The 72,089-nt window shown below is 38.9% G+C and overlaps 3 protein-coding genes, 1 non-coding gene and 1 pseudogene across 7 annotated transcripts in view; 1 reads left to right on the top strand and 4 right to left on the bottom strand.

Annotated features, from left to right (window-relative positions):
- Window positions 1-16,964: 16,964 nt before the first annotated feature.
- LOC120290638 lies at window positions 16,965-19,220 on the bottom strand (annotated as a pseudogene).
- Window positions 19,221-19,346: 126 nt separating this feature from the next.
- Window positions 19,347-20,938, bottom strand: LOC120290637 (probable indole-3-pyruvate monooxygenase YUCCA10). The gene is made up of 4 exons (XM_039306985.1): window positions 20,315-20,938; window positions 19,879-20,112; window positions 19,654-19,776; window positions 19,347-19,526 (listed from the first exon to the last, which is right to left on the bottom strand). Exons 1-4 carry the CDS (start codon window positions 20,936-20,938, stop codon window positions 19,347-19,349), a joined length of 1,161 nt encoding a protein of 386 aa, XP_039162919.1.
- Window positions 20,939-42,808: 21,870 nt separating this feature from the next.
- On the bottom strand, window positions 42,809-59,930 carry LOC104435154 (piezo-type mechanosensitive ion channel homolog). The gene is given in 19 exon segments (XM_039306984.1): window positions 42,809-43,549; window positions 43,942-44,086; window positions 44,176-44,317; window positions 44,437-44,940; window positions 45,492-45,650; window positions 46,154-46,549; window positions 46,959-49,387; window positions 49,390-49,431; window positions 49,880-51,421; window positions 52,479-52,712; window positions 52,887-53,060; window positions 53,270-53,398; window positions 56,184-56,361; window positions 56,437-56,652; window positions 57,296-57,377; window positions 58,322-58,437; window positions 59,240-59,426; window positions 59,537-59,693; window positions 59,834-59,930. Coding segments are annotated over 19 exon segments (7,065 nt in total). The 3' UTR covers window positions 42,809-43,413.
- Window positions 59,931-63,185: 3,255 nt separating this feature from the next.
- Window positions 63,186-63,258, top strand: TRNAA-CGC. Its single transcript has one exon. It is a non-coding gene; the product is annotated as a tRNA-Ala (tRNA).
- Window positions 63,259-66,815: 3,557 nt separating this feature from the next.
- The window catches only part of LOC104432342 (39S ribosomal protein L45, mitochondrial), a 54,639-nt gene continuing 49,365 nt past the window's right edge, over window positions 66,816-72,089 (bottom strand). Inside the window, exons 2-13 of one of the 4 annotated variants that reach the window (XR_723182.3) lie at window positions 72,026-72,066; window positions 71,532-71,632; window positions 71,314-71,394; window positions 70,841-70,923; window positions 70,481-70,532; window positions 70,280-70,369; window positions 69,941-70,009; window positions 69,706-69,807; window positions 68,766-68,834; window positions 67,705-67,761; window positions 67,250-67,418; window positions 66,816-67,059 (exon numbers count right to left, since the gene is read on the bottom strand). Coding sequence is in view for 3 of the 4 variants with exons in the window: in XM_010044803.2 (XP_010043105.2) it covers window positions 67,332-67,418; window positions 67,705-67,761; window positions 68,766-68,834; window positions 69,706-69,807; window positions 69,941-70,009; window positions 70,280-70,369; window positions 70,481-70,532; window positions 70,841-70,923; window positions 71,314-71,394; window positions 71,532-71,632; window positions 72,026-72,066 (832 nt within the window). In the remaining variant the exon portion in view is untranslated. Of the gene's footprint in view, window positions 67,419-67,704; window positions 67,762-68,765; window positions 68,835-69,705; window positions 69,808-69,940; window positions 70,010-70,279; window positions 70,370-70,480; window positions 70,533-70,840; window positions 70,924-71,313; window positions 71,395-71,531; window positions 71,633-72,025; window positions 72,067-72,089 lie in introns of all 4 variants that reach the window. The other 3 variants (XM_010044803.2, XM_010044804.3, XM_039307514.1) reach the window with 3 other exon arrangements.

The following is a 72,089-nucleotide window of genomic DNA, read 5'->3' as shown; positions in this document are numbered from 1 at the left end:
GTAGGCGAGCAAAAAAAAAAAAAGAAACGGAGAGAGTTGTAGAGGTGGGTTAAGTTTAAGTAAGTTTTTAACCTATTTATTATCCGTTTATGACCCATTTAATATCCATATTATATTTAAACCCATTCATGACCATTTATTTAATATAATTAACCCATTTAACACTCATATGGGTTGGTGGCGATCAATCAAATTGTTCTTTCGAGAAAAAACGGCCTGTTCTTTGACTTTTGAAGCCTGTATTTTTCACCTTAGTTAGGAAGGTACTTGCACAATAACCTGAGGACATTTTCCAAGATATTATAGGGGAGATACTTGCACGATAGCCCACACCATTGTTTGCTAGCTCAACACATGAACCTGAAGTAGCCAAGAAAAAGGAACAAAATATATGGTCACTTCTATCGATTCTTATTCATGCCTGAGATTTTCATCTAAACAACATGTTATGAAAAACGAGCGATCGAACAACAATATAGACAGAAGAAGAAAATAAATCAAACACTAGATTTACGTGGTTCAGTCATAAAGATCTACGTTCACGGGGATAGCAGCGACGAATTTCATTATAGATCAAGTGATACAAGGAGATTACACACTTGAGTCACTCAAATACTCTATTGGTGTTTCCCAAGCCCTAATTACACCCAATAACACACGCAGTGTTTATCCCCAAAATTCTTAAATAAATAATATCTCAATCTCACAAAGGAATTACAACTAAATCTTAACACAAGATTTAAGCAGCTACAAACACTAATTCTTCTCGGATGTAATTGCACGAACAGAAAACAACAAACCCACTTTCAAGCACTCGATATTTGGTGCTTCAAGATTGCTTGCATCAACAACGGTGGAACACCAAGCACTCACGTAGTGCTTCAAGACTTTTTGTGATCCACACGGCATCCGTGCATATATATATATGATAATGAATCGGTCACTGAGATTAACAGACTCAACTGGAGACAACCTCAGAAGCTTTATTATAGTAGGGCTACTCCACCTGACATTGCCCAAGAAGAATCATCACAGAAAATACAAAATAAATACTCTCCTGATGCCATTTATGAATGGAATATAGATGGTGTTGCCGAAAGCAATATCATGAATATTCTTAATAACATGGTCATGCTTGCCAATGCCTACAAAACCCAGCAAGATGTTTCTGATCATGCTGTTGCTAATCTTTTAGTAGCCGGATTTACTGGACAACTAAAAGGTTGGTGGGATAATTATTTGACTGATGAACAAAGAATGCAAATTTTAACTGCCTATAAAATAGATGATTTTGGTCAACGCATGGATGATGACCAAGGACATCTCATCCAAGATGCGGTGAATACTCTTATCTATTCCATTTCACAACACTTCGTAGGAGACCCTTCACATATTAGAGATAGGAATCAAGACCTCTTATCCAATATGCGTTGCAAATCCTTAGGAAGGTTTAGAGAATACAAAGAACTTTTCCTTCAAAGGGTTCTCATCAGACCTGATTGCAATCAACCCTTTTGGAAAGAAAAATTCTTAGCAGGTTTACCCCAAATTATAGATGATCAAGTTAGGGATAAAATTAGAGAAGAATACAATGGCCAAATACCTTATGATCTTCTTTCTTACGGTGAAATAATCTCTTATGTTTACCGTCAAGGAACACAAATGTGTAATACTATCAAATTACAAAGACAGCTCAAGGAAGAACAATCTCTCACCAATAGAAGTCTAGGAGATTTCTGTGCTCAATACGACCCTTCTTATAATGAAAAAACAAAACCAAAATGTAAGGGAACTTGTCCTTCTGAGAAAGAAACAAAGAAACACCACAACAAATCTCAACCCCGTAGGAATAAACAAAGACACCAGAATAACCCAAACAGACCTCATAATGATAGGAAGAATTTTAAAGACATCAAATGCTATTCTTGTGGTAAAAAAGGTCATATTTCAAAATACTGTAGGATTAATAAAAAATTAAATGAACTCTCTCTTGATGACAATACTCTTAACCAGTTAAATAACATATTCATAGAAAATGGTGATACTTCTTCTGATGAACTTCTTGAGGAAGAAGGTCTTGATTAATGAAATAGATTCCTCTTCGATTCTGATTATGAAGACGCCTCTCTGAAAAACCCGTTCTGAAATAAACATGTTAACAAAAGAGGAAGAATTTCTCCTTAGCACTGCTGATAAGATTAATGACCCAGAAGCCAAGAAAGATTACTTAGACAGACTTCATTCTTCCCTAAATATTACCTCCAAGCCCAATACTTCTTACAATTTAAAAGACATCTTGAATAGAAACAAAAACCTCAGTCTAGACCCGTTAATATAAATGACCTCCAAAATGAAATAAAACAACAAAAATTAGAAATTCAAGCCTTGAAAGCAACACAGTTAGATATGAAAAAAGAGATTTCTGATATAAATTTCTCGTCATAAAAGGAAAAACAAAACTAGAAGACCAAAACGAAATCACCAATACATCGATATTCCAGATCCAGCCTTCCTTATGTTATTAACAAAAATAACATCTAGAAAATGGATAATAAATATTATGATAAAAATCAACAATGAGTTTATTATTGAAACAACAGCACTCTTTGATACGAGCTGACCTCAATTGTATCAAGGAAGGCCTTGTTCCAACAATATACTTTGATAAAACATCTGAATCCTTAAAATCAGCCTCGGGAGACAAACTGAATATACAATACAAGCTACCCAAAGCTCTAATAATAAAAGATCAAATGTCTTATAAAACCTCTTTTCTTTTAGTTAAAAATATGAGGCAACAAGTAATTCTTGGAACTCCTTTCATACAACTAATACAACCTTTTACAGTTACTAACGAAGGTATTGAAACTCATGCTCTAAACAGAAAAATCACCTTCAACTTCATAACGAAACCACAAAAGAGAAGCCTAAATATTTTACAAGAACATTCTATTTCAGAAATAAATTGCCTCATAAAAGACAAAGAAAATCAACTTGAATTCTTAAAAGAAGATTTAGAATTCAAAAGAATAGAAGAAAATCTTATAAAACCAAACATCATAGAAAAAAATAGCTTCCCTACAAAAACACATAGAAAAAACTATATGCTCTACTCTACCCAATGCCTTTTGGGAAAGGAAAAAGCATATTGTTGATTTACCTTATGAACATGACTTTTCTGAAAACAAAATTCCTACCAAAGCCCGACCAACACAGATGAACCAAGAAGTTTTGAAATTTTGTCAAGCAGAAATACAAGATCTCTTGAATAAAAAACTCATAAGAAAAAGCCAATCACCTTGGAGTTGTTCTGCTTTCTATGTCAATAAAAATGCTGAACTAGAAAGAGGAGTTCCCAGGTTAGTTATTAATTATAAACCTCTTAATACAGCTCTTAGATGGATAAGATACCCTATACCCAATAAAAAAGATTTGCTAAACAGGCTTTGTAGATCAAAAATATTTTCTAAATTTGACATGAAATCAGGATTTTGTCAAATACAAGTCAGTGAAAAGGATAAATACAAGACGGCCTTTACAGTCCTTTTGGCCAATATGAATGGAATGTTATGCCATTCGGCTCAAAATGCCCCTTCAGAATTCCAAAGAATTATGAATGAGATTTTCAATCCTTATTCAGAATACATCATAGTTTATATAGATGATGTTCTAATATTCTCTTCCAATATAGAACAGCATTTCAAACATTTATCTACTTTCATAAAAATAATCATACAAAACGGTCTTGTAGTCTCTCCTACTAAAATTGCACTCTTCAAAACCAAGATTAGATTTTTAGGCCATTACATCCATTTAAGCACCATCACTCCCATAGAAAGATCAATCTCTTTTACTGATAAATTCCCAGATGAGATTAAAGACAAAACTCAATTACAAAGGTTTTTGGGTAGTCTCAATTATATTCTAGATTTCTTTTCCAATATAAATATCCTTTGTAAACCTTTACATCAAAGGTTAAGAAAGGATCCTCCACCTGGACCTCTGTCCATACAAACATTGTCAAACAAATAAAATTACATGTAAAAGATATACCATGCCTACATCTTGCTGACCCTTCCACTTTCAAAATAGTAGAAACAGACGCGTCAGAATTAGGATACGGTGGCATTCTCAAACAAGTCAATAACAGCAAAGAACAAGTGATTCAGTTTATATCAAAACATTGGAATTCCACTCAACAAAATTATTCGACAATCAAAAAAGAAATACTTGCTATAGTCTTATCTATATCAAAATTCCAAGGAGATTTATTAAATCAAAAATTTCTCTTGAGAATTGATTGCAAATCAGCCAAGGACATTTTACAAAAGACGTTTAAATATTGCATCAAAACAGGTTTTTGCCGGATGGCAAGCCATACTCTCGTATTTGATTTTGACATTGAATTTATAAATGGTTCTTCAAATTCATTACCTGATTTTCTCACAAGAGAATTTTTACGGGGATACCAATATGCCAAGATCCAAAAAGGACAAAGATAAAGGCAAAGGCAAAGCCACCGCCGAACCCTCCAATACACCACCAAAGCCAAAAGGCTTAACATCGGTCAAGACATGGCTCCAAATGGCAGAAAACAACCAAACATTCTTACAGCAAACACCTTTGACAACAACCCATATCATCGAACCCATGCTAGCCCTTAATCGGTTAGCCAACATACTACCAAAAGAAACAATATTGCTACTTGCCCAATCTTTACAAAATGTAAAGAAAGAGCCATCTAGTGCCATAGAGGTAAGTAACAATCCTTCCCCGCTTGCTACACAAAAACAAGCGGAATACAAAAGAATTTCGAATGAGGTGGTCATTAAGCCTCAGGCAACCCCTCTTTCTCAAAGATCAAAATTTTTCCCCAAAACATCTTTTCAAAAATATTGACTGTGGAAGATGGATTCTTCGATAAAGATCCAATCAAATTTGCTGAAAACATATTTCCAAAAAATTGGCTTTTCAAACCTCACAATACAAACAAAACCCTTGCTTATTATGAGCAAATTTTAGTGAAAACAGAATCAGCAAGGTTCACTCACTTTGCTGACAAAACCAATACAGAAAATATCCTTTATTCCACTATATCCATCAGTAAAGTCATACACCCCTCACATTGGGGAGCCTCACCCCATACACCCAGAAAATTCCAAACCAGACTTACCCAAAGCCTGACATACTCCTCCTCATGTACATACTGGGACTACCAACAAGCTTGGTGGAACGTCTTTTTCAGACATAATGCAAATTTCCAACACACCTGGTTATTATTCTTCAAAGACAACTTCCCAAGACAAAGCTTACCAAACTGGTTTGACTCTGGTGGGATCTCTTTGGTCCTTTGGACATAATATTACACCCCACAGTCGACAAGGATACAAGATTTTCAGTGAACACTTCATACCAACACCTCATGATATAAGGTTCCCATGCCTTATGCATTTCTTTATAATATTCAGAATCTCTTGGGTAACAGCCTGGGAATTTGAATACAATACATCCAATAAACCGGGAGTACCAGTACTTGTCCGAAAGTACAAAACAAAATGGTGGGATGGATTCAGATTTCTTGATCAAGGATCCGAAGCTGCGGTTAAAACATGGCTAAATAGCCAAAAAACCCAAATAATCGCATCCCCATCAAATACATCGTTTCTACAGGAATAATCCATGGCAAGTGCAGCACTTGCAGCAGTCCAAAACAGAGAGGAATATTGCAACATCCTCAGGACAATGCTCTCAGAAGCGGAAGAATCACAATGTGGATCTTCCAAATCTCAATACAGTCAAGACGGATCCTCCCAGTCACATCACAGTGGAAACACTAATGAAGACGATCTACGGGATCAATCTGGACAGAGATTAAAATTCAAAGACATCACATGCAGAATCTTTTGTTACAAGCGGCGCAAAGGCTACACACCGGAGCGTAGTAGACATACACTGTTCATACAATGTTCACTGTTCACTATTCACTTACACTGTTCACTCAGTACTGTTCACTTTACACTGTTCAGCACTGTAGCACTTTCACTGTAGCACCCTCTATAAATACATCCACTCGACATAGAAGAAGGGGGCTCGAAATTTTCCAGATTTCTCTCTTCTTCTCTCTCTCTCTTGTAAACCATCCTCCCTTCCATCTCCATCCTCATCTCTTCCGTCTCCAAGCTCTCTTACCTTGTATCCCCGGTTTCAAAGTAAGTTAGTTTTTCATATACATAGTTTTATACGGGGTTACCAACTTACATGATAGTTGGTTAACCATTTCTTGTAATACAAACATCAATACTCCCTGGAGTGCGGATTACCGCCCTAGTGGATGACTTGATGCTTTAGTTTCTGCATTCTTCAATACATGTAATTTCAGCTTTTCAGCTTTATATAATACAAGTTCATACCACCTTCATGGTTGGTTTTTGTTTATGCATTCTCTTACTTTATATTATATATATTGCTTTCGGTATTTACATTATTCTTAATTCTCGCGATTTTATTTAAGTCATTTACTTTCTTGTTCTTATACATCATTTTACATTTTAGATACATCTCTCTGCTTTCATATAGATCTGCTAATCTCTATACTTCCTTGTTCTCTTATATAGTACTCCGATCCTAACCCCTCAGTAACCCCTTTATGGTATCAGAGCCAGTAGGAAAGTATAGATAGTCTTTGTAAAAACATACTCTCAGATCGAGAGCCATTCGTTGGCATCCTTCTTGTTTCTACAGAGTGGTCCAGGCCGTAAGTCCCTAAGTGGCTGTTAGACCGTTGGTTTAGCTCCGTAACGGTTCTGAAGAAGGAATAGTTCCGATCTTAAGTATGAGTTTACATAGAAGATCTACATCTTCCTCTAGTTCTTTATCACAAATGGACTCAGATCCAAGTCCTATACATAGAGAAGAAGTAAGGATAGAAGATTTTAACAAATCTATAGAAAATTGGGAAATTCCTAAAATACAACTTAAGGAAATATACAAGCAATCAAAATTGAAGTTTTTCAAAAATCAGACTATGTCATAACTCTCAAGAAAGAGATGTTCCTCTTTCTAATTCTTATGAAAAATACATCTTTTGAACAAAGAGTCCATTCAAAAGCATAAACAAAAATACAACTACATTCATATAGGACTAGTCCAAGTAGGAGTCAAACCTCTTACTAAAGAAGGCCTTAATACTTCCATTCTCTTAGTCTTACGTGATGCACGTCTTTTAAACTACGATGAATCCATTCTCGGTGCTTTGTAGAGACAAGTCTCTGCAAAGGACCCATACATTTTGACTGTTACCCTAATTTTTCTGTATCCCTCAAAGATAAGAACATTCTTAGAGCCCTAACACTCCAAATCAAATCCCATAATTACAAAGTGGCAGATGGTTCTATTCCTTTAGCCCTTGTTTATAGAATTCATTATAAAGCCATGACCTCCGCCTTTGGAGAAAATGCTTTCAAACATAGTCCCCGAGGAGAAACACTTCTCCTCCAAACTGACATTTCTAGAGCTAATACAACAATTCCTAGGTCTATTAATTGGAACCAAGTTACTTTACCAGAACAATGGGAATTAGAAAACCAAATTCCCCAACAAGTTGTTCAAAATACAGATCCGACTAATGTCATTCAACATCCAGAAGGAAGAGTGACCATTAGACTTCCTAGAAGATCTTTCGATTCAAGATCTAGTCCTTCTTTTCATAATTCTTATACAAGGTCCATAGATCTTAATCCTAATCTTCCTCCTATAATCACCATTCCTCCTAGTACGCACAGAAACACTCCTCCTCCTAGTATACATAGAGATACTCCCACACACGATACAACACCTTTACCTCCTTCCACCAGTAGAATTAATCAAGAGACACCTCCTGAACCAGAAATTAGTGGTTTAGATAATAGATCGAGGGATTTCCGGCCGGTTTATCAACAAAACCAGCTGAACCAGTCCTAGAAAGTACAGACTCCCCTCATCATTCTCCTACTTATTCTCAAATGATAGATGCTGAGCTTAATGTTTTAGAAAAACATTTTGAACCAAACAAAACTTTTCTTAATAAAGAATTTAATTCTGAAGACAACAAACAAATCGAGAGAATGGTTCTTCAAAACCTTTGCTTTGACAAAGCAAAAGACGTCAAACAAAAATATTACGACTACATATACGAATATGAAGTCCATATATTCTTCTTTGATTGGTTAGAAGAACAATTCCTTGAACCAAAAGAAATACTTGTTTTAGATCATCATTATAAGTGGAAACTTGATAATGGTGAAACCATAGAATCCAATCATCCACCCCTTAGAAGAATAAAAATACAACATGGAGAAAGTGAGGTTACAGCTACTCCTTTTAGGCTTCCAGATCAAGGAGACTCTCTTTATACTCACAAAGTCATTGAACAAAACAATTACACTAATCAACATTTGGCGACCATAGGAAAACAGTTGAATAGAATAGAATCCACCATTCAGAATCCTACTCAACTCGTCACACCACAAGTAGACACTTTCAAAAAACCCATTTTCAAAGCCTTTGAATTCCCAAAAAACCTTAGCCCGGAGTTTGCCAAAGCCATAGAACAAAAGAAAAAACTCCTAGGAAAAGCAAAGCTAGAATATATATATATATATGCACTTAGAATTCAACCAGACTTCTGCAGTAAATAATATCATATCTTTTAGTCCTTTTATTCTTTCTCTTATTCATTGTTGTTTGACCAAGTTCCAAAAGCCCACACCTACTAGGATAGCCTTGATTTTATTTCCTTTTCTGACACAAAATCAGGCTTCTTGAACTTGGATTCCAACAAAGCTTTGTTTCCATAATCTACAAATTCATGGCTTGGTCTCTACAAATCAGCAACTTGAAGTCCAAATATCCACTTTCCTTTAATTTATATTGGGTTCGGTTTTGTTCACAGTCGAGACATATTTTAACACAATAAATTTAGAAAATGGAAAAGAAAAATATTGAAATTGCTTTATGCATAGAAGAATAAAAGCAATAGAAACTAGGGATGTGCAATATAACGGTAAACCATATGGACTGCCTAAAAATAAAGTGGATTGGCCTAGCATCGACAGATCCCATGGGGATTGATCTAATTCCCGGTTCCAATTTACTAAACTCGATGAGTACCGATTGGGTTCCTTATTTTAGGTTTTAAACTGTCCATCCGAACCGGACTAGTATATATATTAAAATAAAGAAATTGCAACTCGGGAATATAGTTCAAAAAGTCCTAAATCTATTATACTTTTGTCAATTCATCATAAACCTTTTAACTTTACTAAATCAGTCCTGAACTTTTTTACTTCTTGTCAATTGAGTCCATCCGACCAATTTTCATCGGAAATTAATGACATGGCATTTTTAAATAAATTCTTTGAATTTTGATTTTCTTTTTTTACTTTTTTTCTTCTTTCTTTTTTTGGGTTTGGAGGGCCAACCTTCCCCACCACGGTGGAGGGCTGGCCAACCCTGCCAACCCCAGGCAAGGGCAAGACCTCACTTGCGGCCCTCGCTTGGCCAAATCTGGTCCTTACCCGGCCAGGGTTGGAAATCGTATGGACTATTTGGAAATAGACTGAATCGGCCTAGAACCAACGGTTCCCATGAAGACTAATTCGGTTCTCTATTCCAATTTACTCGAACTGATGAGTATCGGTTCGGTTCCCGGTTTCGAGCACACACTCATATGGACCGGACCGGTATATATATTTAAAAATAGAAATTGCAACTCAATTGCTTAATTATTTTGTAATTTTTCAAATAATATATATGTACATATATTTTTAGTATTAGACATTATTAATTAATTTCGTCTCTTCGATGTGTAATTGAGTTAATCCCTCCACTTTTGTTGTTCATTCTAATAATTCATTTATGTGCTTTCTCAATCAAAATAAAAAAGAAAAAAGAAAAAAAGGAAGAGGATGGAAGAGACCAACCGGAGGAGTCTTTAAATATTGCGGCGCTTTGTCATTATAATAAGAAATTAAGAGCCAATGGCTTGTTTTAAGGGCATTATTAGGTCTTTCCTTACCCATCCCCATGATTAAATTATGTTGATGTTTATAAAAGATGGATCAAGTATTCAATGTTTTGACTTCTGTGGAGGTTAGGGCTTCTAACGTAGCCAAACTCAACATATTCCTACTATCGGGAAATCCTAGGAGAATCACACCATGACTTTCGAAAAAATTAAATTCCTAACTAACTAGTATTGTCGATTCATTCTACCCAATAGTTTTCAATCCTTAATCAAAATTAATGGCTTGTAATTCAAATTGAATTTAAGACCAAACAAGCTTTAGTGCTCTAAATAGAAATTAGATTCACCATGATATTAGTTAATAAATGCAATTTTGTAGGGTTCCATAAGCTCACATGGGAACCAAACTAAATTGGCGGTCCCATTCTCGGGTAGATCCATGGAACCAATTGGCGGTTTCATTACTAATTTTTGGAACCAATCCATAGTGGGCGCTTTCCAATTCTAAGCTAAGAAGTACTCATTCGAACAATGCTCACCCCTACTAAAAACTAGCTTTTCACCTTAAACGTGATCCCTGTCAATGATGATCCTTGTATAAAAGACCATGACTATTTCCATGACGATATGCACATTGTGTGAGAAAGATCACTAGGCTACGAGCAACAAAGGAAGCTGAAGCGCCGCAATCGGAAAGATCTCAAGTGATTTCCATTCCGAAGTTTTTGCAACTAGCCACCAAAACAGTGCATTCCTTCCCCAATAATCTCTCATTCTTGTACCTGCTGTTGACACCTAATTTAGGATTAATTTTTTTAGAAAATAAAATGGAAGATAATAAATAAAATAAAACATTTGGGTTTGTGGAGGAGATTTCAAAAATAAATTTGAATAATGAAGCGTTTTTCTTATTGAACACATATCTTCATTTCAAAATTTAAAAAAAAAAATCGATTGTGTGATTTTGGAGCCTTTTTACTGTTGGATGATTGAGTGAATATTTGCAAATCTTCAACAACTTTGAGTGCTTTCACTATAAGATGCGAGGCTTCGGAACTGACCAGGGGGCTTCTCTTCGTCTTTCGTCGAAAGAAAACAAGAAAAGGAAAAGTCAAGAGAAGTTTTGCTTCTGCAGAGAGAGAGAGAGAGAGAGAGAGAGAGAGAGAGTGCAGGGAATGTAGAAAGTGAAAAGAAAGGAGAAAAGTCAAAAAAGGGGAGAAAAGAGAAGGTACAGAGAGAGATGACGTGAGGCAAAGCAGAAAAGTGAGAGTGAGGGAGACGTGTGAGGGTTCGGCATAGAGAGATAGAGACAGGTGAGAGAAAAAAAAAAAAAAAAGAACATTGTTCTTCTTCCCCGGCGCCCGCCTACCATTGCAACGTTTCAACAGCCCGTGCCGCGCTTCTACTATCTCTGTCGTGCCCAGTAATCCGGTGGTCCGCTTCTGCCCAAGTTTCTGAAGCTCCGCTGCCGTGACCGACCCCCCCGCACAGCATCTCCACCGCTCGCCTCCACAGTCGCGTCGCGCCCTCCGTGTACATCATTGTCGTTGCAGCACCGGCGCCGCCTCTCATTGTGACACCAACAGCCGTGCCTTGAAGCACCACAGCGCTCGAGACTGCGCTGGTCATCTCCTCTGCAAGCCCACACCGCCGGTCACCAAGCTGCACCGCCGGTCCCCGAGCAACAACGCTGCACTTCAGCCCATTCGTTGCAACTCCCTCTGTCGGACTATCATCGTGCCTCTGGGAGCTTTCCTTTGCCATTCCTACAGCTAGCACAACGCCAGCCCACACCGGTTGCTACGCCTCCTAGCCCCTGTAGCAACTTGACCAGATCTGTACTCACCGAAATTCGCTGCCCGCAAACCGACGGCTCCTTCTCACCGATGCACCACCGAGCCCCCCTGCGCCAGTTACCGCAGCCCCTGTGATCAGCCCCGATTGCGATTCTGACGCCCAACGAGCACCGTGCCATCACACCAACCAGTTCCGCACCCGGAATCCTCTGCCCGCGACGCCCATCACTGGTGGTTCGAGCTACTGCGCGCCCGATGCCCGCAGTGCACCTCACTGCTCCACTCACTGTCCACCAACGCTCACCTCGCCACCGCCTACCTTCACCGGAGTCCTGACGTCGACCTGAAACTCTGCTGAGCCGCAACCCGCTCCACTCGCGCCCGAGCCCGAGCACCTTTGCTGCTGTGACCGACGACCTGCTGCTGTCCTCGCTGCACCTTCATTTTGCCCAAGGTCCTCCCCTGTTTTGTTGCAAGTCTACCTCACCGAACCTCCGATGAACAGCTCGACCCCTTGGTGAACCACCATTGCAGGCTACCACTTGTGCCGGCGCCACCCCTCGAGAAAGCCGTATCAGGAATAGGTAAAATTCTTGAGCTAAATTTAGTTCGAATATTTGAACTCATAGTTTTTTGTTATATATTCTAACTTGATTTGTTTTGATTTATTTTTATCATTAGGAAATTTGTCATATTAAGTTATGATAATCAAAAATATTGACCCGCGAGACGTCCGGTTAGATTTTTGATTATTTCGACTTTTTGGCAAAATTCATGAATTACTTTGCATCATTGATTCATATTAAAATAATATGCCATTGATTTACATGGATGGATTTTTATTTTGGCGTGTTATTATTATTTTCTCATCACATATCATGCATCATATTAGGTATTTAGGTCTATACACATTTCATATTAAAGCAACACACCTAGATATTTTTTGATTAAATCAATTTTCATTTAGTAAAACAAAAGAGGAACCAAAAAAAAAATGTTATGCATGCCATATGAGTTATAGTTTAATTGCTTTTTTTTATAAAAAGGAAAATGCTAAAAGATGATCATTGCACCATTAAGTTACTTTCTTTTCAATAAAAACATTATGTCATTAAAAAAAAAACTAAAGATCATTTCCTTGGTTAGTTAATAGGTCAATTCATAATTAATCTCATTTCATATCATCATTATTTAGCATAGGTTGCATATATGCATTAAAAAAAATGAATGAATCATCATTAAAAAAAAAATCATAAAAGAGCATGCATGTAGAAATACCATGCCATTCATCCCATATCACATAGCATATGCATATTTAGGATTATATAAATTAGATTGCATATATATAGTGATAAGTTTAAGTCATACCATATGAATTGCATCTCGCATGTCATTTAAAATAAATTCATGCATATTAAGTTAAATTAAGATTGCATATAATTAACATTTTTAAAATAAAAAGAAAAAATTAGGTGTCATGTCATTTAGAAATCATGTTTAGGACATGCATTTTTATTAGCATTTTTTTATTTGAATGTTATTTTGTTGATTGTGCACTCCGCATGACCACCATTTGCATGTTAGTAGCTTAAGTTTAAATTAATCAACATTGCCTGCAAAATATTTTTAAAATTAAAATAAAAATGTACCGAAAGGGTGTTAGACTAATCTAGCGTAACCATGTCCCGAACCTACTGAATCTTTGGTCCGCAATAGTAAAGTATTCTCCCATACTTTACTTAGGTTTCTAAAAAGTCCTAATTGGTTAGTGGAGACTCCAAATTGAGTATAATTGCATGTTTGAATAGATTAATTTCTTAACATCAAGTCGTGATTGGTAGGACTTAGGAGGGTCCATGCCAAGTCTTCGGACTTAGTAATCCATTAGCCCTTTCGAATAATTCACCTTCAAAAAAAAAAAATTCGGGAAGGTCGCGACACCTGCTTTAGTGCATAAACACTCCTAAACTACGTAGACCAACACCATCATTGGGTACCCAACCCTCCCCATTCTCACCACTAGCAACAACTAGAAACCTCCCCACATACACTTCATTCACACTCGACGAAGTGTTCTTAGCCTCGACCCCCCACTTTTGGACATTCGTGTCCACAACAGGGCCCAAAGTATCCTCATTTTCTCAACTAAGGGTTTGGAGTAGATCTTGTTTCAAATAAGAATCTGAAGTAGTATTGGTTATTTCAAATAAGAGCCTAAAGTAGCCATGGTTGTTTTAAATAAAGACTTGACCTTGCCGATCACCAACTAGCTAAATTTTCAAACCAGTCAAGGGAGTTATTGTCTAAATGTTCTTATCTTTTTTTCTCTTTTCTTATTTTTCTCCTTTATGGTGTTGGCTGACGACTACTAAGAAAGGCTAGTGAGTGCTCAACAACCCTCGTTAGCTGCTGGGAAGGGCTGGTGAGGACCTATAAGAATTTTTTGGCCCTTACTAGTGATCGACAAGGTCCTCGAGCCCTCACAGACCACGAGCGCCACCCTCGCCAAATCTGGGGAGGGTCGGCCTTGCCTGAGGCCAATGAGTGTTGACCTCACCGATGGCTACAAGGGGTGGCCTCCCCCAGGGTGAGGGTTGCCTCACCCAAGTGAGGTTGTCCCTCGCCTATAGTCAACATAGGTGGCCCTCACTAAATCAAGCGAGGTCAAGCCTCACCCCCTCTGTGGGCATCATCGGTGGTTTGTCAACCATGGGCGAAGAGGAAGAAGAAGAACCAAGGAAAAAAAAAAGGAAAGAAGAAAAAGAAGGGAAAAATTGTAAATTACAAAAATACCCTTGACCATCATAAAGTCGGCCATTATTTGAAACAGACATAGCCATTCATGCCTTTATTTGAAGTAAGGTACACTTCTATCATTTATTTAAGAAAATGATGGCATTTTGAGTTTGTTTTTAGAATTTTTTTTCCCTTTTTAATGGAAAGAATAAAATAGGAAAAATAAAGAAAAAGGAAAAAAATTTATTAAAAGATAAAATGCTCTTCACAGTAAGTTCAAGCCCTTTTTAAACTTATATGGCAACTTCATGCCTTTTTTTTAAATAAGATTCATTTCAAATCTTTATTTGAGAAAATGAGGATTTTTCATACCCTTATTTGAAATAATGTTTACTTTAAGCTTTTTATTTGAAAAAAATGATGACACTTATAGTCTATTATTGAATTTTATTTCTTTTTACACAAGTGTATAAGTTATTATCTCACTATGGTTTGAACAATAAAGACATGGCTTCATACGATCTAAATAAGGAATGTAGAATTTGTCTTTTCCATAGAGAGAGGGAGAGAGAGAGAAGACGTTTTCAAATCATTCATGATAGTCTTAGATTGCCACAAGTCTTATTTTGGTCCAAATAATGGGCAAACAACCGCTAGCAAATCAAAATTTGCCCATATAAAACATTTATTTTGCCTCGAGTTCAAGGTACTCGGTCAGATTGACTAAACACTAAAAAGTGATCTTGTTAAGTTCCCATTCAATGCATGGATGTACGTTCCGTCACCCGTCACCTGTCACCTAGGTCCCCAATTTGGATTGTACTTTAATTTCTACGATAACTTTCTTGTTTTGATAGAGGAGAAATAGGTAAGTCATATAATATAACCGTTTCAAAACAATTTGTTGCATAAAGTATCATTGATCATTGTCGGTAAGTGACTTGAACTGCTAAAATTTAAGAACATTAGAGAAAGAAACTTCAAAAGGGGAAGTCGTAAACTCATGGATCACTAATCTGCAAATAAAATGACGTTATTGATTTTGACCTTGATGAAGCTTTTATTTAGTTTACAGTGCGAGGTTATCATGCATCCTCTATTTTTTTGGTGCTAGCATATTGTTGCATGAACTATATCGCTTCTTATTTCTGTCACTCACACTTCCTTCTGCGTCGAAGTTCGAAACTAATATGGCATGCTACATTCTGTGCGTCATCAGAGATGCCGAGCAGGCCCTGCCGAGAGAAACGGACGCAGTACAAGCCATTTTCTCCTTTCCATTAGCGCAAGACCTTGGTCATTCCGTCTTTGTTGAAGAGATCATCTCCACCCTAGTAAAGTTACCATAAATATCAAGATAAAATGGGAGAAGTTGCCAATTCAGAAAAAGCAATCATTATTAAGTGGCCCAACGGAAAAAATAATACAAAGAAAACGTACCTGGAGCCATTTCCGCACATTGCTTTTGTAGCCGGTGGCAAAGACTATATGGATTTAAGGATCCGCATGGCTACGTTTCTATTCTGAGTTTTTTCTATTTCTACTCCAAGAATAACTTTTGAGTAAAATAACGTGTTTGATAATTATATAAAATTTCTATTCTTGGAATAGAAAAAGAATAGAAATGTGTTTGGTAAGAATTTATAATTTTTTTTTTTTTTTTTACTCACGGACTACCGACCGCCGACCGTCGCCATCGATCGCCGCCATAGGATTGCCGCCCACCGCCCGTGGGAGGGGGCGGTAGCTGGTGAGCTATGGGCGACGGTCCTACGACGGCGTTCAACAATGACAGTAGGTGGTCGTGCAATGGCAAGCCACAATAGTGTGGCAGGTTGGCAACGGCAAGCTGTTGACGAGACGGTGGCAATCATCGGTTGGTGGGCCTTAGGCGGTAGCTGGTGGGCTGCAATAGCAACCATCACCAACAATCGCCAACAGTCAGCTATCGACAAAGTGGCCGTGGGCAGCGGAGGTGGCCAACGGTTGGCAGGTGTCCAGCAATGGCCGCTATAAGGAAGAAGAACAAAAGAAAAATAAAAATAAAAAAACTTATTTTTAAAAATTGTTCCTGAGAACAAAAAGCTACTTTTTTTTTTTTTTTTTTTTTGTTTCTTGTTTATGTTCCAAATCTATTCCCAGCTACTTTTCTATTATGGGGAATAGAAAAATAAGTTGGTGTTACCAAATAGATTTTCGTTCTTTTTTTGTTCTTAAGAACAAAAGACAAGAAATTTGGAGAAATAGAAACGTTACCATGTAGGCGCTAATTCACTGGTCGTGCCATTCATGAACGTGACCGGCTTCCCGTTAAAGCTTTTGATGGAGGGGAAAAGCTTGATCATTGGCTTTATTATAACTCGAGAAGGTTTCACAGACTTTTGATTCAGTTCGAAATTCAATTTCAAAGAAAACAAGCCCATAACTCCTTAATTCACCTTGATCACTCCGTCCTCGATCCTCTTCATTGCCCCAACGTCGATGGTGGGGATCGTCCGGTCGTTGCTTTCAGATAGAATGGACCTTTCTTTGGCCTCCGAAGGCCGTACTTGAAATAGTCACCATATATTGGTATGCTAAGTAGTACCATGATGATGCAACGATTCGGCATTGGAGGAATTTTAACAAAACCATACCAAGAAACACCATTTCCTTGGTAACGACATGTACCCGCGAATTCTCTTCATTAGGCTATTAAGGTCGTGAAAAAAACGTAGCCACTATCTATAGCTATAAAAGAAGATAAGGGCTTCATTTGCTCTCTATATCATTTGATCATTAAGTCGTTTGTCACTCCAAGTAAATGGATTCCTTAATCATTCGAATATGTCTGGTCTATTGCAAGGGATCCCGCTATCAACTCCCGACTGAATTTCCACGAAAAAATTAAAATTCTCTAATTTCTATCCGCTTACTAAAGAAGGAAAATTGCATGAGTTTAAAGAAAGAGTTTGCATACGGGACTTCGAGCAACAATAGAAGTGTTGGTGCCATGACTCCACAAATCGTAATCAATCTCCATCCCTGAGTTCCCACATCCCACCACCAGCACGTTGCTCCTCTGAATTCCCTCCCATTCCGGTAGTACCTCGAGTGCATCGCCTTCTCATAGAAGCTCTCTAAGCCGTCGACCTCCGGTGTCACGCCTTCGCTGTTCTCCCCGCTTGCCACCACCAATAACTCCGCCACGTAGGACTCATGCTCGCCCAAGCCCGTGTTTCTTGCTGCAATCCGCCACTTGCCGATTAGGTCGTCGTACGACGCGCTCTCGACAGACCGTCAGCAATACAGCTTTATCTTGAACTCTGACTCGTAGTTGTCGAGGTATTCTATGAATTAGGCCCTAGGGACAAAGGTGGGTGAATTGGAGGGGAAGGGCATGTGGGGGAGCTCGCAGAATTGCTTGGCTAGGTGGAGCTTCAATCGATCGTACGACCTGTTTCTCCAAAGAGAGGCGGAGCAATCCTCTCTCTCGAGCACGATGTTGGCTATGCCGAGGCAGTTCAAGCATGCCACTGCCGCTAGGCCTAAAGGCCCTACGCCAACAATCGTGTGCCGATATGGAGTTTCAACCGGTCGCAGGTCCTCTTCTTCCTGAGAGAAAGGCACGGCAATCCCCTCTCCCCTCTCTCTCTCTCTCTCTCTCTCTCTCTCTCTCAAATGATGTTGGCGATGAAGAGGCAGTTCAGGCATGCCAATGCAGCGACGCTCGAGGACCCGTGCCCATAATCGGTACTCCCATTTCAATTTCTTTTTGGATAGTCATGTTATTGTACATAAGTTTATGAATATATCTATATAGGCTTTGATAGCATAACAATTTTTGAGAATAACAGTTTATAGGGAGTCATAAATTTTTAAAAGAGTGAATTCCACAATAATTTATAATTATTTGTTATTTAATTTTTTTGTTTAGAACAGACTATTATTCTCATAGTAAATTAAAAATTGTCACTCAATCATTTCTCATGTAGTGAAACGTGGCTTATCCTTAAGATTTTTTTTTCCTTTTCCGAGACAAGTGGGTAAAATGTGTTCCCACCATGCTTTGAACAATGTAGAAGTGGCTTCATATAAGGAGTGTTGAATCGTAATTTAAGAGGTTGTCAAGTTTTTCTTGCTGATCTTAGATTGCGACCGATCTTGTTTTGGTCCCAATTATGTGACAAGCAAGTCCTCACATATCAAAATTTAGCCGAAACACTTTATTGATTTATGCTTTGATAAAGCTTGATTAATGTATACAGAGCGACGTTATCATAGACCCTCTACAATTCATCAGTACAAGCCTATCGCCGCATGTACGACATGCAAGTGTCATGGGCCGATCGATTGATATCGTAACCGTGCGGCGACTCGAGTACTTTTGGATCGACTTGGATCGTCGGGATGCCTAAACCAAGCCTTACTCGATCGACCGCACACTCACTCACTCACCCGGATCATAGAGAGAGAAAGTTCCTAGAGAGAGAAGCTCTAGAAAGAAAGGAGCCTTTGTATTGCTAAATGGTTGGATGGTTAAAAATGAGGGGGAGGGCACCCCTTCTTATACTAAAGGCCCTCTGATTACATCCATTGATCAAGAATTCATCCGTGGACGAGATCACATAGCCAAATCTACTAACTACCAACACTAATGACAAGAGAATTCTAGATTATGGCTCAATTACCGTATCGTCCGCCATTGGAACGTTCTAGCAGAGCTCTTGTTGGGAATCCTAACGATCACAGGAGTTCCTCCACAGAAAGGCGCAACCCTTTAGCTGCAGAAACCTCTTGGCCGTGACACAAGCATCACATTCTTATTTTTCTCACTTGCTCTTCCTTTGGCGCCAAAGTTCAAAGTTAATGTCGTTAGCTACATTCCGCGCATCGCTGGCAATGCCCAACAGGCCCCGTTGAGAGAAGCCGACACTGTACAAGCCATTTTCTCCTTTCCATTGGTCCCGGACCTTGGTCATGCCTTGAACATTGAAGAGGTCATCTCCACCCTAATTAAGTTACCGTATATATCAAGAGAAATAAGGAAGAGTTATCAATTGATTTTCTTTTGTCTAATAGCTAAAGCAAAAATTATTAAGTGACTTAAGGGAAAGAATTAAGATAAATGAAATTTACCTGGAGCCATTTCCGGACATTGCTTTTGTAGCCAGTGGCAAAGATTATGGCCTCAAATTGACTTGTTGTGTTGTTTACAAAAGTGACCAGCTTGCCGTGAATGCTTTTGATGGAGGGGAAAACCTGCATCGCTTGCTTTATTATAACTTGTGAAGGTTTAACTTGCTTTTGATTAGATATTAAATTCTTTTTCAAAGAAAAAATGCCTATTATTACTCAATCTACCTTGATTTCTCCGTCCTTGATCCTTTCCATTGCCCCGACGTCAATGGTGGGGGATCGTCCGGTCGCTGCTTTCAGATGGAACGCACCATTTTTCGGCCTCTGAAGGCCGTACTTGGTGAAGTCGCCATACTTTAGCTTGCTAAGTAGCCTCATCAAAATGTCAACGATTCGGCGCGGAAGGAATTTTATTAAAATCATTCCGATAAACACTATTTCCTTGGTAAAAACTTCCACCTGCAAATCCTCTTTATTAGGCTATACTTGTTACATGATATTATCATTTAAATATATGGGAGCATGACTATATGAAATCAACTACTTTCTTCTTCCAATCAACTCACGACTGAATTTGCTTAGGAAGGTAAACTTTTGCTAGTTTCCATCCCCACCGCATATGAAAAATGCATGAATTGAATTATAGAAAGAGTCTGCATACAGGGCTTCGAGCAACAATGGAAGTGTTGGCACCATGGTTCCACAAGTCATACGCAATCTCCATTCCTGAGTTCCCACAACCCACCACCAGCACGTTTTTCCCTCTGAATCCCCTCCCATTCCGGTACTTGCTCGAGTGCATCACCGCCCCGCCAAAGCTCTCTAAGCCGTCAACCTCTGGTATCATGCCCTCACTGTTCTCCCCGGTCGCCACCACCAGGAACTCCGCCACATAGACCTCATGCTCGCCAGAGCCTGTGTTTCTCGCCACAATCCGCCACTTGCCGGTTTGATCGTCGTATGATGCGCTCTCGACGGACCTTTGGCAATACAGCTTTACCTCGAATTGCGACTTGTAGTTGTCAAGGTATTCTATGAATTGGGCCCTAGGGATAAATGTGGGTGAGTTGGAGGAAGGACATGTGGGGAGCTCACAGAATTGCTTGCCTAGGTGGAGCTTCAATCGATCGTACGCCCGGTTTCTCCAAAGAGAGGCGGAACAGTCCTCTCTCTCGAGCACGACGTTGGCTACTCCTTGGCGGTTCAAGCATGCCGCTGCCGCTAGGCCTGAAGGCCCCGCGCCAACAATGGCCACCACAACCTCTTTCTCATTGCCCTTCTCCATGATGATTTGGCTCTCTTTGATTCAACAGCTAGGGTGTTCTCAGTGATGTGGTATCGGTAGATACAAGCTCGTGTGCTTTTTGTAGGGAGAGAGAATTTACTCGTGTATGTATCTGCCATTATTAATTTGAGCTCATATGGAAGTACATCTGAGTATAAATTGGCAGGTTCAGAGTTGTAAAAAATGGATGATTTTCCTTAAACTTGCCACAATCAACTTCATTCGTTGGGATTTTTTCCTATACATATACTTCACCTAACTATCAAGCCATCTAAAATTGGCATTGGCATCTTTTTCATATTCCATTCACGTAACTATTCACCTACCATTAAGTGTTCATTTTCAAGCAAGAAATCCAATATTGTGATGAAGTTTGCCCATTTGAATTCAGTTCAGAGTGTTCCTAAATGCTAGATTTTATTCTTTAAACGACACTATGTACCATAGTGGGCTCTCCTACTTTGTACATTTTCCTAAATGCTAGATTTTATTCTTTAAACGACACTATGTACCAAAGTGGGCTCTCCTACTTTGTACATTTTCCTAAATGCTAGATTTTATTCTTTAAACGACACTATGTACCATAGTCGGCTCTCCTAGTTTGTACATTTTCCTTGTATTTGACTCTGTAATGTCAATCTACATGCTTACCCAAGATTTTATTCTTTAAACGACACTATGTACTCTGTAATGTATCGGAATGCTTACCCAAAATTTATCTTTTACATTAACTGATCTTTTCTTCGGTAGTGTTTGTTATTTATTGTAATTGGAAAAAAATAAAATAAAAGATGTCGGGTCAAAAAAGGCAACTGAAATATGGCTATATAAAACATTTGTTTTGCCTCGAGTTCAACGTACTTGGTCACGTGTTCCATCTCCTGGATTCCCAATTTGGGTGGTACTTTTAACTTCTTAGATTACTTTCTTGTTTTGACAGTGGAGAAATAGGTAAGCCAAGTTAGACCCGTTAAACAAATATGCCGGGTCGAGTTTGATACGACTTAAATAGATTCATTTGACCCATTTTAATTAATTTTCATGCATTACAAATATAATGATTCATATCCAACATAAGTCATATCCGACTTGACTCATGTTATTAAGATATTTTCAATATTTAACCCAATTTATGAAGGGTTAATACTATCACGCCTTGAACCTCAAGCGTGCGCACATCCTTCGGTGATCGATAAAATTGCGACATCCCAAGACGCGTCGCCGACCCATTCATTTTATTGCACATGCGGAAGCGAATAAACAAATCCCCGATAACAATCAACTTAGGATAGAAAAACAGGACAATCAATTTTCACAAAACCACACTTTATAAACAAGCTGAGTTTATATAAAATACTAATCTATCTACCAAAAAGATCAGCCCTCAAAAAGAAAATTGTCCTACAGTCCACTAGTCGGATGCATTCATCGATCTTTCGGACTCCACAGGCTCCAGGGGCACCGGGTCCACCACAGCACCATCAAGATGGTCAGTTGTACCCTGACTACCACAGCGAGGACCTCAAAATCCTAGAGGGGACCAACTCTATATCCATTGAGCCCACGGAGAAACCATGTCCTAAATCGATGAGGTACCCTCTCAAGTAGTCCCTCATCGACTTAGACGGTAGTCACTACAAGCTCATAGACACAGACCCTGTGGCCTTCGGGAACAAGGTAGTCAGTAACCAGCTCAGTCACCCTCCAAGGCTGACCATAACATATCGGAGGAGCCACCATCTAAGGACCTAAAAAAATTTGAGCCCGCGACAAGGTGAGACAATGTCTTAACAAATTCACCCCTTAAACTTTGACTAGAAAGGAAATACACATAGCCACACAATCACACAACCACAAACACTCACCTTGTCTCAGATCCTCCCTGCAAATCAACATAGTTGAAATACACAACCATATACGGTAATCAAACTCAATCAATTGGAACGCCACCACTTTCATCTCCAAAAACACAAGGGTCCTGATTATAAAGCCAAATCATGATGACACGTCACATACCGTGCCACACAATTTTGTCCCATAATCAGGCATGTCAAATCAATCAATCATGTGTCTTAATTAATTACGACCCAACGGTTGCGGTCGAGTCAACAGTCAGCGGTCTTTTGGCATAACCAGGCATCGTCTCGCACCATCGAGCACGGCAACATCTACATCTAGACAACATTCCACATAGGAGCATCGATCCAACCTCAATTACGACCCGCATCCGTTGACTTAGGGCATTCCCGAAGGAGCATTGCTCGGCCCCAAAGGCTCGTGATAGGTTCTCATATCATTCATGCACCCATCCAATCCCGGCGAAGACATCATGCTTTGCACTCAAATGTCCCAATTAAAATAATGTACTTGGCCTATTTTCTCTGTATTAAAAACACACGGTAAAATAATCGTGTGTGGGTACACGGTCAATTTGAACAAGAAAAATCGATATCCTTCTTTTTAAAATCTCACTATTTGATATAGTATTTAAAACTATTTTTGGTGTCAAAACCCGACACCTAAGATTTTCTAATTAAATATCGAAATTTCACAATTTTGGAATAAATAACCAAATTTCCAATCATCACTCAATTTGCACAAGTTAACACTCAATCGCTTAAACTAAGCACACCACTGTAATTAGCACAAAATTCCGGTCACCGATTATAAGGTATAATTTTCGGAAAATATTAAATAATTAAATAATGCAATTTAAATACAATAAATACTCACTTAAATCGGAAATGCTAATCTAACGACTTAAATGGACCTAGAAAATTTTCGAACCTAACTAGATAAATAGCATAATCTATCTAGTCCCTAATTAGTCTATCTTAACCACCTAACATGCATAATTAAACAATTAAATCACTAATCTAAACTAATTAACCACTTAATTATCCGCTAAGCGTCATTAACTCCCTAAGCAGAGTTTAGCAGGTAAACTCACTTGTTTAGCAGGCCGGTGAGTCCACAACATTAGCGATGCAGAGGTGACCAACACTCAAGGGCTAAGAAAGCGAACGAGCCGAGTTGGTAGGGGTGTCAAGACCCGAACCGAAACCGAACCGACAGCTGAACCGAACCGAACCGAAAAATTTGACTTTTTTTCGGTTCGGTTCGGTTTAGGTTCGGGTTTTCATCAAAACCGATAATTTTTATCGGTTCGGTTTTATTTAACCGAACCGAAAACCGAACCACAAAGGCACGAACCGATAAAATCAATCTAATTCGGTTCTCTCCCGACTCCCGTCTCTCAGTCCTCTCGTGTCTCTTCGTTTTTATCGGTTCCCGTCTGAGTTCTCTCAACGGTGACGGCGATGGCGATTGATTGAGGGACAAAGCCCCTTTCTTCTACAAGTCTCTCCTCCGTCCCTCTTCCTTCTGCGACGGCGACAGCAACAGAGCATGTCCCGCACGCGCCCGCTCTGGGATAAACTTTGACGGCTATACACCTCCGGCTCGCGATTCATCCTCTGTCCGGCCTGCCTTCAGCTTGGCAATCTCGGGTTGAGCAGATCAAGCGGCCACTACTGCTCGGGAGCTTGAGCTTGGGCTAAGAATCTTCTCTTTGCCGGCTACCATCGAGGGAGATTGGGAGCTTGAATTACGAGGGAGATTAGGAATGTGGGCGGGGTTCGAGGGCTAGGCTTGATCTCGGTCCCGAAAGATGTCAAGGTGGGTTTTCTCTCTTAATGTCGGTGTTCATGAGTATAGTCCAGTCTTTGTTTGGTTTCTTTCGTGGTGAATATGAACTGATATGGGTTATATTTTTTTGGTGGGACCTTCCATCCTTCTATTTTGAAGACCAAAAAATCTACCTGCTGCAGCTACATTAGATATTGATTTTCCAGCAGTAATCTAAAGATGACAATGGTGTAGATTATCATTTCACTTTATGCACTCTTGGTTGTTCTTTCACATTGTTGGATCCAATAACATATTTGTGGCTGTGTAATTTATGATCTTGTCGAGAAATCCCTCTTGTCGAGAAATCCCTTTTTTGTTTCAAGAGCAATCCTGGTAATTTGAGTGCATAACTTGGGATATGCCTTACTTCATGAAGTATGGAACATGGAATAACCTACAAAGGATACAAAGAGATTGCGGTGCCTTTGTTTAGGCTTGCTTAAGAGATGCACTAAATGGATCTCGTGCCTTTGGAATAACTTTTACAAGTATTACAAAGGCTTGTTATCTTCCATCTTTAAAATTTTCCATCTAGCTATGGTACTAAAACATTGTCCCTATCGACTTGAATTACATTAGTCCTCCAAATCAAGTGACTCCAGTGTCCGCAATGGAGAAATTGGATAAATTCAGATAGGCTTTTGTGACATGCTCATAAATTGGTTATTGCTATTAAAGAGTTCAAGGTCATTATCTTCATCAATTTCAGAGATGCTGTTCCCGTAGTTATGGCAACTGTAAAGTAGGAATATCTCGGGGATAAATTAAGAATTCGTGCTTTAAGTAATAATGTTAATCTAATTGGGCAGTTCCTTTGGAGAATGAGGATACTTAAGAGTGTTTTCATTATCTACTGACTGATGCTTAATGTTTTGGCTGCATTTAGTAGTGATCTTACTCAAAGAAAGTTAATGATCTCATAGATAGTAGGTTGAACTGTTGGGGTTTACAAAAATTGAATTGCCTTTCTAGGCAAATTGGTACTCCTACGGAGGCCGTACAAATTGCTTAGTCATTTTAGCTTGAAGGCACAGCAATGGCGTTTCGGTTCCTTATTGATGGCAATATTTGCAAAAACTTCCTTTGAAATTAGTAGCTTCTAATCCTTCCTTATTGGAAAGAGCCTTCAGAAGAGCGTTGATTGTTTCGATCCTCAATAAACCGAGGTTTGATGGAATCATTTGAACATTGTTTCGATCCTTTCTAAGCAGTTGATACTTCCTTTGTTGCTTGTATTGTTTTGGCATTCTCATAAATACTTTCGTTCTGGTAGCCCTTTTCCCTACTTTGCCAATTTAAGTGATCAATTTGCCTCTCTGAATCCCTTTCGAATACTCAAGATACACAAATGACGCAAATCTCGGTGTCATTTGCTCTCCACATTTCTTTGTGCGGTAAAGAAAGTAGTGCAGGCGATTCACTAGCAGGTGTGCTAATTGTTTAATCACACTTGCTGAGCTTGTCGTAGTCTCTCCTCACCGAGATCTCTGAGTGTGGTCAAGCGTGACATTTGAAGAGGCATTTACATAGAAATCGTATGTCGTCCGGCGGAAATGCACTTCTTTATACATATTTGTGCTAGCATATGCTTCTTTGTATCTTTGTATGACCCTGGTGGTGGTTGACTTTTGAGCACAATAGAACTAATATTGTGGGGAAATTATGCACACGGATGATGATTCATATTCTCAACCTTCAGCTATTCCCTAACAACAACTTATCACATCCCCACGTTGGATTGCTTGTTTCAGGGATGTGTGCTCAAGACGGCCCCGCTCCATTATGCTATGTCATGAACGCCGAAATTTCTGAAAGCTAAAAAAAAAAACCGAAAGCTAAAACCGAAAAATCATCAACCAACCGAGGCGGGGGTATTCGGTTCGGTGGCTCGACAAAAACCGAGCTCACGGGGGCTAAAACGACGAGGAGGTGGTGGCACGCAACGAGCGGATGGTGGCTAGACAACTATGGACGGCAGCCAGGCAACCTCAACGACAACCAGGGAGGCTCAGAGCTTTAAGCATGAGCTCGCTAATGGCATGCACTCTTAGCTTGCTTTAGCTTGCTTTCTCTACAATTTTGAGCTCTCAAAACACTCGACAATGGAGAAAGTAGTGCAAGAGAGAAGAAGAAGCCAGCTGCTGAAGAGAGGGGGACCACCAAGCCTTCTAATCAACCAAAATATCACAATTTGCTCAATGCAAAGTCCCCCACCACTTCAGCCTTCATCCCTAGCCAATTGCACACCCAAAGGCTTCCCCTAGAAGCCATTGAAGAGGTCCAAAAGTGGCTGCACCCCTTTGGCTACGAATTTGGACAATTTCCCTACAAATCCAATTCAATCCTCCTCCAATTTGACCCAATTGAAGCCCCAAAAATTCAGCCAAGGTGTCATCGTCCCTCTTATGATTTTTTCTCATCAATTAAACCAACTTGACAGCCAAAATTGTGACAAAAAATGGTCAATCGAATTTTCCGATCCAAAATAGCCTTACTTTGATTTTTCGCCGAAATCTTGGGTTTGCAAAAAAATCTTTGGAGGATGAGTCGACATTCCTAAAATGAATCATAAAATGATAGAACTTTCAATTTCTGAAATTGGGTTTAAATTTGCGGTTAATTTCAACCGGGTGCAATTTTAGCGTGACCTAACCTAACAGGTAGCTTTTAAGAATTTTTAGTACAATTAAGCCATGGTCGATTATTTTCAAGCCACATTGTACATCTTCAATACATTGGCGACTCTCGATTGTCATGAAAATCTCGATGTTTCAAACACGGGCATAGGATACAGAAATAACAGAAAAATTGGTTTAGTGTCATTCAACAAAAATTTTGCAATTAGGTAGAATCATCCACACTTTAATCACATACCTCAGTAGAACCGACCTATCTCTAACCTTGAATCAATTTTGATAGTGCCATATTGACCCTTGTAGATTATCACGGTCGAGCAGTCTATTCCCGATCGAACTTTCAAGTCTAATTCATTAAAATCCCTTAATGGCTTCCCTAGATAGAGTGATCAACTCAAAGAAAAGAATTATAGGCGCGTTAATGAAAAGCCCAACTCATTCAATTGAAAACAAACTCAAAAATTCAGGATGTCACAAATACCCTAAAAAAAACCCCCAAACTAGTACACACGTGACAAATTTTCTCAAAACTATTTTTTTACCATAAAAAACCCCAAAACTGATACACATGTGACAAATTTACATCGACTAATCATAAAAAATCATAAACCGGTACATTTATAACAAATTTATCTCAAACTGATTTATTCGACGGCAAAAACCCCTAAACTGGTAAATTTGTGACAAATATACCATCTGTTAAATTGGATTAATACCACAAAAAATCACAAAAATTGTAGACTCTGACAAACGAAGCGTAAAATACCAAATTAGTATATCAGTTAACTGTCACGTGTCATTTAACTTAATAATTTAACAGTTAAATTTAACGAAAACTAATAGAAAGTAAATGTGTCACAAGTGTACCAATTTGTGGTAAATTTGTCAAAGGTATAACAATTTGGCGTTTTTTATGGTCAAAAAAATAGTTTTGGGTAAATTTGTTATAGGTGTACCAGTTTGGAGTTTTTCAGAATATTAATCCATTTACAAAAGAAGAATACATATGTGATTGTCTTTAATTTATTATTAAAAAAAACGATCTAATATGATTAGACATCGTTGTGAGATCCACTCTTTTAAGAAGTTGTGACTCACAACATATTGTTATTTTGATAGTAGTTCAAAAACTATTATGCTATGAAAACTCTTTACAAAAACTCATACCCAAACTAAAGTGAAAATATGAAATGAGCGAGCAAGAGATCAAGTGTGAGCAAGAAAAAAAAAAGAGAGAGAGAGAGTTGTAGAGGTGGGTTAGGTTTAAGTAAGTTGTAAACCTATTTATAATCCGTTTATGATCCATTTAATATATATATTATATTTAAATCCATTTATGACCATTTATTTAATATAATTAACCCATTTAACATTCATATGGGATGGTGGTGATCGATCATATTGTTCTTTCGAGAAAAAACAGTCCTTTCTTTGACTTTTGAAGCCTATATTTTTCAGCTGAGTAAGGAAGGTACTTGCACAATAACATGAGGATGTTTTCCAAGATATTAGAGGGGAGATACTTGCACGATAGCCCACACCACCATTTGCTGGCTCAACACATGAACCCGAAGTAGCCAAGAAAAAGGAACAAAATATATGGTCACTTCTATCAATTCTTATTCGTGCCTGAGATTTTCATCTAAACAACATGTTGCGAAAAATGAGCGATCGAACAACAATATAGACAAAAGAAGAAAATAAATCGGACACTGGATTTACGTGGTTCGGTCATAAAGATCTACGTTCACGGGGATAGTAATGACAAATTTCATTATAGATCAAGCGATACAAGGAGATTACACACTTGAGTCACTCAAACACTCTCTTGATGTTTTCCAAGCCCCAATTACACCCAATAACACATGTAGTGTTTATCCCCAAAATTCTTAAAGAAATAATATCTCAATCTCACAAAGGAATTACAAATAAATCTTAACACAAGATTTAATCAGCTATAAACACTAATTCTTCTCGAATGTAATTGCACGAACGGAAAACAACATGCCCACTTTCAAGCACTTGATATTTGGTGCTTCAAGATTGCTTGCATCAACAACGGCGGAACACCAAGCACTCACGCGGTGCTTCAAGACCTTTTTGATCCACAAGGCATCCCACGAGAATGTGCATATATATATATATGCACTTAGAATTCAACCCCACTTCTGCAGTAAATAATATCATATCTTCTATTCCTTTTATTATTTCTCTTATTCCTTTTCTAACACAAAATCAGACTTCTTGAACTTGGATTCCAACAAAGCTTTGTTTTCGTAATCTACAAATTCATGGCTTGGTCTCTACAAATCAGCAACTTGAAGTTCAAATATCCACTTTCCTTTAATTTATATTAGGTTCGGTTTCGTTCACAGACTCAAACTTGAGACATATTTTAACACAATAAATTTAGAAAATGGAAAGGAAATATATTGAAATTGCTTTATGCATAGAAGACTAAAAGCAATAGAAACTAGGGATGTGCAATATAACCATAAACCATATGGACTACCTAAAAATAAACTGGACTAGCCTAGCATCGACGGATCCCATGGGGATTGATCTAATTCTCAGTTCCAATTTACTAAACTTAGTGAGTACAATTGGGTTCCTTATTTTGGGTTTTAAACTGTCCATCCAAACTGGACTAGTATATATATTAAAATAAAGAAATTGCAACTCGGGAAAATTGTTCAAAAAGTCTTGAATCTATTATATTTTTGTCAATTCAGTCCTAAACCTTTTAATTTTACTAAATTAGTCCTGAACTTTTTTACTTCTTGTTAATTGAGTCCATCCGACCAATTTTGGTCGGAAATTAATGACGTGGCATTTTTTAATAATTTTTTTGAATTTTGGTTTTTCTTTTTTTACTACTTTCTTCTTCTTTCTTTTTTTAGGTTTGGAGGGCCAACCCTCCCCCACCACAGTGGAGGGCTGGCCAACCCTTGCCAGCCCTAGGCAAGGGCAACAACCTCACTTGGGGCCCTCACTTGGCTAAATTTGGTCCTTACCCAGCCAGGAATTGGAAATCATACAAACTACTTGGAAATAGACTGAATCGGCCTAGAACCAACAGTTCCCATGGAGACTAATTCGATTCTCGATTCCAATTTACTCGAATTGATGAGTATCGGTTCGGTTCCCGGTTTCGAGCACGGAACCACTTATCTGGACCGACTGGTATATATATTTAAAAACAGAAATTGCAACTCAATTGCTTAATTATTTTGTAATTTTTCAAATAATATATATGTACATATATTTTAGTATTAGACATTATTAATTAATTTTGTCTCTCCGATGTGTAATTGAGTTAATCCCTCCACTTTTGTTGTTCATTCTAATAATCCATTTATGTGCGTTCTCAATCAAAATAAAAAAGAAAAAAAGGAAAAAAAGGAAGAGGATGGAAGAGACCAATTGGAGAAGTCTTTAAATATTGTGGGGCTTTGTCATTATAATAAGAAATTAAGAGCCAATGGCTTGTTTTAAGGGCATTATTTGGTCTTTCCTTACCCATCCCCGTGATTAAATTATGTTGACGTTTATAAAAGATGGATCAAGTATTCAATGTTTTGACTTCTGTGGAGGTTAGGGCTTTAACGTAGAGTCCAAACTCAACATATTCCTACTATTGAGAAATCCTAGGAGAATCACACATGACTTTCGAAAAAATTAAATTCCTAACTAACTAGTATTGTCGATTCATTCTACCCTGTAGTTTTTCAATCCTTAATCAAAATTAATGGCTTGTAATTCAAATTGAATTTAAGACCAAACAAGCTTTAGTGCTCTAAATAGAAATTAGATTCACTATGATATTAGTTAATAAATGCAATTTTGTAGGGTTCCATAAGCTTACATGGGAACCAAACTAAACTGGCGGTCCCATTCTCGGGCAGATCCATGGAACCAACTAGCGGTTTTCATTTCTAATTTTTTGGAACCAATTCATAGTGGGCGCTCTCCAATTCTAAGCTAAGAAGTACTCACTCGGACCATGCTTACCCCTAGTAGAAACTAGCTTTTCACCACAAACGTGATCCTTGTCAATGACGATCCTTGTATAAAAGACCTTGACTATTTGCATGACGATATGCACTTTGTGTGAGAAAGATCACTGGGCTACGAGCAACGAAGGAAGATGAAGCGCCGCAATCAGAAAGATCTCGAGCGTTTTCCATTCCGAAGTTTCTGCAAGTAGCCACCAAAACAGTACATTCCTTCCCCGATAATCTCTCTCATTCTTGTACCTACTATAGTGCATAAACACTCCAAAACTACGTAAACCAAGCACCATCATTGGGTACCCAACCTTCCCCATTCTCAACACTAGCAACAACTAGAAACCTCCCCACATACGCTTCACTCACACTCGACGAAGTGTTCTTAGCCTCAACCCCCCACTTTTGGATATTCATGTCCACAACAGGGCCCAAAGTATCCTCATTTTCTCAACTAAGGGTTTGGAGTAGATCTTGTTTCAAATAAGAATATGAAGTAGTATTGGTTATTTTAAATAAGAGCCTAAAGTAGCCATGGTTGTTTTAAATAAAGACTTGACATTGCCGGTCACCAACTAGCTAAATTTTCAGACCAGTCAAGGGAGTTTTTGTCCAAATGTTCTTATCTTTTTTTCTCTTTCCTTATTTTTTCCTTTATGGTGTTGGCTGACGACCACTAAGAAAGGCTAGTGAGTGCTTGACAACCCTTGTTGGCTGCTGGGAAGGGCTAGCGAGGACCTATAAGCACTCTCTGGCCCTTACTAGTGATCGACAAGGTCCTCGAGCCCTCGCAGACCACGAGCGAGGCCACCCTCGCCAAATCTAGGGAGGGTCGGCCTTGCTTGGGGCCAATGAATGCTTACCTCACCGATGGCTACAAGGGGTGGCCTCCCCCGGGGTGAGGGTTACCTCTCACAAGTGAAGTTGTCCCTTGCCTATAATCAACATAGGTGGCTCTCACCAAATCAAGTGAGGTCGAGCCTCACCCCCTCTGTGGGCATCATCGGTGGCTTGTCAACCATGGGCGAAGAGGAAGAAGAAGAACCAAGAAAAAAAAAAAAGAAAAAAAAAAGAAAAAAAGGAAGAAAAAGAAGGGAAAATTATAAATTACGAAAATACCCTTGAACATCCAAAACTTGGCCATTATTTGAAACAGACATAGCCATTCATGCCTTTATTTGAAATAAAGTACACTTCCAACCTTTATTTAAGAAAATGATGGCATTTTGAGTTCGTTTTTAGAATTTTTCCCTTTTTTATGGAAAGAATAAAATAGGAAAATAAAGAAAATGAAAAAATAAATTATTAAAAGATAAAATTCTCTTCATAGTAAATTTGGGCCCTTTTTTAAACTTATATGGAAACTTTATGCTTTTATTTGAAATAAAATCTATTTCATGTCTTTATCTGAGAAAATGAAGATTTTTCATACTTTTATTTGAAATAATGTTTACTTTAAGCTTTTTATTTGGAAAAAAATGATGACACTTATAGTCTATTATTGAATTTTATTTCTTTTTACACAAGTGTATAAATTATTATCTCACTATGGTTTGAACAATAAAGACATGGCTTCATACGATCTAAATAAGGAATATAGAATTTGTCTTTTCCATAGAGAGAGAGGGAGAAAGAGAGAGAAGACGTTTTCAAATCATTCTTGCTAGTCTTGGATTGCCACAAGTCTTATTTTGGTCCAAATAATGGGCAAACAACCGCTTGCAAATCAAAATTTGGCCTATAAAACATTTATTTTGCCTCGAGTTCAAGGTACTCGGTCAGATTGACTAAACACTAAAAAGTGATCTTGTTATGTTCCCATTCAATGCATGGCTGTACGTCCCATCACCCGTCACCTGTCACCTAGGTCCCCAATTTGGATTGTACTTTAATTTCTACGATAACTTTCTTGTTTTGATAGAGGAGAAATAGGTAAGTCATCTAATATAACCGTTTCAAAACAATTTGTTGCATAAAGCATCATTGATCTTTGTCGGTAAGTGACTTGAACTGCTAAAATTTAAGAACATTAGAGAAAGAAACTTCAAAAGGGGAAGTCGTAAACTCGTGGATCACTAATCTGCAAATAAAATGACGTTATTGATTTTGACCTTGATGAAGCTTTAATTCTGTTTACAGTGCGAGGTCATCGTGCATCTTCTATTTTTTTGGTACAAGCATATTGTTGCATGAACAATATCGCTTCTTATTTCTGTCACTCACACTTCCTTCTACGTCGAAGTTCGAAACTAATATGGCATGCTACATTCCGCGCGTTATCAGAGATGCCGAGCAGGCCCCGCTGAGAGAAACCGACGCAGTACAAGCCATTTTCTCCTTTCCATTGGCGCAAGACCTTGGTCATTCCGTCTTTGTTGAAGAGATCATCTCCACCCTAGTTAAGTTACCATAAATATCAATATAAAATGGGAGAAGTTGCCAATTCATAAAAAGCAATCAATATTAAGGGTCTGTTCGTTTCGCAGAAAAATGACTTCCGAGAAAATGTTTTCCAGATTTTCCGGTGTTCATTTCGGCGTCTAGCGACCGGCCGCAAGCTAGCGACCGACGACCTCACCGGCCTCACCCCAATCCGACGAGGCGGAGCTCTCGCCGTATTTGGTGGCGGAGCTCGCGGCTCGCGAGCCGGCAAAGCTCGCAGTGAGCTCGGGCGAGATCGGCCGAGCCTCAACCTCGGCGAATCTGGCCACCTGGTCTGGTCCGCCGCCGGGCAGCCGACCATCATTAGGTAGGAAGGAGGCGGCGAGGAAGGAGGAAGGAGGAGGAAGGAGGAAGGAGGAGGAGGAAGGAAGGAGGAAAAAGAAAGAGAAAGAAAAATAATAAATAATAAAATTTGGTTTTTAAAAAATATAAATAATTAAAATTTATTTTTTAAAAATATAAAAATATAAAATTAATTTTTTGGTCAATAAAAAATATTAAAATTCAATTTTTAATAATTTTTCCCAAACAATTAAATGAGCTAACAAATGGTGAAAAATATTTTCCACTCAAATTTTAGGTTTTGGCTTAACACCGGAAAATAGAGTCATTTTCTTGGAAAATGACTTCCAGAAAATATTTTCCGGAAACATAATATTTTCCGTGAAACGAATGGACCCTAAGTGTCCCAACGAAAAAACTAATACAAAGAAAACGTACTTTGAGCCATTTCCGCACATTGCTTTTGTAGTTAGTGGCAAAGACTATAGTGCACATGACAACATTTTTATTCTGGTGAGCTATTTCTTTTCAAAATAGTATTTTTTTTTTATTTCTACTCCGGGAACAATTTTAGAGCAAAATAAGGTGTTTGGTAATTATACAAAATTTATGTTCTTGGAATAGAAAAAGAATAAAAATGCGTTTGGTAAAAATTTATAAATTTTTCTATTTATTTGTTTTTTCTTCTTACTCACGGACCACCGACCGCCACATGACCGTCGATCATCACCACCGACCGCCACCATCGACCGCTGCCGCAGGATTGCCGCCCATAGCCCACCAGCCGTGGGAGGGGGCGGTGGCCGATGAGCTGTGGGTGACAATCCTACGGCGGCATTCGACAACAACAATCGACGGTTGTGCGACGACAAGTGGCAATCGTGCGATGACAAGTGGCAATCGTGCAACGGTTGGCAACAGCAGGCTACCAATGGACGGTGGTGATCGTCATCCAATGAGCCGTGGGCAACGGCCAGTGGGCTACGGGCGGCGACAACCATCATCGGCAATTGCCAACAGTCGGCTGCTGATGGTGGTCGCAGGCGGTAGGAGGTAGCTGACGATTGGCAGGCGTCCAAATGTGGATGGTGGACGCGATAAGGAAAAGAACAAAAGAAAAATAGAAAAGAAAAAAAAAAAAAAACTTATTTCTAGAAATTGTTCTCGGAACAAGAAGTTATTTTTTTTTTTCTATTCCAAATCTATTCTCCAACTACTTTTTTATTTTGGAGAATAGAAAAATAAGTTAGAGTTAGCAAATAGATTGATGTTCATTTTTTGTTCCGGAGAACTAAAGAACAGAAAACGGAAGAATTAGAAACGTTACCACACAGGCCCTTAGGGTGCGCATGTCAACATTTCTATTCCAATGAACTATTTGTCACGAGACTAGATTCAAAGATAAAGGGAAGAATTTCAGAGAGGAAAATTGTGGCTCTGTTTTCATTGATTGTAATATGTTATACAATGCTGTATATAAAACCAAGAAGGGATGATAATAAAAGAAAGTGTACATTCCTGTAATCCTCTATTCCTAAGATATAAACAATTTCATCTATTTATGATATATGTAAATCTCTCGAGAATCATATCTTCCAACACTCCCCCTCAAGCTGGTGGCCTGTATATGTTCAAGACGCCTAGCTTGCTTAGAAGATATGTGTGTTGCCTTTGACAAAGAGGCTTGGTGAAAATGTCCGCGGGTTGCTCCGTGGTTCTGATTCCTCTTGTCTTGATGACTCCTTCTTGAATCTTCTCTCGAGTGAAGTGACAATCAACTTCTATGTGCTTTGTTCTCTCATGAACTATAGGATTTGCTGCAAGCTTGAGTGCTGAATCATTGTCACAAAATAATGTGGTTGGTCCTTTAACTTCTGCCCCGAGATCTAGAAGTAAACCCCTTAACCAAACTATTTCACAAACTGTTTTGGCCATGGATCGATATTCGGCTTCTGCTGAGGATAAGGATACAGTGGATTGTTTTTTTGTTTTCCACGAAAGTAGTGATTCCCCGAATTTGATGCAAAAACCAGTAATAGATCTCCTGCTCATTGGACACGTAGCATAATCTGCATCACAATAAGCCATCATCTCCATGTTGCATCTCCGGGAAAGAAGTATCCCCAATCCTGGACATGTCTTCAAATATCTCACAATTTTCATGGCCGCATTTAAATGTGACTGTTTAGGGCTGTGCATGAATTGACTGAGAGTCTGAACTGCATAACAAATGTCTGGCCTAGTCATAGTGAGATATATGAGCTTCCCAACTAGTCTCTGATATCCAGATGGATCCTTAACAATGGGTCATCAAAAGTATATATGCCAGAATCATAATCAGCAAAAGTTAGCTTGGCATTCTGCTCGATGGGAATAACATATGGTTTGCAACCTGATAAACCTGCCTCTAAAATAATCTCCATTACGAACTTTCGCTAACTGAGTGAAATTCCCTGATCTGAACAAGCTATCTCAATTCCAAGAAAATATTTAGGTGGCCCTAAGTCTTTGATATGAAAAGTGGAATGCAGATATTCTTTCAGCTTCTTCACAAATGGAATCATCATTTCCCATAATTAAGATGTCGTCAACATAAATCATTAGATAAATAGACGACATACCTTTCTTCCAAGTGAATAGTGCATAATCATACTTGGATTGTTTGAAGCCAGCAGTCGTAAGAGCACTCGTAAATTTGGCATACCATTGTTGAGATGCTTGTTTTAATCCATAAAGAGATTTACGGAGATGACATACCTTAGACTCCCCCTGTCTCCGTAATCCAGGTGGAAGATCCATGTATATTTCTTCGTCTAGATCGCCATGCAGAAAAGCATTATGAACATCCATCTGGTGCAACGACCAATTACGAAAGGTAGCAACCGATAGAAAAGAACGAACTGTAACGTATTTGGCTACTGGAGAAAAGGTCTCATGATAATCAAAACCTTCTCTTTGTGTAAATCCCTTGGCAACTAACCGGGCCTTGTACCTTTCTATGGAGCCATCTGCTCTATATTTTATTTTATATACCCATTTGCATCCAATTGGTTTGCGATGAGTGGGTAAAGGTACAACATCCCAAGTGTGATTATCCACAAGGGCTTTTAGTTCTACCTCCATAGCCCGTTGCCAACGTGGGTCATGCATTGCTTCATTATAACTAGAAGGCTCATGCTCCTCAGAAATACGACTCATGCAACATAAATGCTCCGATGACAGCCTATCGTATGAAACGTAGGAAGAGATAGGATAATGAGTACTTGATGACCCAGAAGATGCACATACGTAGTCCTTTGTCCAAATTGGTGGACGGCTAGCTCCACCAGATCGCCTAAGTTCTTCATGCTGAGTCAAAAAGGATTTGTCAGTGTGACTTGGTTCTGAAGGAGCTGCTACTGGGGAATCCCTTTCTGTTGATGGTTCTTCAGGTGAAGTTTCCTTAATAGCCTCATTAGAAATTGTAGTTGATGCATCGGAGAATTCCTGAAGTCTTGGAGGAGGAACAACGATATAAGATCCTCTTGGAGAAAGATCATCTTCTGATAGAAAAGGCTTATTAGTTGTCCTCTCATCTTCAGAAGAATGATTCCTGTCTTGGAACGGGAAAACATCTTCATGAAATATCACATCTCTGCTTATAAAGAATTCTCCTGAGGATGGCTCATATACCCTGTATCCTCGTTTCAGATTTGGATACCCCATAAATATACACTGGCGAGCACGAGATCCCATTTTATCTCTGTGCCCTACTGTAGTCACGTAGCATAGACACCCAAGAACTCTGAGATGACTCAGATCCGGCTTCCTTCCATATAGTAATTCAAAAGGAGTTTTTCTTTTAAGAATACGAGACGGCATACGATTGATTAGATACGCTGCTGTGACCACGCAATCTCCCCAAAAATTTTCAGGGATAGATCCCTGAAACTTAAGAGCACGTGCTACTTCAAGAAGGTGGCGGTGTTTCCACTCAACAACTCCATTCTGCTGTGGTGTGTATGTGCAAGAGCTCTCATGTAAAATCCCATTCAATGTGAATAAAGAATTACATTCACTATTAAAAAATTCTCTACCGTTATCAGTGCGAATGCGTTCAATGGATTTCCCAAATTGATTTTTAGATATGGCAAGAAAAGTCCTAATGTGAGAAAGAACTTGATTTTTGGACTGCATTAGGAATATCCATGTAGCTCGTGAAAAATCATCTACAATGGTGAGAAAGAATCGGGACCCATCATGATTCAAGGTATGATAAGGTCCCCAAACATCGATATGAAGTAATGAAAAAATTTCATCGACTTGAGAAGTACTTGTTATGAAAAGAAGGACGCGTCTCTTTGCTAATGGACAAATGGGACATTGTGGATAAGGGAATAAAGCGAGTGACCAGTCTTTGATGATTAAGAAAGATCTTATTATTGATAGCAGAGTTACACAAAGATTTATTGGAAAGAAATTTGAGACTCTGCGAAACATCCATCCAGAAATATAGCCCTTGGAATACTCTACCCAAGCCCATTAGTTTCCCAGTCGAAAGGGCCTGAAACAAACATTTATCATAAATGAATAAGATTCGACAGGAATTTTCTTCACAGGCTTGAGATACTGACACGAGATTGAAATGGAAATTAGGAATATAGAATAAATTTTTAAGCACAATGAGTGGACGAAGGACTACTGTGCCTATCATTTCAACTTGTGTGGTATTTCCATTTGGGAGCTGCACTGATATGGAAGAGGATAATTTTTTAATATTAGAAAGTAAATTCGTATCACAAACAATGTGATCACTAGCACCTGAGTCAATAATCCATGCACTCCTTGAAATTGAATTCATCAAACAATAAAAAGTACTTGTGAAACCCCCAGTCTTGTCAGAATTGTCCAGTTTTCTTAGTGTCTCCATTAGTTCTTGATATTGATCATGAGTAATTGTCTTGTCTGATGGTTGTCCTGACACCTGAAAAATTGTAGAAAATTTTCCTTTTTCCTTTTCTCCAGGTTTCCCATGCAGCTTCCAGCAATTTTCTATTGTATGATGTGGACGTTTACAATATTCGCAGTACAATTTACCTTTGCCTTTGGGATTAAAATTCCTCCCAGTCGAGATGGGCTTATTCATGGGCTGCAGGACTTGGGCCAGAGTTGGCCCATAATTCTTCTCCATTTCGCTTGATGAATTTCCTGACAGAATATCCAGCCCATACGAAATGTTTCCGCGCAGCCCATTCGGCCCATGGAGAGCGGTGGCGTTGTGAGCCGTTGGATCCACTCGCTGCTAGCGACAAATGGAGACCGTCGAATCGCCCTATAAAAGGTGAATTGCTAAGGTTTCCGTCGAGGAACCCTAGCTCTCCTTCTTGTTGTCCTCTGTTTCCTCCGTTCTTCGGCGAAAGTCAAATCTGCCTTCTTGCAGCCAGAGCGACTCCGTCTCCCCCGAAAACCCTAAGATCCGCGGATCTTTGCTGATTCTCCTCTTGGATGGCAAGTTGGTAGATTCAATTGAGGCTCAAACATGGGTTCCATCGTTAGGATTTGAGAGCGGAACGAGAGGTAAGCCTCGTTGAGGATGAACAGGAATCTCGTTGTCTTCTCCCTTTCTCGCATGGCTTTGTACTGCTGCAAAATTGGCTCTGGCCATTCGAATTTTTCCTCGGCTACTTCGAGCTCGTTCCACAGAGCCGAGAGTTTGTTGTATACGGTTGCTATGCTCATATTCCCTTGTTTTAATTCCGAGATCTGATGTGTTATTGTGAAAATTTTCACCTGATCAAGTTTTCCAAACATTTCTTTAATATTATCCCACATTTTCTTTGAATCCTCCGTCAAGGGGAGACCGACCGCGACTTCGGATGAAATGCAATTTCCTATCCAAGTCCTGCTGAGTTGGTTGCATTTTCTCCAAAATCGTGCCATCCTCTCGTCAGCAGGAATCGGGATTGTTCCGTCTAGAAAACCCTCTTTATCTTTTGTTACTAGCGCGCGCCGGAACTCGCGCGCCCAATTCGAGTAGTTGTCGGCACCAGTTAGCTCTCTGCTGATGAGTTTTGACTCTGGTCCATCTGCGTTTGTTGTGTAAAGTAGGTCGCCGGGCTCCGGTCGACCGCCGGTAGGAAAGATGTGATATGGAAAAAATCCAGGATTGGGGTAAGGACTTCCTCCCATGCCTGAATTGTTCGGTCCTGTACCCTGGTTTGATTGCCTCGCATGACCCGTATTGAGATAGGTCGAGTGGGCATTTGTTCCCACCCCGACTCCTATTGATCCGCCCGTCTGCTCTGGACTGATGGCAAGGTTTGCCCCATCAATGGTTGGCGGACCTCTATCAGTCCCAACGCTGCTCTGGTAGCTTCCTGGCTGTGATGAATGGAACCATGGATATGGCATCCACTGGTATGGATGACCCATGTAGCGCTGCCCCAGATTAAACTAAGCCAGGAATTGTTGCCATTGCACGTTTTGGGTTTGTGCCTGGCTGGATTGCTGTTGAGTAGCAGAAGTAACAGTAGACGAATCCTGGATGCCTTGTTCTTCTAGCGTGATCTCTCCAGTAGGTTGGTTATTTGAGGGTGAGGTAGGGTCTTGTGTTTTAGGCATGGTAAAGGTTTCTTCCCTCTATAATAACAATTCATGTGGTAACTCTGTTTTGCAGATGCAGTTCCACGAGCGGCAATCGAGAAAAGAAGAGTGGAAGCGACTATAGAATCAGAATTTTGTAGGCTCTGATACCATGTCACGAGACTAGATTCAAAGATAAAGGGAAGAATTTTAGAGAGGAAAATTGTGCCTCTGTTTTCATTGATTGTAATATGTTGTACAATGCTGTATATAAAACCAAGAAGGGATGATAATAAAAGAAAGTGTACATTCGTGTAATCTCTCTATTCCTAAGATATAAACAATTTCATCTATTTATGATATATGTAAATCTCTCAAGAATCATATCTTCCAACACTATTTCTTTTCAGAAATAGTTTTTTTCTATTTCTACTCCGAGAACAATTTTTAGTAAAATAAGGTGTTTAAAAATTATACAAAATTTCTATTCTTGGAATAGAAAAAGAATAGAAATGCGTTTGGGAAAAGTTTATAAATTTTTGTATTTATTTATTTTTCTTCTTATTCACGGACCACCGATTGTCGCCCGCCACCGCACGACTGCCGCACGACCGCCGACTATTGCCGCCGACCGCCACAGATTGCCACCCACCCACCGGCCACAGGAGGGGGGCGGTGGCCAAGTGACTGTGGCGGTAGTCCTGCGACAACAATTGGCAGCGACGGTTGGTGATCGTGTGGCGACAGAAACGATCATGTGGCGATTGGCGATGGCAAGTTGCGACGGACGATGGCAATCATCGACCAATGGGCCGTGGGCGACGGCCGGTGGGCTACGAGCGGCAGCTACCATCACTAGCAATTGCCAGCGATTGTCCGCGACGGTGGCCGTGGGCGACAAGAGGTGGCCTATGGTTGGCAAGCGGCCAGCAATAGTTGTAATAAGGAAGAAGAACAAAAGAAAAAAAAAAAAAAAAAACTTATTTCTATAAAATTGTTCCTGGAATAAGAAGTTACTTTTTTTTTTTCTTGTTTCTTTTCCAAATATATTCCCTAACCACTTTTCTATTCCGGGGAATGGAAAAATAAGTTGGTGTTACCAAATAAATTTCCGTTATTTTTTTGTTCCGAGGAACAAAAGAGTAGAAATCATGAGAAATAAAAACATTACCATGTAGGCCTTGTGTCGTAAAATTTCTCTTGCAACCTTCAATTGAACTCCAAAGCACAATATCACTAGATTGTTTGGTTTCAACGATTGGCCTAAGCTTTTCCCTACAGAACATATTTTTCCCATACTGAGAAGAAAAAGGTTGCTGCTATAACTGCAATGTCGTCATTTCATCTATGCTTCTTGTAGCATACAAATAAGACAGCTCGGAGGAGTCCCTGACATATTCATTTTGTAGCAATAAAGCTCATCGGATCACATGGTCAACATGCCCTTGCCTAACTGAATTCCAATCCCATATCCACAAATGGTCTTGATTTGATGTATGATACTATAAAATGTTTTACCCAACCCCGTGCACGTACCTCATGCAAATTGCCAACCCATCTCTCTCTCTCTCTCCCTCTCCAATGGCTGAGCCATCTCTTCCATCCCCAAACGATCAAAGACCAATCAGCAACACAAACACCTGCAAAATCTCTTCCTAAGGCTAGCTCACATCATGCCCTGCACAAAACCCTAGCAAGTGCTTCTAACCTTGCCAATCTTCTTCCCACCTGCACAGTCCTAACTTTCCAAGCATTCCTACCTTTATTCTCCAACAAGGGCTCATGCCGCCTTTATAACTAGTACCAAGCTAGCTCCTTAATTGGGCTGTGTGCCATCATCTGTTACCTTTCTTCATTCATGGACAGCTTTAGAGGCAAAGACGGGAAGTTATATTATGGCATTGCCACATTCAGAGGATTTTACATATTCAATTATCGTGATTTTAAAGGAGATTTCATCGGTGATACAGAGATGAAGAAGCTGAGGATTAGTTTCATAGACGTGGTCCATGCCTTTTGTGTCACTCTGTCTTCTTGATCTTTGCCTTTAGCAACTCGAATGTGTGGTCTTGTTTCTTTGATGAAGCACTAACCACGGAAAATGAACTGGTGATGATTCTGCCTCTTGGAGCTGGAATTTCTCCACCTCCTTGTTCATCATTTTTCCAACTAGAAGGAGAGGGTAGCTACACAGATCTTCCCCCACAAACTAATTAACAGGCAAAGTGTTCTCTGAACTGATTATGTTGAACTCAAGTATGCTTACATATGGAGCTAATCATGGTATGTAAGTACTGCTTACCCAATTATTTGAAGACAAATTCAGTATCAACATATACGGAAGAGCATTTATACAGACATAGACTCGACTTGTTAGAAAAGCTCTTCAACTGATAAATATTAACCTGTCAACTAGGAATCACCGTGAAGAACCAAACGGAGAATTATAGTCTCTGCTTGCGTTTGTACTGGTAATTATGAAGCTGCAGCTAACATTTCCCATATGATTGTGAGCTCGAGAAAAGACAGAGAGACTTAAAATCTAAGGACCAGTTCTCATCACTTACCATCTTCAAGACTTGTTCAGCAGGCAATACATCCTACTATAAAGAGGGGCCATCTTTGTATTTGGATTTCACAACACATATTTCAGTGAAGGTTTGATCGAGCCTCAGCTAGACAGACAATACTCAAAAGGACAGAAGCTTGTCTAAATAAGATAGAAGCTATCCATGGACGAGGAATTTCAGACCAAGCTTCCTAATAGACTTGCATTTTTTTACACTTCTTGCCTTCAGATCTTGTGCCAAAGCAATGAATGTTGTGGTGCATCCAGCCTTAACTATCTCACCAACATTCACTCACATTTGGTGTACTCAAGCAGCATATGTGGTGACCGATAGATTTTCACTAGTGTCCAGTAAAGGACCTCTTCAACCTCAAGTTCACCTTCTGCTCTTGCAGCATATATATCCTCGCATATTGCAAGTAACCTGCATCAACAAAATTGGCTGAATGAAGAAGGCGAGGGGACAAAAATGATTTTGCAGGGCATTAAGTCATTTCCCACAATGTATGAATTTCGTCTGGTAAAAGATTTAAGGGATATAGAATTTATCAGCCCTCATCCTAATCTGAGTATTTATTGTCTTTCTTCTCCTCATGACTCGTGCCACCAAGAAAGGAAGGAGCTTTCGCTGCCACAAGAAACCCTTACACAATATTTGGTAGAAATAAGAGTGAAAATGCAGCATATACTGGTTTTGGAAGACAAATTGGATGACAGATCATATCCAGGAAAGGATACAACAAGTCCTGGTACTAAATGATGGTAACAAAATGGATCGAGGATATTAAAAGTCAGAAACTTATGCTAGATTTGTACCTGTCACAAGAAGGAAGATTTTCATATGGGATCCTCATTCTCAAGTCAGCACATTGGAGCCTAATAAAGCGACCAACTGCCAGCACAAAAGTAATGTAGAGGCCCCATATACTGAACTTGCTAAGTGTCTCACCAAGAATCCCCTCTGCACAAATTCAATTAACTTTGTCAGAAGTGAATTATCGAAAGAAACTGCACACAAATCCCCACTCATGATAAATATTCAAAACTTACGTGGTGTTTCTTCAGAAACGACTATTGCCATGGGTCCTGCCAAAGTCCCACATCCCCTGATATTGGGGGCATCAGTATCATGAAATGACCACCATCCAGGATGGCCACGATTTAGAACAAGATCTCCAGTAACTGAGGCAACCTGCATGATCAATGTCTATTTCTTATTTGATATTTAGACTCAAGAATTGATGAAATCAAATCCTAGCTCCATTAGAAAATTTTACTAGCGTGTATTATGTATAGCAAAGAGTGGCATACCACTGGCTCAAGAAGCCGCACATCACCAGAACCTGTGACACGGAAGAATCTAGGATAGACATCATAAATTCTAAAACTGCTGGCAGTACCATTCAGAACTTCCATAACTTCTGATGAGCTTGGAAGATTAATATCGTCAACATCTAATTCGTATTTCACTACTTCTTTTCCTTTTGGCCTGTCTCTTGTCAATTGCCAAGAAAAGGTGATTTTCATGCTCCATCTAAGAGAATTGATAAACCTGGCCTGGACCACTGGAGGAACAAGCCACGAGGTACTGGCATCAGGTTGGCAGCAGATTACTTGAACATCTTTCACGTTGTATGCACTCAAATAATCTAGAGGATCCAAGTTGTGATATGAATCAAGCTCATCCCATGATAGCTTCTCACACAAAGTGGTCTCAAACAAAGTTAGTTTTCCACTTTCTGTCTCTATTTTGACTCGAGCACTTGCATCTTTAATAGGGTTTGCTATATTTGTGGGGTTGCCACTACTGTACATCTGTCCAACACATGAAGCATTCATAATCAGGTAGATCAACTGCTGAATTTAGAAATGGCATCAAAGAGGAATAATACAACTCCCTTCTCTCTCAAACAGAGAGCCAAACCCCACACAACACAAAGGAGTGGTTAGTCGTTGTGACTTGTGAGACCATACATACACTTCAGAACTTAAACTCGGTCAAATAACTTATATCGGAAGAACTAAATTCTAACAGAATTGAAGAATTTATCCCGATGTTAAATTAAGAATGAGGAAACTCTTAACTCAGATTACCATGGACAGTCCACAGTCCTAAATGGTAATCCACATGTTTCTCACATCATGAAGCAGATTCACTGTGCAGAAAAATAATAGCAACATATCATGTGACATAGAACCAATGTTAATGTCAAAGGAGAAATGTACTAATAAGATGCCAGTAATTTTACTAAGCTAAGCCATCAAAAGGAGAACAGATGAAAAGGATGCCTGGAGAAGAATGGTAAAGGCAGAAAGCACAATTATCCCCTATGCTTAATCCATTCATATATGGTGCTTTGCCTTACCAGCATAGGTGCCCAGATAACACATAGTAAGACAAAAAATAGGCATATTCCACCACAGAATTTTGTCACTTTAGTTTGTTTTTGTCCATGTTGGTGTCCAGCTCTGTTCAAATCCGCATCGCATTTGACAAGAAACAAGCTGGCATGAATGTCCTCCAACTGGGGATAAAACTAATATCAGATTCAGCTAAATAAATTCCTCAGCATATAACAACCAAAAACTAAAATTTGTGAAAAGCTCCTCAGGATGTATGTGTGCTCCTTGTCTGTGTACGTGTGCTTATGCTCTGTGTGCCTGCTTGCTTGCTGCAAGTTTATTCTGGAAAAATGTTCTCATGCTTTAGAAGTTTCATTGATGTTCCATCCACCCCATTCATGAAGCAACACTTATGCTGGGAACTTACCCTCACTTTAGAAGAAAATGAAACAGCCCGTAGCGGTTGTCACCTTGTTAAACCATGCATATGAGAGAGAGAGAGAGAGAGAGAGAGAGAGAACATGACGAGCCAATTCTATGAACTATGTTGGTAAGTATCACTGATCAAATGCTGGTGAGCACACAAGAGGGAAAGAGAAGCAGAAGTTATCACTCATATATATATTGATGGCTTAAAAGCACAAAATGGAAACTGAGAGAGAGAGGGAGAATGCAGCACTAGTACCTTTAACCAGTCATACATGGTCAAAGATGTAGATGTGCAGGACCAATCAAGCACACATCGCAGTTCATAGAGGAACGGAAGTGCTCGATACAGCCGGAAACCCCAAAAATTTAGTTTTGAAATGCTACTGGTCAAAAATTGCCTATATAATGTGCTTTCATGAGGAATCCCATAGCGGATTTGGACAGCCTGCAGAGCCAGAGAAACTGCCTTGGTGAGAAAGATGGCACGAAGCGCAAACCTCCCAGTATGCTTATTTGGCAGTGCTGTATACCAAGCATACTTTGTGATTGAGTAGGTGAAAAGGCCAAGTGAGAAAAGATAGAAAATGACTTTTCCAGTGGCAAAGGAGCAAAGGTATATAACCCGATCGAGTACAATCAGGAAAAAGACTACCTGCAAAGGGGAAAGCACCAAATACATCATAGAAGAATTGACACGGAATCATACACTACTATGTCAACATACTATAATTTTGCCTCAGTTCTGGGGTTACATATCCTCTTCTGGATTCATTGATTATAAGTTCTAGATTAGAGGACATATGTAACAAAGATTCGGTACAGAATTGTGAACATTTTTGCCAAAAAGTACTACTCCCTTTTATGGAAATTGCAGCGATAAAAATGACACTAAACCATGAACTTTTCTGCACGTCTAAATATAATCAGGCAAACTGGAACAAGTATGTGACTTAATAACCGTGTGAAAGTATTAATTGTACCAGAAAGAGTTCAAGCAAGACTCTCAAGCACACATTGTAATGCAATGGATTTAGCATCCAATAAAAGAACAAAAAATTTACCATCAGGATAAAGACAAATTCTTTTGGAAACTGATCTTCAAGCTGATAAACTTCAAGGAACTCACTTTTGTTCTTTATGATCGATTGGTAAAAAATGGCAACAAGGAAAAAAACAGCCAAATCTGCACAAAAAATGTAGGCGTACAAATCTATCTCTCGCTTGCCTCCACCTATCACAGAAATTATTGGGTAAGGAAATCCAACTTCTTCTAGAATACCAGCCCCTCTATTTATTAGAATCTCATGAGAAACATCAGCAGCTGGAGTTAGTGATTTATGCCACACAGCTGGAGTGGATTCTGTCGAAGGAGATGCGTACAGGACCTCAAACACAGCCAGAGCAATATTAGGATTTTCAGTGCTTCTTTCGATACTCTGGATACGGATCCTGCTTGCTGGGGATAACTTATCAGGTTTTTTGCATCTTCGATCATGTGTAATTCTGAGTAACTCATTCATTCCTGACTCAATCCTCTCTGGTTGAATGCCATCTTCAGGCCACTGCTTAACTTCCAAGGAAACTTGGACGAAGTAAGGAGGAGTTTCTGCTCCTTCTGTCAGAGATTTCCAGTACCTATAAAGGCCTCTAACAAATTGATTAATTGGATTTCCTGCAAATAAAATCAGCCTGCATATTCTTTCCTTGCAGCTATAATTAGTTAAAGCTTCGCCCTGTCTCTTGTTCCTCTTCCTTTGAATACTGAACTTTGTGACTGTTTGCCAATCACCATCTCTTGCTGTAATGGAGGTCTGTAGGAGAGTGAAGATATAAACCAAAAAAAGAGGCAAGTTGCCGATCACAAAGAATGACACAATCTTGTGTGCAGGAAATCCAATTTTTTGAAGGAACTCAGTTTTGATGGACAAGTCACAGTGTTGGATGAGGATTTGGTATACATACTGAAGTAGAATGCACACCTCGCTGTATATAAGCATGATGACCCAGAACATGTAACTTGGACCAGTATTTACACAAAGAGCATATAGAAACAGAGCTGTCAAGTAGACCATGGAGAGAAGACTAAAGTTCCATAGAAATATCAGGACAAAGCAGCAGTAGCAGACGATATCATTGTTTGACCGCATTTGAGCCCACATGTATTGGATGATCACTCCAAGTTGAAGGCATGAAGAACCGGAAGCTGTCAATTCATTCACAGATCTCATAACAAACTCCTGTTCCACTTGTCCACAGTCTATGTTTTGACTCTCAATCTCATAATAAACCTCATCCTCAGAAGACTGGCCATCCATTTCTTGTTTTTCGTTTTCTATGTTCAAAAGAGTGACAAGATTGGCAACTGCAAGATTCCCAAGAGATTGCACTTGAGAAACTCCATCACCAATCATATTTACTGCAGAACTTAGCGGATTTTCCTTGTCTTGGAAGTTCGCTTTACTACTTCTCTCCAAATCCCATAACCCTGTGTCTAGATCTCTCTCCCCATGCTTTGATATTTCAGGGAGGGACTCCAACAAGAGTTTAGTTGGGTCCCTGGTTGGTTGACTTTTAGATTCATTCATTTCAAAGGTGGATACTAACTCAAAGCTCGGATCAGAACCCTGCTGCATGAACTTGTCTTCCCCCTTCCCAGGATAGCTATTAGGTTTGTAAGTCTTAATTGAGTTCCTCCTCTGAAGGCCATGGATTTTTGGAGATTTATTGTCACTATTTGCATGGGGAATCATGCTTTGGAGCTGAATTTGTAAGTTGAGCATCTCAGATTTCATCTTCTCTACTTGCAAGTTTCGCAGGCGCTTCAGCTCTTCAGACCGACGTATATGCTGCAACTGTGCAGTTTTCCAAGCAGCCCTCTTCTCCTGTTCACGCACTATGGCACCAATCTGTTCTGCTTCAAGATACTTCGATACATAGTCAAACTCCTGGGAGGAGAACATGAACGACTGAAGTGATACTAGCATAAATATGATTATCTCAACAAGTGCAGATCTTGAGGTAATTCTGAAACCATAGTCATACTTATAAAAGCCAATGACTTGACCTATGGAATCAACTGTTGTGAATTTCGCCTCAATATAATTCCCAATTAGAGGAGATTGGTAGGCAAGAGAAAGGACAATTAGGGAGAAATTGTAAATTCTTAGGAATTTGAAGATCCTATTCTTCTTCTTCAAAATATCAAGCCTCAATCTGAAAAAGATAAGAGCAAAGCCAAGGTAACCTAGGTGAAGCACATCATATTCAAGGGTTCCCGTGATCAATATCAAAGCGAGAACAAGATCCAGTAAATGGCAATAACTGTAGTGCCTCAAATAGTCAAGTAGCGTCCACAACTCTTTTGTTTCAAAAGAGAGATCACTCAACAGAGATGTGTTCTTGCATCGAGAAATGAGTTGTCGATACATCTGGGAGCGTGGGAGATCCGACAAGTGATTAGCACGAAGCTTGAAGCACGAAAACATGAAACCATGTAATAGCTGATAAGCATTCGGGGATCATCAACTATTACTCCTGCAAAAAGTGCATGGCAGCTCGAAATAAACTTCAGAACTGATTCCCAGAAAAATGGAGATGATTTTCTAGAATAGTCTCTAATACAAATACAATCAAGCTCCAAAAAGAAATTTTTGCAACAGGAGACCTTCAAATATTTCTAACATACCATGGTTTCCAAAAATTGTAAACTAAAAATTATAGAAAATTACTTAAATTACTTGTTCATGGACAAAGGTTAAACAAGCATATTTGGCCAAAAGAAAAGCTAAACAAGCTTAAGAAAATCCCCAAAATGAGAATCAAGGCATATTTCTATAAATCTTAATCTTTCACTTGAAAAGCTGGAAAGAGACTTGTAAAAATGCCAGAAAAGAGTGATCCATGTGCTCCTCATAAGTGTCAGAAATTGGAGGAGAATTGGAACCAAAAATCAATCATGAGCATTTAAAATTGATGAACGTACCAAGCCAACAGCTCTTGCAGAACTCAAAATGGTGATCAGAGAACCTCCAACAGTCATGACACCTCACCTGTGCTTTGCCTCCCTCATCTTGTTTCTTGGACATCAAGTTTGACCACAGGGCCAAGTATTCAAGAGTGACAATCGAAGCAAACAAAAACACGAACATAGGCCACAGCTTTTGTAGAACATTTTGATGTAGAAGAACACAAGCAGCGAGTGATGCAACATATAACAAAGAAATAGAATTTAACACTGCAAAGCTGGCAAGAAGTAACACAACCATATTAATCTCCAGCCCGAAAAGGCTAAAAATGTTCTCTATATAAAGCTTCAAATAAACTTCCAGTAACTTCTTTTGCTTGTGAAGTCTCTCCATTCTGAAGAAGAGAATCCTCTTTCTGTTCCACTTATTGCTTCCCTTGCAGCTTTCCCAGAAATAGGTGTATAGGTACTCTTTGCTTTTTCTACCTTGAGGACCACTATTTCCAGAGGATATAGGAGATGCATTTCCAGATATACCGGAGCTAGAAGATGCCCAAGAGTGACTTGGCATGTGTCTCCCGTTATCTAGTAATGGGCTGAAGCTTGATGCAGTTTCTTGGGTAAGATTGCAGACTTCACTTAAAATTTCATCTGCTGTCCCAAACAAAGCGCATGCCTCATCCCATCTTCCTATGCTTCTTTCATGTTGCATTTTCTCCAGCCAGTGGAAGACGTTGTAGTGAAGCAAACATGCAAAAATAACTAAAACTTCCCCCCTCAACCCAGATTCCAGCCCCCAGAAACCAGGTTTATAAATCTGCAAACCCAGAAAAAGAGAAAAATAGGAATTCTTTTGACCTGGGAACATCTCTGCCTCATCACCCCATATTTGGAAAAGATATTTAGTCATTGCAATACATCCTGAGTAAACTAAAAATAGCTTTGATGGGATCCGAGAGGACTTTGGTAGGGTTGAACAGAACACTAGGAAAAGAAGATACAGAAAACCAAACGCACTGATTGGGGACAAGGACGTGTATAGCACGGCAAGATATAGTATCTTCTCAACATGCAAGATGAGAAGCCGTTTCAAGAAAGTAATAGTCCTTTTAATTGTTGTATCGCTATCAGTCGACATGGTATGTTTGCTCCATCTCCTCTCATAGCTAAACAGTTGAATGGCAACAAGCACAGCTAGAGACTGCCGCACATTCTCCAATGGTGAAGCCTCTGGATTATAGCCGAAGACCGCATGAAGATCTATCAAGTTGGTAAAGCACGGCCGGATCTTGTCAAAGACACTCAAACAATAAATGAACACAAAGATTGCAATTGCATATAGCTTTAGAGGAAGCCAGAGGTGTTTTGTTGTCTTTTCTAGAAGTTGCCTCCCAATAATCCAAAACAGAAGAAAGAATAAGTAACCAAATGAAGCATAGTTTGGAGTAACTAGGTATAGTGCAACAAGAATAGTCAAAAATGCAATGTAGCTTCCACATGACCGATATACTGAAAGAAACTTCTGACCAATAGCACCCAAATGTATCATTATCTTCCTCTCTGAAAAAAAAAAAAAAAACAAGGTAAGGTCCCGGAATTGTTGATTTTCATGAATTCTGTAGACTGTTGTCATGTTCAGATATGCTCAAAATCTACAATCAAATCAATGACTGCTCATAGAGTAAGTTCACATGAAGACTGCAGGAAAAACTGTCAGGCAAATTCTTCTCAAAAGAATAAGCAAACTCTGTAAAGAAATTCCAGCTGAGATCTCCACAGAAGTCACAAAGTAACTCAACTTACCAGGGCAGAGACTACTTAGAGCAGTTAGGCCTCACCTAAATTATCTTAAATCTGGCAATTCAATTAAATTTACTGGATAGTATGATCTAAACAACACACAACCTTGTGGCTAAACTCGATTGCAGCAGCCATGATCTCTCCTTGACATGTAGCTGTAAGAAAATGAGATATGTAGAAGCTTTCTTGTCTCCTCTAGGATGAACTCCAGAGTTGAGTATGTTTTTTGACAGTTTAACCCAGAGGTAAATATATAGATGGCAATGGCAACTATAACAAGTCAAGTAAATCACTTTTCTTGTGGGACATTGCTATTTCTATAATGTGAAACTAACACACGTTACCTTCCATTCGTGCAAATTTGGATCTCTTCTACACGAGAGCATCCTACTAAGCCTCTTTTTTTTTTATTATGACAACGAAGTCCAGCTAGGTAAAACCTAGGCTCATGAAGCATTAACTGATCAGGTATGACACAAACCAAATCCAGGATCGGTGGCCCAAACTTGAAGTTGTTTGCACTTGATGGTGTGGGGAATCAAACTTACCCCATGTGCCAAACTACATAGACAAGTCAACCCTTTACCATTAAACAAACCCATGGGTTTGATATTAAGCCTCTTTTCAATCAAACATATTAATTGACAGAAGAAGAAATAAAAGGAATTACTCAACTAGCGAAGATCTTTCACTTCTAATAATTCTTAATTTCCACAAATGCTGCATGTATTGATCATTCAACATTGAAGGTCCATTCCAACAGCTAGAACGGTTGCAATGGCCATTGAGAGAAAGTTCGGTTTCAAAGAAGCTGTACCATTAGAAGAAAATTCATGTTGCCTCTCACAGGATCGTGAAGTGTACACAGAAAACAGAACTGATTTGATCAAGCCAGCTCTCAATATATTAAACCCAATGGGTGGGAAGGGTGTTTGCTGCACCACATTTGAAAATCTGAATAGAATTTCAATCCCATGATTGTGAAGGGCACAAAAGCATCCAAGCATCGCTATCTTCAACAAATGGCCATTCTGATCACATTTGTAAAGACCTGAAAAGGAAACTCATAAATTGCAGACGGAAAAGGATCACTACATAAACATGATATATCGAACTTCACATGCACACGTGCAATAAAGAATATATGTTTACAATCTCATCTGCCAGGAAAGGTGCACTGTCTTGGTACTTGAAAAAATGGGCACCTCAAATGTGGTCACCTCACCTAGTTGTTTCAGAATTTCTCCAGCAAATGACCCTTTCCGATCCAAGACTTTCGAGGTGAGATCAAGGTGAAGAATATATAGCAGAGCGAAATGCACCTCGCAAAGAAGTATCAGGTACTGGCATTTCTTTTTGCTGATGCTGTGGCTTAAAAGATACACCAGGAAAAATATCACTGGCATATAAAGCAAAATAGGCAGCAGTAAGCTCAAGGCAGGATAGTCCTGAAAAAATTGCAGATAAATGGACACGGAAGACTGCTTAAATGGGCTAAGATATCAGAAGCATCTGATGATATCATACAATCCTATGCAAAATGTGCTTCAGAGGCCACCGAAAAATAGCAAAAGTAGGTGAAATGAACCCAGAGGTCCATAAACTTACTGTATACAGCATGGAATAGGCCAGGTTTGACTGCAACGAGAAATATTAAACACAATGTGATTGTGCGGGAACATTTACGCAACCCCCATGCTATTGTAGCCACAATAAAAACCTTCATCTCCTCTTCACCTGAAACAAAGGCCGAAATTAGTGTTATTGGGCCACTGTATAGTACTAAGGCCTTGTTTGGTAACGTTTTTATTCCTCCCAATTTCTATTCTTTTGTTTCCTGAAAAAAAAAAAAAAAAAAAAAAATAGAAATCTGTTTGGTAAAGTTAATTGATTTTTCTATTCTCCAGAATAGAAAAGTCACTAGGAAATAGATTTTGAATAGAAATAAAAAGTAAAAAAAAAGTAACATAGAAATAAGTTTTTTTTTTTTTTTTCTTTTCTTTTCTTTTCTTCTTCCTTGCTGTCCCTTCCCTTCGCCATTACCCTTGCTGTCCGGCCACCGCCGCCGGCCAGCCGCCGTCACCCGTTGCCCGCCGCACATCAGCCAACCGCCTCCCACCGCCCGCCCACCGATCGATCGCTGGCCGACTGCCGTCGCTGCCACTGCCACCTGCCACGGCCCACCACCGATGACCATTGAGGCCACCGCTTGCCGGTTGGCCGATAGCCGACCGCCGTCACCACCGCTTGCCACCGTTGTCGCCAACTACTGCACCCACCACCGATGATGGTTGCTGCTGTCGCCCACCGGCTGGCCAACTAACCAACCGGCATTGACGACCATCGCCATTGCCCACCAATGACCACCGCCGACCGCCACCATCACCAACTGTTGCCGCCAACCACTAATGACCACCGGCCGGCCCCAATCGGCAAACAACAGGTGGTGGCGACAAGCGGCAGTCCGTCATCAGCGGTCATCAGTGGATAGCGGCAACGGTCGGCGATGACAGTTGTCGGTGGCAAGCGGTGACAGTTGACGATGGCAGCAATAAAGAAAAATAAGAAAAAATTTAAAAGAAATTATACATTGTGAATCATACCAAAGGCATTTCTATTCTTTTTTTCATTCAAATAATAGAAATTTTAGGTAGTTAGCAAATGCGTTATTTTATTGAGAAATTGTTCTCAATAATAGAAATAGAAAAAAATTATTTCTAAAAACAAATTGTTTCCCGAAACAAATGTGTTACCAAACAGACTCTAACATTCTGGACATGAAAAAAGAAAAGTGGTGTCCGTAAAAAATGCGACTGTATGGATCAGAGTGGCAGAAGAATTCCTAAGAGCTCAGGTGATAACGGTTTAATTTTAACGTTAGAAGTTAAGAACATCAGATAAGTCTCACCTGTCTTGCATGACAACGAAGGACCAGGACAAATTTTACCCCGCCGTACATCACACCAAGGTATGACTAGGACTGAATTACCCTCATCATATTCAGTTGAGGGAGATGAATTCCGGCATTACCTAATGTTAGACGTCTATTGGGGTGAAAAGCTGGTTTCTGACTGACTAATTTCCTGAATTTCATAATTCTTTTCTGCTTTTTTTTATCCAAATATCCTAGAATAAATTCTCTTGGAACTTCCTTAGCATCCTCAAAGAAAATAGGAGATCGCAAGTCAAAGACTTGGATACTTGATGAAATTAAGACATGCAGGGTATTACTCATTGTCTATGTACAACCAAACGAATGAATAATTTTCTTTTTTCCATGAATTTATCTATGTTTCTTTCCTCTAGTGAGAGGATGGCCAAATGGAAAAAGTAAGACCGTGCTCTTCTTGCTTGGCTAAGATGTGTCAAAACTGTTCTTTGATAGGATGAATGCTACCTTTCATCCCCTGTACTTTTACGCATTTTCTAATCACATACCTATACTTCTAATTTATTGAATCAAGTCCTTCTATGTTCACAAGTTCTCTAACCAAGTCTCTTAGACATCAAACCGTGCCCAATTCAGCTGACATGGCCTTCAAAAAGTATGGCATGGATAAACTTTTTTCCAACATAAATATTCATAGTTATCCACATTGGCTAAATCTTATTTGCATCATACTCCAACGTTATTCACATTGGCTAAATTTTTCCACAGCAGTGTCCTTGTAGGTTTCGACATGACTAAAGTTTATCTGCATCATATTGTGGCATTGTAGGATGGTCACGTCAGCTGAATTTGGCGGAATTCGATGTTGAATGGGTTTCATTAGTGTTGAAGAGATATTTAGTGGTGCTATAGTAGTTAGTAGGTGAGTTTTAATTAAAGTAATTAGGGTTTTTGGATGTCTCTTATGCTTTATAATTGCAGTCATGTTATATACTCTTTCATTAAGCTATTGAGTAAAGATGAAGCCTCTTAATCTCTTCTTTCTCCCTCTCTCTTGAAGATCCTAGAATATTTACATGGTATCAAAGTAACCAGGAGAGATGGACCCAAATCTAAAGCCCCAACTTTTGTTCCTCCCTGAAATTAGTAACAAAAAGTCTATCCTTCCTCAGTGTCACGCTCCTAGGCCCACCTTCCTCGTTCAATGCCATCAATACTGTGCCTCCAATCTTGTGCTCTCAGAGGTGGATTCGCTATCCACCACAACATCCCTCGTCATCCTAGACTTTCGATCAAGTCACAATCAAACTCGCCACGCTCTTTCAGATATCATCTTTTCTGTCTGAGATACAAATTATTGAAGAGAACTGTACCCGTTAGTTGCAAGCTGGACGTACCAGCTTGAGGGGTACTGTTGCAAAATATTTAGTGGTATTAGTAATTAGTATTGGGTGAGTCTTAATTAAGGTAATTTGAATTTTTTAGTGTCTCATGCCCTTTGGATCCTCTCTCTGAAAGATCAAAAGGAGTCACAAGCATGCAAGTCCAAGTACAATAAAAAAATCCTAGCAGACATCTCAACCTAGAGTTCCAGGAACTAGCTTAATTACCAACTGAACGCCATTATTTTACCTTCTACAGAATGGTTGTCATTTCCAAGCTGTCTGTCGTGATTAGACAAAAAGAGGAAGACGGAGCTGTTCACAAGATTACCCAGAGCAACTAGAATTCCAAGGCAAAACTGTGCCAGCAGATAAAATCCGGGAATGGAATAATGCCACAAGCCAAAAGTTTCCCAAATCTCCATATCCTGCAATAATGGTTCGCAAGAAAAATAAATTGTGATGCTAAGCAAGCCACCGGAGCAAAAGATAGCTGAAAATACCTTCCGTAGTTTCATATTGAGGACAACAAATGCCAAATTGAAGACATAAGTGCTAGCAGTCCAGAGGAGAATAAATACGAGAAGCAAGCCATTTAACCGATGGAAGAGAAACACAGAAGGGAAGGCATACAAGACATAGCCAACATAAGCAAGTAGTCCGAAAGAACATAAACTTGCAAAGTAGAAGCTCCAAAATGTCAGAGATAGCAATAAAACCTGCATATTCCAAAGCAAGCTTTAGTCGATGATTCAGGTAATTTTCATTGCCCGTGCTATAAGAATTCATAATAATCGAAAGGGTTCAAAGACATGCAGCTTAGCTACACTATACAGATGAGGTCAACATACTAACCGACTGAAATGAATATCTTTTTTACCTGATATTGATGAATCAGATATTGTAACTATAAGAGGATTTTAAAAAATTAATTGTCTAGAATGACATAGATGTTTCGTTCTTTTACATCAATAAAACCAACACTTTCTTCCCCCAATAACCATCTTTTCCATATGGCCTACACATGCGAAGCTACTTAAGGAAGTAACTCCAGCCCCCTGGCTCTAACAATTGGCTAGTCTTCTGGAGTGGGCCATGATCTTTGCTTCTTATGCAAGCAATCAATCTAATGTTCCTCGCACAGAAGTAGTTTAACTTTTTCTCGTTTTTTTTTTTGGCTATGAGGCACTCTTGATTTTTGGTATGCAATCTAACTTTGTTTGGCACAGCAAAGTTCCATTTGCACTTTTGCAAAAAAACGAAAAAATTATGGATGGCTCACAGAGGTCAAAGCAATTCAGCTTAGAGATGAATCCTTTAGGTGATAATGAAATTCCAGAGAAACAGATGTGGAACACATACCGGAAATCCATAAGTGAAAAAGTTGATGCTAAATGCCTGGAAAACGCTCCTCCCTGATAGGTTACTGTACCTTAACTTAGACCTGCAAATTCGAAAAATTATAGTGAAAAATCTACATAGATGTGAAACATTAGATGGTAGGTTATAAGCATGTCTACTGCAGATAGTCTCACGGTTCACTCAGTGAGATGACATGTTAGTAAGAAAAAGATTTACAAGATGCAAAAAAGGTATATAACATCACTGCCAGTTCCAACTCTCTCACAACACAGAAACTGTAGGGTGGAGCTGCAGACTTATTGCAGCAGTGGAGATGAATTGGGAAAAAAAAAGAAAAGAAAAAAAGCATCGAACTGCCATACCCAAGGTGCCCAATCAATTAAAATGCCACCAAAATCCAATAGAAGCACAAGCCGAACCGCTATGTAAGTAAATAAATCAGCGTGTCACTAATAACACCAAGTCGTTCCCCTTTCTGCTGGATGTGTTGTACTTTTCCAAATAGTCCTAGACATCTTTGCTTTCAAAAGGTTGGTGAAACTTCTACTTTTGCCACCTCTCACAATAAAAAACACTTGCTGTGGTTCCTTGACCCCCAACAAACTTCCCATTATTCCTTATACCTCTCAGGGAGTAGAGATTGATCATGCTCCCAAAGAGCAACTTACTCTTCCAAAACTTATGGAAAATGTTTTTGAGTAGCTGAACCTCTAATACGGACAAATGATCATAATTTACAAGAGGAACAAATATAGAGGAGGACAGAACTCTAAGAGCTCTTTTTGGTTCAAACGTCTACTTGACTAGTTCAGTTGTCTGTCATCAAATAATTGTAAATATAGCCACCGGGGACATGCATAAATATTGATGTATCCATTGAGCTTGTTATATATCATGTTTCAGTTTCCTAAAGAAAAATTGAAGTTGTACAGTTTTCTTTTTCCACAAAATGACCTATCTATTAAAATACAAGAGAGTCCTTGGTTCTGAAAAGCACCTTGAACTTTCAAGTACTATGAACTTTACCTTGATCCGCTGATTAAAAAGGAATGCTTTGAGAGAAGAAGTGGCTCCGTTAAATCGCTTTCCCTAGTGGACATTATGACATCCATGTCTTCAAGATAGTCACGAATTAATGATAGCTGAGAAGTGCAGTAATAAAGGTGACGATTAAGAACTTCATCAGGTTGGAAAGCAGATAATACTACTTAAGAAGAAACATATATGGACTAGTCCATGCATGACTTAGTCACATGTATGCTTATGCTATGATATCCTACATATTAATCTATAGAGAGAATGAAAGAAAACTTCAACTTGATAGTCCATAAGGTGTCGGCAGTACAAGCTAACTTCTGTCTAAGCAGTGAGTTCTGCAACAGATGATTCTCTTTACTTATGATGAACTTTTAATAAGATGAGTAGAGCCCCGTGACATGCATGTCATATTGGCAAGAAACCAGTTTCTCACACCCGAGACCCTAGATGTTTTTGTCTCAAATGTCTCACGTATAATTAGAGAGCCATTGACAGCTCCTCTCGCATACTAACCCAGAAGAACTAGAGGTCATTGCATGAAAAGTGAAGTACTAGGCTAGGGGAATATTTGGCTGATCAGTAAAGTAGGTATTCTACCAGTAAACCATTTTCCAGTACAGGGAAGAGCTACAACTTCAAAATTAATAAGCCTTTGCAGGCCAGTTGTGAATATATTCAAATTATGCATTCTCCATAGCTCCAATCATGAAGCTTATAATGATTTTGAAGATTTGTCTGAGATTTCCCCTGATTGAGGCCTCTCCTGTTATTTTCCTAATTCTTTGTTTGCGAATTTGTCACACGAGACATAAGTGATGGATCTATGTACGACACTATAGGCAAGAAGCTAGAGTCAAGAATGACAACTTAGTCAAGGAAGTCTCATCCTGAACAGGATCTGCTCACCAATATGTAGAAGGATAGGAGAGAGACACCACAACACAGTTGTGACCAGTCTGACTTAGCAGTTATTTTGTACAAGCCAACAAAGTCAGCGATCCTCACAAAAAGTTCAGAAAACTCAATCGGAAGTTGGTAGCTATACAACAGGAGAATGTTGAAACCTGCATAAAGCAAAAGAAACCTCCACCACCTTGAAATGGAATGTTGAGTGTAATCAGTAGATTTAAAAGTATAAAGTATGGAGAGTAGTCGCTGAAGCTAGAGCTGCTGATCTGGGAAGGTGAAATGTGGACTACTTACCGAAAGAGCCCAAGAAAGTTGCTTGTTAAAGACCAATCCACGAGGCCAATGCAGCTACAAATAAAAAATGGGAAAGAAGTCCACGATGGGCTACTTATCCCCACGGCTAACTGTACAGCAGGCAACAACAGGCAGCATGACGTTCTGAGATGAGTCCCTTTGAAAGAAATTATACCATAATCAGACAACCATCTACTCGATTATTTTTAATCAGTACAACTCAGTTGATGTAATATTCTATATGTTACATACAGATTTATGTGACGTTTTCTTTTATAGAACTGTCTTGATCAATACCATGATTTATCCTTAGTGAAGAAGAAACTAAAATGCAATTGCATGGTAACCAAACAATACGAAGTTCCAGATAACGAGCTGAAACTTTATCATGCATACTAAACTTAAACCAACCTATGTAGCCACGAGAAGAACAAAAACATTCCGAACAAGAATCTCCTCGCAAATCTTGTCCAGGCCTACCCCCTGATATTCTCCTTAGAGCAACAAAAGCTATGGATATTTGAATGACCAAAAAATACAATTCAGAAGGCGGTGTCCACGAGTAAATTCTGCAAAACTCAAACCAAATTTTGTTATGACCGTGTATCACTGAAGCATTACTGATGATCTTTGCAATAATTTCAAGAAAGTTATACTTATAAAGGTTACCTTTCAAATCCAGCTAGCTTTGCCCACTTAAAATTGCTTGCAAACCATTGATCTCCCTCAATAGCCCATATGAAGTGGAATATGGCATGTAAAAAGACAGCCAGAAAGGAGAACATGCAAATAAAATATGATACCAAATGGTGCCTCTTGGATAGATAACCTGATAGCAGCACAGATGACGTCATACTTAACATCATCAGAATAATTTCCTTTATGGCAAAGGAAAGAGAATTGGACCAACAATCCATTATCGTCAAAAGTTAGGACAAGATAATTCTCCTGACAATCTTAAAAACCAACTGTGAAAAGAAAACACTTCCCCAGAAAAATACAAGTCCAAGGAAAATGGAGAGTATCGCTTGCTACTTGAAAATGCAACAGAGGAGAACAGGAATACAAGAACGGGAAACTGGTGTAGCCAAAGAAATGGCTGCTCTAACTGTGAGGGTCTGTTCTAATGAATAACTTGAACTAGCACAAAGCAAGTTGGAGACCCGCAAGAGGCAAGGCATGAGGACATTAGAGGGTTAGAAAAATGGCAGCACATATAAGGTTCTAGAACTTCCAGCTAGTAAGCACAACCGCCTTTGTGCATGCTGATATTTATCTTGAGCATTTATTTTCATATCCTTCATTGAATGTTAGAAGTGCTTGCCGTGGTTCTTTTCCATGAAAGCAATATCTAACTTTTTCAATGGCTCAAGTAGAGCGGGGCGCAGATGGCACCAGTAAAAGAGACGTAGAAGCAGCATAGGCATACAACCCGTACAAAAAAAAGCAAAAACAACATTTCCTTTTGTGCTGTTTCGAGGATAGAAAGCACTCTACAATAGACAAACGACAATAACGTCAATATAAAACCTCTCCTAATATAGTATTGATTAGGAGATGAATACATTGCGAAGAGAAATGGTAGCCCAGCTTTTTACCTGCTTTTGAGCCATCGAATTGCATGATAAGAAAAGCCGACAAATCAACCAGAGATATCAGATTCCAACTGAGTAAAGCAGCTGGAGAGATCACGAAATAAAAATGAAGTTCCATTAGAATAGCCAAGTAAAAGCATTACAAGAAAACCCATGAAGAATCAAGCCATCATGACAAAGTAAAATGTTAGTGACTCAAATCAACCGACGGACGAAACGTTCGAGACTTTCGTTTTTCTTATCCCTCCAATACCATGTCTTGACAGCCTAAAACAAGCGAACGACACCAAACAGATAGACCATCCATCATCCTCGAACACTATACTAATTCATCCCTCGTATCACCTACCACAATCTCATTCAATCCCTGTTAGTGAACAAAACTACGTCGCGGTAAGCCCTACCCTGTCATACCAGAGCCACCATGCTCCAGCACTATCAAAATTCTCCAGTAAACTGCGACAAGTAAGACAGGTACCTGTTAAAAGAAGCATTTGCAACACAAATCCGTTCATGATCTTCCCCATTGCCAGAACCCCTGTCGGCCTGCTGCCCCTCCGGCCAAATAAGCCACCAAACGTGATGGACGAATCAATACCACCCAGAGACCATCACACCATGCCGATCAGACATCGCAATCGGTGCCAAACCTGAAGGGTGATCAGGATCTCTCCGCACAGAACCAGAGGTCCCACGACCAGCAAGATTTCACGGATAACGAACGCGCCGCATCAATCAGCTCTCGAACATTGTCGCACAAAAACTCAGAAACGTTTCGGTAGTTGGAACGGAACGTGGATCGACGACAGGGGAATGAAAAATCTCAGGTTTTCCGAGGGGTGGCGGGACTCTCAGAGGTACGTCGGGTCGTCGAAAGGCGGTGGGGCCAACGACGGTAGAGATCTTCGCAGATTCCGATGAAGGGATCGCGCCGGAAGGATCGATGCTGTCGTCGTCCGACGGAGCGAGCAGACGCTGCTGTGCTCGGGGCTCTTCCCTGCTTCTTCCCTCCCGTTCTGTCGCGGCAGAAGAACCGAAATGTAATGTCGTTATGTTCGTTAACGCGATGCGTTGATTTGGGCCCCCGCCAAATACCTCCCCTTGCAGCTTAGGCCATGTTTGTCTATTATTGCACGAGCTCATACGTTTCTACCATTGCAAATTTTCCTAGGAATTAATTTTAAAAATCTTGTCTAGAGCACGGGTAACGATTTCCGACCCGACGTTATAACACGGCTCGAATACAACATGAAGTTAGCGGGTTTGGGTAGAGACCGATCGTGTTCGGGTCAATTCCGTGTCGACCTATGGAGCACGGTTAATAAACATGTCGTGTTTGTTGTTGAACTCACCTGATACTTGGATAATTCATCTGTACTCTTTTACCATATGGTGTCGGTCAAACAAAGTGACGGTTGTAATATGATCAAAATCAAACGATGTAACATTTATTATAACTCCAATCCTCTACGCTCGTTATATGGCAACCAAACATCCAACAATTTAGAGATGTACCAGTTTGGTCCAATAAGTAATCCTATTTAATTGCTGTGCTGTTGAAAATTAAAAAATATTTTTTAAGTTTGATGCACTTCTGTTCTGATTTTTGTTGTTTGTCCTTTTTTTTTTGGGTTTCGAAGAATGAAAAGTTATTGCCATGGATTTTGAAAAACTAAATTGAATAATATGTATGATGATAAGAAATTGAAATTCATAAAGTATGCATGACGTCATAAGACAATCATCTTGAGAATTTCAAATTACTATTTTTTTCCTTTTTGCTTTATAATTACATTGTAATATTCTCATAATTCAATGGCCCAGATTTTACAAATGTTCGACCAAAATTTTATGATCGATACTCTTGATGTGTCGAACACATCACTATCGCATCTTCGATTAATTGCTTCATAAGAGATAACGATAATCAACATAATTTTTTTAGATTTGTTTGTTTCTCTAAAACGTTCTTTAAAATAAATTGTTTCGAAGAGATGAGGACGAATCACGAACATTAGTATTTCATTATATAATTTTCCCAGCAATCGTCGAATGGGGACGTAGCTCATATGGTAGAGCGCTCGCTTCGCATGCGAGAGGCACGGGGTTCGATTCCCCGCGTCTCCACTTATTTTATTTCCTCCGTTTTTTTTTTTTTTTTTTTTTCTGGTTAAATTATTTTTTTCTTATAAGAACATAAATCTCATTGCAAACCAACCAGAAAATTGTAAATCGAAGTTGAACTTGACTTATAAATTCCCCAGAGACATTAGTTTGTATTTGAATTTAATCACACTTAAACCGATTGTCCTGGTTTTCATCAAATCAAATTCCCAAGTTATTTTATGTCGAAACTAATTACACATGATCTGACTCAATTTTTTTTTCTGATTAATTTATTAAATTTTTCTTATGAGAATGTAAATCTCATTGCAAACCAGAAACTTGTAAATTGAAGCTGAACTTAACTTATTATTTTCCCAAAGACATTAGTTTGTATTTGAATTTAATCGCACTTTAAAATGACTGTCCCGGTTTCCATCAAATGAAATTCTCAGGATATTTCATGTGGAAACTAATTATATATGATCTCACTCGATGGTTGTACACGAATATCCTGTTCCAAAAATAAAATATGTATTATAAAAAAAATAAAAAATAAAAAGAGAAAGAGAAAAAAAATTATAAATTCCTAAAAGACCAACCATGGACATGGATTTCTCGACTTGTCATGACCAACTTATCTTAAGCAAAACGATCTCACTAGTCACTAGAAAGAGTTTGGCTCATTTGATCTTTGCTTTATACAATGTATTTTGACCATTAACAGTATAGTTATTGAGTCGGCGTAGATTTATAATCATAAATTTAATCGACAAGTGAATGTTATATTATAACCATAAAAAGAGTATAGAAGATTAATGTATCCCAAATTCTCCTTCATATCAGATAACAATTAGAAACAGCCCAACTTAATGCATATATGTGACAAGAATTATCGCAAATTCTTCATACCAAAAGAATCATTTGAATGGCTCAATTGGATGGATCCATGTGGATTTCCTTACCCTAGAAGAAAAAAATATTTTATAAGTAGATGAAAAAAGATTCAAATTTTAGAACGAACGACAACTAGACATGGGTTTCTCAAATTTGTCGTAATCAACTTGCTTCTCACGCAAGTAATCCTTTACTCTTCTTCTTTCTTTCTTTCTTTTTTTTTCCCTTTTTTGGGCTTTTTAATTAATCATTTGCTTAAAAAGAAAAAAAAACAAAGAGATGAAATTAAGAGACAAGTCAATAGAAAATTCGAAAAAAAAATAATAATACCACAAAAGGTCTAAACTAGTATAATTGTGACAAATCTATCTAAAACTGATTTTTGGATTGTTAAAACCCCAAACCAGTACAAATTTCCAAACTAACTTTTGAATCACTTAAAATCCAAAAACGGCACACTCATGACATATTTACCCTACATTAGTTTCCTCAAATTTATACATAAAATTGCAAGGTTGGATGACACATGGTAATAACTTAATTGACATAAGTGTATCAGTTTAAGGTTTTCAAAGACCCAAAAGTTAGTATGAAATATATTTGTCAAAAGTATACCAATTTACGGTTTCTCGTCATATTAATCCTAGGAAAAAAAAAACTTCACCTATTAAATTTTATTTACATGGTGCCCCATCACCGTTAAAAGAATAGTTTGAGTGATTAATTCCAGTTTGTAATTATCAACCCAATCGTCAAGTCAACATAATTTAATCACAATAATTATCTAAAACTTCGAATTGCCGTTGGTTAGCAATGTATATCAAGACAAGACATCCTCTATATTGATGACTATCTCCAACGAAAGAACGTACACGAGACGTTGGACTGATATAATAGCATAGGTAAAGAGATTAGGCTTAGCCTATTTAATTTAAATTATTAATGCATTCAAAAAAATTGTGAAAAAAAAAATAATAATAAGGAGAGAAAAGGATATGCTGGAATCTGCTTCTAAGATGGTCACGCCTAACAGACGATCGAAATCGGTTCATTGATATTTATCCTGCTTTTATTCCAATTAAGTTCTGTGTTTTTTCTCTCTAGGATTCCATATTTTGATTAAATTCCTAACCTTTAAATTCAAAATTCTTCTGGGTCCTCTTGGCTTTCTCTCTCCTTTGCCTTTTCTTGCTCCTTTTGGCTTTAGGTTTCTGTGCATGGCAAGGTTCTCACATTACTTCTTCCCTAAGAAAGAGCCACAGGAATCCTAGATTAAGGAGGCTAATCTCAGTTTGAGATTGCAAAAGTTTCTTTTTTCTTTTGTGTTTCTTTGTTGATTTTCTTGGGGAGTTATGGTTTGGAGAAGACTTCGTGCATACTGCAGCCAAAAGCTGCTCAAAGGAGCCGTAGTTTTGTTGGGCGTTTCTCTAATTGTGTTTTTCCTGGCATCGTCAGTATTATACAACTACAGGCGCTCGAATTACAGTCTGCGCGCGCAAGCTTACTGTGGTTCTTGCTCTTGCATTTGCCCTGTGAAGAGACCAATATTTCCTTCGGCTTCAGGTAAGTCTTAACGGTAGAGATTGAGTTAGTGAGTCTGAGAGACTTCTCGGTTCATGATTGGAAGAACATGTTTTCTTGATGGTCCGAGTCGTTTCGTAATTTTCTTTTTCTATGCTTTTTTTTTTTTCAGTAGAAGTATTGGAACTCTAGTGTTGAGTAAATCCAGACTAACTGGCTGAACTTTCGTTTGTTAAGAACAAGTAATGATGAACAAGTCTTTGATTGCATCGGCACCTCCGAGTGTCTGATTGGCTTATAGGCAGGTTAGTATGTTTGTATTTCATCTTAGTGGAGTGATGCTGGTAAGGCTTTGTATCTAGTCCCGGGTAATCTTGCGTCCGAAGTGGTCAATTCGTCAATCTGTCTCTTTTCCACACAGATTGCGGTGAAAATGATATGAAGCAGAGCAGATCGGAAATGTTGAAGGAGCAACTGAGCTTACACGAAACCGTGGGAAGGAAACTTTGGCACGGGCCGAGGCATTAATAGAGAGTGCTAAGAAGACCGCGCTGAGATTCAGGGTCGAGGCCGAGAAGTGCAATGCCGGGGTGGCGGCTTGTGAGCTAAGCAGAGAAAGGGCTGAAGCACAGCTGGTTGAGGAGCGTAAGCTCGCGACGTTGTGGGAGAAACGAGCCCGTGAAAGAGGGTGGAAGGTCAGCGATAAAGTACACTTGTACAGATAAAGCAAATGTAACCACAGCAACTAGGTTCTTGATTATGTGGCAAATTTATGGATAGATTCATGAAGCCTTGTGTAAAGTGTCACACCTTTGAATAGTTTTGCTGGTGAATATGAGTTGGAGAGAGGGTGCACTCTACATAAGAGATTAGATTAATGTGTAAGTCTACTCTTTTGTGCAGCCCTCACAAGTACAAATTATTTACTAGCTGCTCTCTTTTGAGGGCTGCGTACATGTTGAACTTGAATTGCTGATTCTAGACACACAGGTTGTTCTGAGTTTTTGGTGCAATTTCTTCAGTAGCAATACTCTCTTTTTAAGGAACAACTGCAGCATGCAATTTCTTCGCCAGGATTGTCTTCGATTTTGCTACATCATGTTGTCTTCGACACACTGTAAAGCTCTATAAGTAGTTTTACCCATCTGACAGAGGCCGGAACAAGAACCTAAAGCCACTTGGTTCAGCTTATTACGTTCGATCGACCATAAAAATATATAAACAGAGATTTTGGGGTGTCAAGTACCAAATTAAAATCAAGGCTCAAATGATAGACAGTTCAAGGTCTTGGAAGAAGCCGCTCCGAACGAAACTAAGAAAACCATGTGAAAGACCATGCGTTGGGGATGCAAAGAACAATTTCTCTTTTATTTCCCAGGTACAGAAGATTAACTTCAGACACCATTGCTGCAAAACCGCAGTTATCATTGTTGATGTCATGAAAACAAGAAATTCACACAGAAGTATAAAATGACAACCCTATAAAAGGAAAATGCAAAGTCTAGATCTAGCCATCAAATATCAAAAATGGACCTCGCCATCAAATATTATAAATGGATCTCTCTACGAGTAAGTTTTTTCTCTGGGAGAAATATACCTAGCCTGAGAAGCTTCCAGTAATTGGTGACCACGTCTTTTCAAATATCCCCTTGACCAGTTTCTAAATGATAATAGCAAGGTTATAATACAATCTTCCCGCAAAGACGCCAGTAAGATCCCTTGTGGAAGAGAGATTTCTCGAATACCCAGATATCTCGCACAAGGACCTAGAAAAAATGCAACAAGCACCATGAATTTCGTGACTCAAAATGGTCATTAAGCAAGTATAATGTCAAATTGAATAGTCATGAATGAATGGATGTCTGAAAATATTTTATAAACAATCTAAAATTACTAAATTAACAGAAAAGTTTAACAAAGCGTGATGCATTTTTTTTCTTTGTTCTTCATGAACAAAGCAATTGTGCCTAATTCGTTGCTCTTAAAAGGTTTTCAGAAAAGTGATCACTCAAGAAGAGCAGCCTCTCTAGAGAAATAATATGTAGCGCCTACCTCCTTATTTTTATCGCCTGCCACCACATTGCCGTTCGAATCATATGCTTCAAACTTCTGCAAAAAAAAAAAAAAGTTCCTGAATTGTAGGAATGAACTAAAAGTTCTCACTTAATCAATTTAATATAAGTGTAACAAAGGATGAATAAGCAACTAAGCATCGACCCACATCTTCTTCCTTCACGTACAATGCACTAGTAAATTTTTGTAATAATAGAAAATCTGTCAGAGAAGGTCAGCGAGAGAAGAATCAGGGAATTATAACTCTGTCCAATTCTCTTAGCTTTTGTAACTTGGTTTAGACCTGTCAAAATGAATCATACACCCATATTATATTTGATGGCTAGTTGTTATATGAGTTAGTTATATTCCGTAAATAGGTCATAAATGGATTTAGAATGGTAAAACCCCAAATAATATGGGTGTTAAATGAATCCACAACTTACTTAGATCCAACCAACCTCTATGACTCTTTTCACTCTCTCTCGCGCTCACTCACAGTGTGTTCTTACCTTAGTTTGGGTATATGTTTTCATAGATTGGGTTAAATATGGAAGTGCATTAGCAATGTAGATCAAGTCGAGTATGGGTTGGGTCGAGAATTGGTTACTAGATTTGTATTACATGAAAAGGGTCAAAACGGGACAAATGAGTCAATTTGGGTGGGACCATTTTCACCCCACCCAAACTCGACCCCACCTACCCATTTGACAGATCTAACTAGGTTCCAAATTCCTCTCTGCTCTTCATTCTCTCACTTTATCCTATGTCAATACTCGCATTTTACCAATTAAATAGTCAAATGAGTTACAATCTTCCTCTTTGTAATTCACACTTGAAGCTCTTAGTTGAATGAGAGATGATTGGGATCATCATTACCATGTGAATACTAAGAAACCAATGAACCCACATAAGGTACCAAAACCTTCTCAAAATTTTGCAATGGAGGACCCCAACATAAACCAGGTGGCTATGATATAATAGTACAAACAGATGGACTGATGAAATTGCCAAACAAACAAGTAAAATTAGAAGCAAAGTTCCCAATCAGTGAACTGTACCTGCTTAGTAATGAACTCAAGAGTAAGCTGAATGAAAACTTTGTTGACATCCTTCCGGTCAACACCAATCTGAAAATAAAAGCACATGAGCTGACTTCAATTGCACTATGAGAATTCAAAACAAACAAATAGCTTGCACATAAAATAGCATAGCACTCTTTCAGGATACCGAAAATACCAATAAAATAAAGTAAAATAAAATAACCTGCCTTAAAGAGAAAGATGTGGACATCTACTAATTTCAGAGGCCATATGATCCAAACTTCATGGGCCAGAAGAAATCGAAATACAAGCATGAATTTCATTGGACCAGATGTTCATGAAAAAGGCCAATGATGTATAGTACTGATCTGACATACAAAACCCCATCATTTCTCTATGACTGACCGAAGAGAATGATGATATATACTGAAGAAGAGAAGACTATAAACAGTATTTAATTCGCACTTGGGAGCGCTTTTCCTCAATTTTTACTGGTTATTTTTTACTCAATTGATCAAGAAGAATTCAGCTAAACAGTCAAATAATGCACGAATCATTCACCAGCTTCATGATGTTCATAAAAGTGGTTGGAACTTCACCAAGAGATCCAATAAATAACTTGCCAAGCAATGAGTCATCTATTGCTGGTTCTTTTTTCTTTATTTTTATTTTTATTTTTTTTTTGGGCAGAGCCAACTAGGGCTGATTCCTCCTCTGCTGCAACCATTTGCATGGACACTTCAGTCTCATTGAATAATGAAACAGCCAGTGGACCAGCTTTACCACGCATATACCTCACAATTCATAATACGTCAACATTGTACTGGAATTTATTTTTGAGTGCTTACATATATTCTCAATGTTCACAAGACTGCTCAAATACATACAGAAATAACAGTATCTTACAAATTTGGGCATAAGTAAGATTGAATTCAATAAGTGAATGCTGAATACTTGCCAGCCTAGCTCGCAAAGTTCGTATCTTCACAACTGGTTCAATCATTTCCCAATAAACCTTACTCCACATGGATTCCCTCATCTTAATGTCATTTTTCAGAGTCTGTCAAACAAAGAACAATGATGTTCCAGATAAGGCATTGTACTTCATAAAGACAGAATATCACAAGAAAAGATTGAACTAAATGAGACAATCAGCATAGAGAGGGTATGGAGATTGGAGACCAGAAACATACAGAGTACATCTTCTCTGTAACTGGCTTCCTCAACGACTTTTTATCACCGTGGGCTAACAGAAAATTTATCTGGAGAAAAAGGAAAGATAAGATTGCAAATCCAGGAAAAAAGTCAAATTTGATACATGAAGTCTAGAAATTCTAACAAACACACGATGGATTAGCAAATCAACTCGAGAACCTCATAACTGTTAGCATAATGACTCATATCTTGGTACGCATAAACATTGACCAGCAATTGTGTATACCGGCCCATTTTCAACTTATAGGGACTTTAGTCAAAGTAATGAGCTGCAGAAATTCAGTTTTCAGACAAATTACATAATTAAGAGAAGATACCTCCTTATACAACTTTATGGCCTCCTCATAGAACTCCTTTTTTGAGTATCCGAACTTCCTTAGCTTAGCGATGGCATATGCACTTTTAAGCTTTAGGATGAAAAATCAGAAAAATAAAATAAAATAAAATTTTGATCTGGGTCAGAGTGTATCAAATGAAAAGCAGTGAGAAGTATATATGAGTGCCATACAAAAAATCACCTCTAAGATGATATCCTCTTTGGTTCTCGTCCAACCACTTCGAGTGAACCATCTGAGAGACAATAAATCAAAATCTGCATAGAAAGGCAAAAGTATCTGCCAGACGACCATAGCCATATGAAAGCAGCAAAAATATTATCTTTTATGTCCTTTTACCTAGTAACACCAACTAATCACCTGACAAAGCATTCTTGTTTAAAGCTTAAACATTTGAAATTATAATTTTAAAAAACAAAGAGATTCAAAATGCGACGCTCTTCCATAAATATGATTTACGGTACAGCTCAAAATAACCATCTGAACAAGATTCGATTTGCTCAGCCAAGTTCAACTAAAAAACAAGACCTTCAAAAAACCTACCTCTTCCAGAATGGAATCGGTACTCGTGGGGCATATGGTTCATAGACAATCCCCGGACTCAACATGGTCACCTGAAAAGCACCCTGCATACCAGACAATGCAATAACAATTCATAATATGACACTTTCTCAGAGAAGCATGGAGTTCTACTGATTCCATTCAGAAAGTTGGATACACTTTTCCTGACATAAGAACTCCTAATTGCCCATCAAGCTCTTTCCATGAGAAGTTTAATAAAAGTGATTTAATTATTTATTTTTTATGTGAAAGAGGGCTATTCCCATATTGTTTGTAGTGTTGCCTTTCATTTAAATTTATCATATTGTAGGGTTTGGATACTGAGAAGAAATTCATTACAAGTTACACGAGGTTGTAAACCATGATTAAACATTTTACTAAGCAATTATATTTTGTGCTGCTAAGCGCGCAAAAGAAACGCTGTGCTGCCAGAGTAGTGAAAAAGGCAAACATACCATCTGTCGAGCTTGTGGAGGAGCTTTTACTTGTGTTGTCATAAACCTTGCCCAATTCGAGAATATTAAGAACTCGGCATTCTAAAGACAAGACAATAGATCTCGTGAATAACGTCTCCATGTGAAAATATCAGACAAATCAGCTCCGAAAGGAATAAATCAGAACCAAAATAGTATCTGTGACCAATGGACATATAAGCTTAGCTTCCAGGAGTTACCTTTTTTTCCTGAAGAGTCAAGGCACTTGCACGAGTCAAAACAAAAGTACTCTGTCCCTTGTGTGAGAAAGACGAAATACCCCGGCAATTAAACTCAGGAACTATAATTACAGAGGACAATCACTAGAGCATGTCAGCCAAAATCACATTATTAAAAAGGATAAAAGAAGGCACTCATTTTCATAACTGGAGGAGAAAAATTCAAAGTTGAGATGCATCATGCATTCAGATGTACTCTCAACTAGAATGTATAAACACTGAGATTCACTATTTACAGTCTCATCGGCTGGCAATGCATCTAAAGATGAGTACTGTGCAACCTCCAGGACAATCTATTTAGAAAGACTATTGCGTGCCCAACAAACTGCTCACAGGTTTTATCTATCCGACGTGGCATATAAACCCATTCTTCACGCTGCTATTGAGCAATGTAAAAACCACAACATTAACAAAAAGAATAAATAGAATAGATCACCGGAAGAAATAGAAACTACCATTTGGAATCACGCGTGAATAGCACCTTGAACTCCCAAGCCTGCGACAGAGAAAGCACTAAGT

Source organism: Eucalyptus grandis, chromosome 2, assembly GCF_016545825.1.
Source record: "Eucalyptus grandis isolate ANBG69807.140 chromosome 2, ASM1654582v1, whole genome shotgun sequence".
Classification (NCBI taxonomy): Eukaryota; Viridiplantae; Streptophyta; class Magnoliopsida; order Myrtales; family Myrtaceae; genus Eucalyptus; species Eucalyptus grandis.
The sequence above is the reverse complement of the archived record's forward strand: the minus strand, read 5'-3'. Positions and strand labels throughout refer to the sequence as shown.

Bases quoted from the DNA above. Each gene is read 5' to 3' on its own strand.
- LOC120290637 (XM_039306985.1), bottom strand. From the start codon at position 20,938: ATGGAGAAGGGCAATGAGAAAGAGGTTGTGGTGGCCATTGTTGGCGCG. The intron at 20,113-20,314 runs GTATGCAGACTC...GAGGATTTGCAG, and splicing joins CCATTGTTGCTCGAAGCCCT to GTGGAAGTTTTTACCAAGGA. The intron at 19,777-19,878 runs GTAGATTGAGTA...CAAGCGATGCAG, and splicing joins TCAAGGACGGAGAAATCAAG to GTTTTCCCCTCCATCAAAAG.